The sequence below is a fragment of the Panulirus ornatus genome, chromosome 56 (genome assembly GCF_036320965.1).
Source record: "Panulirus ornatus isolate Po-2019 chromosome 56, ASM3632096v1, whole genome shotgun sequence".
Lineage (NCBI taxonomy): Eukaryota > Metazoa > Arthropoda > Malacostraca > Decapoda > Palinuridae > Panulirus > Panulirus ornatus.
The window spans coordinates 34226320-34298408 of NC_092279.1; the positions used below are offsets into that span (position 1 = coordinate 34226320).

At 40.2% G+C, this 72089-nt stretch overlaps 1 protein-coding gene across 1 annotated transcript; it reads left to right on the top strand.

The window, feature by feature from the left end:
• Window positions 1-27061: 27061 nt before the first annotated feature.
• LOC139766063 (glutamate receptor-like) lies at window positions 27062-56897 on the top strand. Its single transcript, XM_071694217.1, has 8 exons — window positions 27062-27319; window positions 27453-27600; window positions 28222-28439; window positions 28702-28853; window positions 29175-29285; window positions 46261-46421; window positions 56153-56294; window positions 56503-56897. Exons 1-8 carry the CDS (start codon window positions 27122-27124, stop codon window positions 56516-56518), a joined length of 1146 nt encoding a protein of 381 aa, XP_071550318.1. The 5' UTR covers window positions 27062-27121; the 3' UTR covers window positions 56519-56897.
• Window positions 56898-72089: the final 15192 nt, after the last annotated feature.

Here is a 72089-nt window from a genome sequence, read left to right on the forward strand (position 1 = left end):
TTTTGCGTGGACCGACGGACCCCTTGATTAAAGGCTGGCCTCAGCTACAGATAAAATAACTGTTGTAACACATAAGGTAGACTTCCTTCGGGCCATCGTCGACTCCAGCCTACTGAGAGAATCGGGGAGTGAGCCATCACCATCGAGGAGCAGCGTTGTGAGTGTTGAGACACTCCAAAGTAATGCTTCTATCATCCAGGAAAGACGACCATACATGTAGTGCGACGAAACCCGGTAAACATTAACCAGTGATGACAGTTATTACAACAAATTGGTTTCCGGCCTTAGATAATGTCGAGGACAACGAACACGAAGTAGGGCTCGTCAGGGACTTTATGATCCGAGGACAGCTGGAGAAATTCTGCGCCAGAAATCCTTCACGCCTCAAACTATTTTGTTTCCCAGGTACATGGATAAATGATGTTGGCGACGCTGCAGACGAGGCCTCTAGTGGCACCAGCGATATTATACTTTTTATCTGTCACGTTAGCACCAGCGATCTTCTGAAGAAGAGATCGGAGGAGCTGCTGAAGAAATATCGGTGGCTTATACGACGTTTTCGAAATGAATCCAATAATGTTATGATTTCAGGAGTTTTCCCAGGATCGGCAACGGGAACGCATTCTTTAGAAAGGCGTTCAGTCTGAAGAAGTTTAGCGAACCTCCGCTCTTAGGATGATTTCATGAACTTTTGACAGCATTTCTAAATGTGGTCAGATAAAGTGGGAGTTGGTTGTTCTGGTAGGCGCCTCCGTGAGCCCAAACGTACGTTTTAGTTTAGAAAAAAAAAAAAACGCAGCCCGTGTGGAGCTGAACCATCCCCTTCCGTAAGTATTCTCTGAAATAGGTCTTCGTCTCATCTAAAGATATGTTAACACTCGGAGCATATGCAATGAAATTTCAGAGTTGGAGAAAACAGCATTAGAAGGGATTTATGATAAGATTGGCATGCCAGGGTACATCATATGTAAGAGGAAAACAGGAAATAAAGGATGCAGTAGTATCCAACTATCTGTTAAAGTTCACCGAAGTCCCGCAGTAAAAATTTACTGTTGTAGCCGTTGAAAATATCCATTTCGTTTTTGTGTAAATGATAAATAAACTTCGTAAGAAAATAACGGTAGGACTAGTTCATAGGCGCCTCCTGCACACACACCAGAGGTAGACCAAAGGTTTTATGATCATTTAGCAGAAATTTGTAATGAACAAGACTGGTATGTGAATGGGGGGAGTCCCTTTCCAGTGATTCCGGGCGTGGACTCCATCTAAATTTCCTTGATAATGTCCTAATCTAATTAATCGAAAAATTACTTGTAACAAAAAAGTATTAGGTTTAGATCTAACTATAGATGAGGATCTCTTTGATAATGTTGAAGTTGGAGAAAGGTCTTAGTACAGGTGGTCACCGACAGATTACTTTTGAGGTCGCTTTCACAATGCATGTATTGTTGGTTAATGTGATAGCCGCGAAAAGTACCCGATTCTAAACTTGCAAAGTTTAATGATCTTCGCAATGTTTTTGACAGGTAAATCTTAGATGATATGGTCAGTGAAAGTGACATGAACCTATCTCGGAAAAACTTCATTCAAACCTTCAAAGCAGTGGAGGAAACATACGTGACAATACGTAGTAGACGTTCTAATTCTAAAACGAAACCAAAGTGGTGGAACAGTGAAATTAGCTCGAAAGAAACTTAAAGAAACAGACAACCAACATGATACAGTAGAGAAATAAGCGAGTTATACGACAAAATAACGTCTTCATGAAGCTTTACACTGAAAATATCAAAAGAATCCGAAGAAGAATTATGGATATGTTAGAAGCAAGAGAGTCTTTATCCAGTCAATTAGGCCATAAATGACAGAAAATGATGACGATTCAAGACAACAAAGCCATGGAAAAAATTTGAAATATCTATTTGCATCTATACCTATGATCGACGACACAAAACGTCCCGAATCTAGTTTTACTGATAAGAGAGGAAAACGTTCTGTAACAAACTGGCATAAAAGCTGGAGATATAGTATCAGCAATACACGGAATGGAAATAAATGAAACAGCAGACCCAGATAACTTTCATCCAAGGACAGTGAAAGAGGCAGAAAAGGAAACAGTTAAGCCCCTGACTGCCCTCTTCAATAAGCTGTGAGAAACGATTCCTATTAATGATAATTTACCAATGTAACACCGATGTTCAGGATATTATCGTCCAATTTGAATTGTAGACCAATCAATCAGCGATTTTCAGCATGGTCTTCGACGTAATCACATCTGCTTGATTTCTTCAATAATATAATCAACACGTATGACAAAAGTGAAGTAGATAATATCATATATTTAGATTCTAATAAACCATTCAATAAGGTTCCGCATTAAATGTTACCAGTAAAAAGAAAATCACATGAGGATGTATTTTGTTGAGTAGAAAACTAGTTAACTAGCCCTGAACAACAGTTGTGATTACTGGTCAAGCCTACAATGGTTAAACATGACAAATGGAGTGCCACAAGGACCACTTGAGACCATTTCGCTTTCTCATGTATGTTAATAGTACTGATAATGAGCCACATTGCAAGATACCGAATTTGATGAAGATACAATGCTGGGAATAAATCTACAAATGAACTTGAACGTTTACAGCTTCAAACTGGCATAAATAAACAGATGGACTCGGCTCAAAGGTGATAAAAAGGACTGATTTCGATAAGTGACAAATATTTCATATATGTAGTAAAAACGAAAAAGCAACCTACAGTATCAATTCTGTTGGAATAGCAGTGTCACCTCACGAAAAAGACTTGGGCATAATAGTTTCTGATGACTTAAAACCAAGTAAGCAGTGCACTCCCTTTTTTTTTTTTTTAATTCTCCAAAAGAAGGAACAGAGAAGGGGTCCAGGTGAGGATATTCCCTCAAGGGCCCAGTCCTCAGTGCTTAACGCTACCTCGCGAATGCGGGAAATGGCGAATAATATGAAAGAAAAATGAATATATATATATATATATATATATATATATATATATATATATATATATATATATATATATATATATATATATATATATATATATATATATATATATATATATATATATATTTTATATATATATATATATATATATATATATATATATATATATATATATATATATATATATATATATATATATACATATATATATATATATATATATATATATATATATATATATATATATATATATATATACATATATATATATATATATATATATATATATATATATATATATATATATATATATATATATATATATATATATATATATATATATATATACAGCTGAATGAGTGTGTTAGTGGTTTTGATGCACGAGACCGGGTTATAGTGATGGGTGATTTCAATGCAAAGGTGAGTAATGTGGCAGTTGAGGGAATAATTGGTATACATGGGGTGTTCAGTGTTGTAAATGGAAATGGTGAAGAGCTTGTAGATTTATGTGTTGAAAAAGGACGATGATTGGGAATACCTGGTTTAAAAAGCGAGATATACATAAGTATACTTATGTAAGTAGGAGAGATGGCCAGAGAGCGTTATTGGATTACGTGTTAATTGACAGGCGTGCGAAAGAGAGACTTTTGGATGTTAATGTGCTGAGAGGTGCAACTGGAGGGATGTCTGATCATTATCTTGTGGAGGCTAAGGTGAAGATTTGTATGGGTTTTCAGAAAAGAAGAGTGAATGTTGGGGTGAAGAGGGTGGTGAGAGTAAGTGAGCTTGAGAAGGAGACCTGTGTGAGGAAGTACCAGGAGAGACTGAGTACAGAATGGAAAAAGGTAAGAACAATGGAAGTAAGGGGAGTGGGGGAGTAATGGGATGTATTTAGGGAATCAGTGATGGATTGCGCAAAAGATGCTTGTGGCATGAGAAGAGTGGGAGGTGGGTTGATTAGAAAGGGTAGTGAGTGGTGGGATGAAGAAGTAAGAGTATTAGTGAAAGAGAAGAGAGAGGCATTTGGACGATTTTTGCAGGGAAAAAATGCAATTGAGTGGGAGATGTATAAAAGAAAGAGACAGGAGGTCAAGAGAAAGGTGCAAGAGGTGAAAAAAAGGGCAAATGAGAGTTGGGGTGAGAGAGTATCATTAAATTTTAGGGAGAATAAAAAGATGTTCTGGAAGGATGTAAATAAAGTGCGTAAGACAAGGGAGCAAATGGGAACTTCAGTGAAGGGCGCAAAATGGGGAGGTGATAACAAGTAGTGGTGATGTGAGAAGGAGATGGAGCGAGTATTTTGAAGGTTTGTTGAATGTGTTTGATGATAGAGTGGCAGATATAGGGTGTTTTGGTCGAGGTGGTGTGCAAAGTGAGAGGGTTAGGGAAAATGATTTGGTAAACAGAGAAGAGGTAGTGAAAGCTTTGCGGAAGATGAAAGCCGGCAAGGCAGCAGGTTTGGATGGTATTGCAGTGGAATTTATTAAAAAAGGGGGTGACTGTATTGTTGAGTGGTTGGTAAGGTTATTTAATGTATGTATGACTCATGGTGAGGTGCCTGAGGATTGGCGGAATGCGTGCATAGTGCCATCGTACAAAGGCAAAGGGGATAAGAGTGAGTGCTCAAATTACAGAGGTATAAGTTTGTTGAGTATTCCTGGTAAATTATATGGGAGGGTGTTGATTGAGAGGGTGACGGCATGTACAGAGCATCAGATTGGGGAAGAGCAGTGTGGTTTCAGAAGTGGTAGAGCATGTGTGGATCAGGTGTTTGCTTTGAAGAATTTATGTGAGAAATACTTAGAAAAGCAAATGGATTTGTATGTAGCATTTATGGATCTGGAGAAGGCATATGATAGAGTTGATAGAGATGCTCTGTGGAAGGTATTGAGAATATATGGTGTGGGAGGAAAGTTGTTAGAAGCAGTGAAAAGTTTTTATCGAGGATGTAAGGCATGTGTACGTGTAGGAAGAGAGGAAAGTGATTGGTTCTCAGTGAATGTAGGTTTGCGGCAGGGGTGTGTGATGTCTCCATGGTTGTTTAATTTGTTTATGGATGGGTTTGTAGGGAGGTAAATGCAAGAGTTTTGGAAAGAGGGGCAAGTATGAAGTCTGTTGGGGATGAGAGAGCTTGGGAAGTGTGTCAGTTGTTGTTCGCTGATGATACAGCGCTGGTGGCTGATTCATGTGAGAAACTGCAGAAGCTGGTGACTGAGTTTGGTAAAGTGTGTGAAAAAAGAAAGTTAAGAGTAAATGTGAATAAGAGCAAGGTTATTAGGTACAGTAGGGTTGAGGGTCAAGTCAATTGGGAGGTGAGTTTGAATGGAGAAAAACTGGAGGAAGTGAAGTGTTTTAGATATCTGGGAGTGGATCTGTCGGCGGATGGAACCATGGAAGCGGAAGTGGATCATAGGGTGGGGGAGGGGGCGAAAATTCTGGGGGCCTTGAAGAATGTGTGGAAGTCGAGAACATTATCTCGGAAAGCAAAAATGGGTATGTTTGAAGGAATAGTGGTTCCAACAATGTTGTATGGTTGCGAGGCGTGGGCTATGGATAGAGTTGTGCGCAGGAGGATGGATGTGCTGGAAATGAGATGTTTGAGGACAATGTGTGGTGTGAGGTGGTTTGATCGAGTGAGTAACGTAAGGGTAAGAGAGATGTGTGGAAATAAAAAGAGCGTGGTTGAGAGAGCAGAAGAGGGTGTTTTGAAGTGGTTTGGGCACATGGAGAGAATGAGTGAGGAAAGATTGACCAAGAGGATATATGTGTCGGAGGTGGAGGGAACGAGGAGAAGAGGGAGACCAAATTGGAGGTGGAAAGATGGAGTGAAAAAGATTTTGTGTGATCGGGGCCTGAATATGCAGGAGGGTGAAAGGAGGGCAAGGAATAGAGTGAATTGGAGCGATGTGGTATACCGGGTGTTGACGTGCTGTCAGTGGATTGAATCAAGGCATGTGAAGCGTCTGGGGTAAACCATGGAAAGCTGTGTAGGTATGTATATTTGCGTTTGTGGATGTATGTATATACATGTGTATGGGGGGGGGTTGGGCCATTTCTTTCGTCTGTTTCCTTGCGCTACCTCGCAAACGCGGGAGACAGCGACAAAGTATAATAAAAATTTTATAATAATATATATATATATATATATATATATATATATATATATATATATATATATATATATATATATATATATATATATATATATATATATACATATATATATACTTATATAATAATATATTTATATTTACTCTATTTATTTTCCTCTGTCGCTGTCTCCCGCGTTAGCGAGGTAGAGCAAGGAAACAGACGAAAGAATGGCCCCACCTGCCCACATACACATGTATATACATACACGTCCACACACGCAAATATACATACCTGTACATCTCAATGTACACATATATATACACACAGAGACATATACATATATACACATGTACATAATTCATACTGACTGCCTTTATTTGTTCCTATCGCCACCTCGCCACACATGGAATAACAACCCCTTTCCCCCCTCATGTGTGCGAGGTAGCGCTAGGAAATACATCAAAGGCTCCATTCGTTCACACTCAGTCTCTAGCTGTTATATAATAATGCACCGAAAACACAGCTCCCTTTCCACATCCAGGCCCCACACACTTTTCATGGTTTACCCCAGACCCTTCACATGCCCTGTTTCAATCCATTGACAGCACGTCGACCCCGGTATACCACATCGTTCTAATTCACTCTATTCCTTGCACGCCTTTCACCCTCCTGCATGTTCAGGTCCCGATCACTCAAAATCTTTTTCACTCTATCTTTCCACCTTCAATTTGGTCTCCCACTTCTCCTCGTTCCCTCCACCTCTGACACATATATCCTCTTGGTCAATCTTTCCCAACTCATTCTATCCATGTGTCCAAATCATTTCAAAACACCCTTTTCTGCTCTCTCAACCACACTCTTTTTATTTCCAAACATCTCTTTCACCCTTACATTACTTACTCGATCAAACCACCTCACACCACATATTGTCCTCAAACATCTCATTTCCAGCACATCCACCCTCCTGCGCACAACTCTATCCATAGCCCACGCCTCGCAACCATACAACATTGTTGGAACCACTATTCCTTCAAACATACCCATTTTTGCTTTCCGAGATAATGTTCTCGACTTCCAAACATTCTTCAAGGCCCCCAGAATTTTCGACCCCTCCCCCATCCTATGATTCACTTCCGCTTCCATGGTTCCATTCGCTGCCAGATCCACTCCCAAGTATCTAAAACACTTTACTTCCTCCAGTTTTTCTCCATTCAAACTTTCCTCCCAATTGACTTGACCCTCTACCCTACTGTACCTTATAACCTTACTCTCATTCACATTCACTCTTAACTTTCTTCTTTCACACACTTTACCAGACTCAGTCACCAGCTTCTGCAGTTTCTTACATGAATCAGCCACCAGCGCTGTATCCTCAGCGAACAACAACTGACTTACTTCCCAAGCTCTCTCATCCACAACAGACTGCATACTTGCCCCTCTTTCCAAAACTCTTGCATTTACCTCCCTAACAACCCCATCCATAAACACATTAAACAATCATGGAGACATCACACACCGCTGCCGCAAACCTACATTCACTGAGAACCAATCACTTTCCTCTCTTCCTAATCGTACACATGCCTTACATCCTCGATTAAAACTTTTCACTGCTTCTAACAACTTGCCTCCCACATCATATATTCTTAAAACCTTCCACAGAGCATCTCTATCAACTCTATCATATGCCTTCTCCAGATCCATAAATGCTACATACAAATCCATTTGTTTTTCTAAGTATTTCTCACATACATTCTTCAAAGCAAACACCTGATCCACACATCCTCTACCACTTCTGAAACCAAACTGCTCTTCTCCAATCTGATGCTATGTACACGCCTTCACCCTCTCAATCATTACCCTCTCATATAATTTACCAGGAATACTCAACAAACTTATACCTCTGTAATTTGAGCACTCACTCTTACCCCCTTTGCCTTTGTACAATGGCACTATGCAAGCATTCCGCCAATCCTCAGGCACCTCACTATGAATCATACATACATTAAATAACCTTACCAACCAGTCAATAATACAGTCACCCACTTTTTTGATAAATTCCACTGCAATACCATCCAAACCTGCTGCTTTACCGGCTTTCATCTTCCGTAAAGCTTTTACTACCTCTTCTCTATTTACCAAATCCTTCTCCCAAACCCTCTCACTTTGCACACCACCTCGACCAAAACACCCTATATCTGCCACTCTATCATCAAACACATTCAACAAGCCTTCAAAATACTCACTCAATCTTCTTCTCACATCACCACTACTTGTTATCACCTCCCTATTAGCCCCCTTCACTGAAGTTCCCATTTGCTCCCTTGTCTTACGCACTTTATTTACCTCCTTCCAAAACATATTTTTATTCTCCCTGAAATTTAATGATACTCTCTCATCCCAACTCTCATTTGCCCTCTTTTTCACCTCTTACACCTTTTTCTTGACCTCCTGCCTCTTTCTTTTATACCTCTCCCACTCATTTGCATGGAATGGAAAAAGGTGAGAACAAAGGAGGTAAGGGGAGTGAGGGAGGAATGGGATGTATTTTGGGAAGCAGTGATGGCTTGCGCAAAAGATACTTGTGGCATGAGAAGCGTGGGAGGTGGGTTGATTAGAAAAGGTAGTGAGTGGTGGAATGAAGAAGTAAGATTATTAGTGAAAGAGAAGAGAGAGGCATTTGAACAATTTTTGCAGGGAATATATATATATATATATATATATATATATATATATATATATATATATATATTATATATATATATATATATATATATATATATATATATATATATATATATATATATATATATTATTATTATTATTATTATACTTTGTCGCTGTCTCCCGCGTTTGCGAGGTAGCGCAAGGAAACAGACGAAAGAAATGGCCCAACCCACCCCATACACATGTATATACATACGTCCACACACGCAAATATACATACCTACACAGCTTTCCATGGTTTACCCCAGACGCTTCACATGCCTTGATTCAATCCACTGACAGCACGTCAACCCCGGTATACCACATCGCTCCAATTCACTCTATTCCTTGCCCTCCTTTCACCCTCCTGCATGTTCAGGCCCCGATCACACAAAATCTTTTTCACTCCATCTTTCCACCTCCAATTTGGTCTCCCTCTTCTCCTCGTTCCCTCCACCTCCGACACATATATCCTCTTGGTCAATCTTTCCTCACTCATTCTCTCCATGTGCCCAAACCACTTCAAAACACCCTCCTCTGCTCTCTCAACCACGCTCTTTTTATTTCCACACATCTCTCTTATCCTTACGTTACTCACTCGATCAAACCACCTCACACCACACATTGTCCTCAAACATCTCATTTCCAGCACATCCATCCTCCTGCGCACAACTCTATCCTTAGCCCACGCCTCGCAACCATACAACATTGTTGGAACCACTATTCCTTCAAACATACCCATTTTTGCTTTCCGAGATAATGTTCTCGACTTCCACACATTCTTCAAGGCCCCCAGAATTTTCGCCCCCTCCCCCACCCTATGATCCACTTCCGCTTCCATGGTTCCATCCGCTGCCAGATCCACTCCCAGATATCTAAAACACTTCACTTCCTCCAGTTTTTCTCCATTCAAACTCACCTCCCAATTGACTTGACCCTCAACCCTACTGTACCTAATAACCTTGCTCTTATTCACATTTACTCTTAACTTTCTTTTTCCACACACTTTACCAAACTCAGTCACCAGCTTCTGCAGTTTCTCACATGAATCAGCCACCAGCGCTGTATCATCAGCGAACAACAACTGACTCACTTCCCAAGCTCTCTCATCTCCAACAGACTTCATACTTGCCCCTCTTTCCAAAACTCTTGCATTTACCTCCCTAACAACCCCATCCATAAACAAATTAAACAACCATGGAGACATCACACACTCCTGCCGCAAACCTACATTCACTGAGAACCAATCACTTTCCTCTCTTCCTACACGTACACATGCCTTACATCCTCGATAAAAACTTTTCACTGCTTCTAACAACTTTCCTCCCACACCATATATTCTTAATACCTTCCACAGAGCATCTCTATCAACTCTATCATATGCCTTCTCCAGATCCATAAATGCTACATACAAATCCATTTGCTTTTCTAAGTATTTCTCACATACATTCTTCAAAGCAAACACCTGATCCACACATCCTCTACCACTTCTGAAACCACACTGCTCTTCCCCAATCTGATGCTCTGTACATGCCTTCACCCTCTCAATCAATACCCTCCCATATAATTTACCAGGAATACTCAACAAACTTATACCTCTGTAATTTGAGCACTCACTCTTATCCCCTTTGCCTTTGTACAATGGCACTATGCACGCATTCCGCCAATCCTCAGGCACCTCACCATGAGTCATACATACATTAAATATATATATATATATATATATATATATATATATATATATATATATATATATATATATATATATATATATATATATATATATATATATATATATATATATATATATATATATATATATATATTACTTTCCTTTGTCGCTGTCTCCCGAGTTAGCGAGGTAGCGCAAGGAAACAGACGAAAGAATGGCCCAACCCACCCTCATACACATGATTTTATACATACACGTCCACACACGCAATATACGTACCTAAACATCTCAACGTATACATATATATACACACACACAGACATATACATATATACAGATGTACAGAATTCATACTGTCTGCCTTTATTCATTCCCAACGCCACCCCACCACACATGAAATAAAAAAACCCTCCCCCCTCATGTGTGTGAGGTAGCGCTAGGTAAAGACAACAAAAGCCATATTCGTTCACATTCAGTCTATAGCTATCATGTAATAATGCACAAAAACCACAGCTCCCTTTCCACATCCAGGCCACACAGAACTTTCCATGGTTTACCCCAGACGCTTCAAATGCCCTAGTTCAATCCATTAACAGCACATCGACCCCGGTATACAACATCGTTCCAATTGACTCTATTCCTTGCACGCCTTTCACCCTTCTCCATGTTCAGGCCTCGATCACTCAAAATCTTTTTCACTCCATCTATCTACCTCCAATTTGGTCTCCCACTTCTCCTAGTTCCCTCCACCTCTGACACATATATCCTCATGGTCAATCTTTCCTCACTCATTCTCTTAATGTGACCAAACCATTTCAAAACACCCTCTTCTGCTCTCTCAACTACATTCTTTTCATTACCACACATCTCTCTTACCCTATTATTACTTACACGATCAAACCACCTCGCACCACATATTGTCCTCAAACATCTCATTTCCAGCACATCCACCCTCCTCCGCACAACTCTATCTATGGCCCAAGCCACGCAGCCATATAACATTGTTGGAGCCACTATTCCTTCAAACATACCCATTTTCGCTTTCCGAGATAATGTTCTTGACTTCCACATATTTTTCAACGCTCCCAGAACTTTCGCACCGTCCTCCACCCTATGATTCACTTCCGCTTCTATGGTTCCATCCGCTGCCAAATCCGCTCCCAGATATCTAAAACACTTCACTTCCTCCAGTTTTTCTCCATTCAAACTTACCTCCCAATTGACTTGTCCCTCAACCCTACTATGCCTAATAACCTTGCTCTTATTCACATTTACTCTCAACTTTCTTCTTTCGAACACTTCACCAAATTCAGTCACCAGCTTCTGCAGTTTTTCACACGAATCAGCCACCAGTGCTGTATCATCAGCGAACAACAACTTACTCACTTCCCAAGCTCTCTCATACACAACAGACTGCATACTTGCCCCTCTTTCCAAAACTCTTGCATTCACCTCCTTAACAATCCCATCCATAAACAAATTAAACAACCATGGAGACATCACACACCCCTGACGCAAACCTATATTCACTGAGAACCAATCACTTTCCTCTCTTCCTAATCGTACACATGCCTTACATCCTCGATAAAAACTTTCCACAGCTTCTAAAAATATACCTCCCACACCATATATTCTTAATACCTTCCACAGAGCATCTCTATCAACTCTATCATATGCCTTCTCCAGATCCATAAATGCTACATACAAATCCATTTTTTTTCTAAGTATTTCTCACATACATTCTTCAAAGCAAACACCTGATCCACACATCCTCTACCACTTCTAATACCACACTGCTCTTCCTCAATCTGATGCGCTGTACATGCCTTCACCCTCTCAATCAATACCCTCCCATATAATTTACCAGGAATGCTCAACAAACTTATACCTCTCAAATTTGAGCACTCACTTTTATCCCTTTGCCTTTGTACAATGGCACTATGCAAGCATTCTGCTAATCCTCAGGCACCTCACCATGAGACATACACACATTAAATAACCTTACCAACCAGTCAACAATACAGTCACCCCCTTTTTTAATAGATTCCTCTGCAATACCATCCAAACCCGTTGCCTTGCCAGCTTTCATCTTCCGCAAAGCTTTTACTACCTTTTCTCTGTTTACCAAATCATTTTCCCTAACCCTCTCACTTTGCGCACCACCTCGACCAAAACACCCTATATCTGCTACTCTATCATCAAACACATTCAACAAACCTTCAAAATGCTCACTCCATCTCCTTCTCACATCACCACTACTTGTTATCACCTCCCCATTATCCCCCTTCACTGAAGTTCCCATTTGCTCCCTTGTCTTATGCACTTTATTTACCTCCTTCCAGAACATCTTTTTATTCTCCCTAAAATTTAATGATACTCTCTCACCCCAACTCTCATTTGCCCTCCGATAGCAAGGTTTTGAACCTGAACCTTTTGCCTGGTAGCTGGGAACACTAATCGCTCGATTATGATCGCCCCTAATATCCTTCTCAGCTTCCATGCAAAAGGTGGGAGTTCGAATCCTTTCTGATGAAGGGCATTGTGCGTTCCATGAAAATTGCGCGTTCATAAGCACAATATTCGTGTTCATATATCTCCACGTTTGATAGTAAATCTTGTAAGATTGCTGACTATTGGTAATGTGAGCCGGATAGGATTTGACTGATGAAGACTCCGTTGTTCATGGATATGAGAAGAAGGGTATTCAATTACTAATCATCGAATAGTCATTTCCCTATTAGAGGCGATCACAACCGAGTGGTTAGCGTTCCCAGCTGCCACAGAAAAGGTTTGGGTTCGAATCCTTGCTGTTGGAGGGCATTAATCGAATCTCTACTATATGTGTCGGGTCTGAGTATGGTAATGGCTAAGCTAAGGAGCTTATGATAGAGAAATGACTATCGGATTACTAGTAATAGAATACCCTTCGTCTCTCGTCGTAAGCAATGGGGCTCGATCGTCAGAACTCGTTAGACTCACATAATCCAGTCGCCAGCAATTTTTTCGAACTTATTGTTACACTGTGGAGGTATGTGTACACTAGTGAAGTAGAATAAGCTGGCTCTTCATAGAAAACGTAATGGCCTTCAGGAATAACGATTAAAACGGTTACAATGTTTTTCTTTTTAATATGTGTGTGTGTGTGTGTGTGTGTGTGTGTGTGTGTGTGTGTGTTGGAGCTAGGTACGCTAACGACTGAACTATGGAAACAATACTGAAAAACGCGTATTTGATTACTAGTAATCGAACACCTATCGGCTCACGTCCTTGTGACAGTTCATTTACCATTTCTCTTCAGGGTAATGTGATTCCGACGGGAAATGTCTGAACGAGACTCCGTTGTCAAGATTCCTGACCGTGATTCATGGTAATAATGATTCGTTATGTTTCTTTAAAACATGATTTTCTTAAGTACTAACTTTGAACTTTATGTCCACCATGCTAGTGGGTACCTTGGACCAAGCTGACCCTTAAAGAAAACGGGAGCATTTTCTTCAGTGGACCCACGAGAAATATTCTGGACATCTTGGCAGAAAGGATCGGCTTTGAGTAAGTAGTCGAATGATTTCTTAAGTCTTTCTACAGAGGTAACCAAAATGCATTTTCATATAATGGGTAGAGTTTAGTTCTTCCAATGATTCATTGTACTTAAAAACATAACTGATCGTGACACGAGTGAAGACATGTGTATACTGTGAATACAATTCCCATTCTCTGCGAACTCTGAAATACTGTGCTGATGTTTGAGAGATATGGACTAACAAGCTTGTGGAACACCACTTCCTTTTAAGATTTTTCTTCTATATAAAGATATGAATTGGTGCGACCACATGATGGATTGTGGGGAGCTGAACAGGCCGATGGATCTTGGTCTGGCATGATGGGCATGGTGCACAGGGAGGTAAGTGCCAAGTGAAGTGACCACTGGATGGTAAAGTGACAGTACAGAGAGGTAGATGCTTTGTGAAGTGACCACTGGATGGTGAGGTGACTGAACAGATCTAGGGTACTTTAACTTAGATCCAATAAAGTACCCTAGATCTTTCATTGATAAATCCCTTAAGTTAGCAACGAAATCATTTTATAGAGTTAAGTTCAAACCTCCCATTGACATCAACAATCTTTCAGTTCTTCCTTTTAATAATAATTTTACTTTACTTCCTATGTTGCTTAAATCCTTTAATGTAAATGTTGCCTACATCAACAATAATACTATAAACAATATCTTAATCAGAAATTCACCAGAAAATTCTCCTCGATGCATCTATAAAGTGCCATGTAGATATTGTGATAAGTTTTATGTTGGTCAGACTAGTAAGGATCGTTCTGTTAGACTTAAGCAACATAAATATAGTATAAGAACGGGACAAGAATCAAATGCCTTGTTTAATCACGTTAAAAACTATGATCATTGTATTGACTGGAGTAATGCCATCTCCGTTCTTAACTCTAACTCTATTACCACGAGAAATATCATTGAATATTCAATTATTGAATACACAAAGAACTATAATCTTAATGTTAGTGATGGTCTATACGAATCAGAAACTTTATTGTTGATAAAATTTGCAAAATGATAAGTTTATGAACGCTCGTTGTCTGTCTTACACAATCGCATGTTTACCAAATGGCGTCCTAGCTTCGTCTCTTCGATGTATATCAACTGATTGTTATATTTCTCTCGTGTCTCTCCTGATGATGTGATTATTACACGAAAGTGCACTTTGGAACTTATCATGTTTCATTTTCCCCGTGGACTCATAGGAGAATCTTGATCACGCCCCGATCACACAAAATCTTTTTCACTCCATCTTTCCACCTCCAATTTGGTCTCCCTCCTCTCCTCGTTCCCTCCACCTCTGACACGTATATCCTCTTGGTCAATCTTTCCTCACTCATTCTCTCCATGTGAACCAAACCATTTCAAAACACCCTCTTCTGCTCTCTCAACCACGCTCTTTTTATTTCCACAGATCTCTCTTACCCTTACGTTACTTACTCGATCAAACCACCTCACACCACACATTGTCCTCAAACATCTCATTTCCAGCACCTCCATCCTCCTGCGCACAACTCTATCCATAGCCCACGCCTCGCAACCATACAACATTGTTGGAACCACTATTCCTTCGAACATACCCATTTTTGCTTTCCGAGATAATGTTCTCGACTTCCACACATTCTTCAAGGCTCCCAGAATTTTCGCCCCCTCCCCCACCCTATGATCCACTTCCGCTTCCATGGTTCCATCCGCTGCCAGATCCACTCCCAGATATCTAAAACACTTCACTTCCTCCAGTTTTTCTCCATTCAAACTCACCTCCCAATTGACTTGACCCTCAACCCTACTGTACCTAATAACCTTGCTCTTATTCACATTTACTCTTAACTTTCTTCTTTCACACACTTTACCAAACTCAGTCACCAGCTTCTGCAGTTTCTCACATGAATCAGCCACTAGCGCTGTATCATCAGCGAACAACAACTGACTCGCTTCCCAAGCTCTCTCATCCCCAACAGACTTCATCCTTGCCCCTCTTTCCAAAACTCTTGCATTCACCTCCCTAACAACCCCATCCATAAACAAATTAAACAACCATGGAGACATCACACACCCCTGCCGCAAACCTACATTCACTGAGAACCAATCACTTTCCTCTCTTCCTACACGTACACATGCCTTACATCCTCGATAAAAACTTTTCACTGCTTCTAACAACTTGCCTCCTACACCATATATTCTTAATACCTTCCACAGAGGTATATATATATATATATATATATATATATATATATATATATATATATATATATATATATATATATATATATATATATATATATATCTTTCTTTCTTTCAAACTATTCGCCATTTCCCGCATTAGCGAGGTAGCGTTAAGAACAGAGGACTGGGCCTTGAGGGAATACCTTCACCTGGCCCAATTCTCCGTTCCTTCTTTTGGAAAAAAAAAAAAAAAAAAAAACGAGAGGGGAGGATTTCCAGCCCCCCGCTCCCTCCCCTTTTAGTCGCCTTCTACGACACGCAGGGAATACGTGGGAAGTATTCTTTCTCCCCTATCCCCAGGGATAATATATATATATATATATATATATATATATATATATATATATATATATATATATATATATATATATATATATATATATACATATATATATCACTTGACTAATACTAAATATAAATTCTTTTATATATATATATATATATATATATATATATATATTATCCCTGGGGATAGGGGAGAAAGAATACTTCCCACGTATTCCCTGCGTGTCGTAGAAGGCGACTAAAAGGGAAGGGAGCGGGGGGCTGGAAATCCTCCCCTCTCATTTTTTTATTTCAATTTTCCAAAAGAAGGAACAGAGAAGGGGGCCAGGTGAGGGTATTCCCTCAAAGGCCTAGTCCTCTGTTCTTAACGCTACCTCGCTATCGCGGGAAATGGCGAATAGTATGAAAAAAAAAAAAAAAAATATATATATATATATATATATATATATATATATATATATATATATATATATTTTTTTTTTTTTTTATACTTTGTCGCTGTCTCCCGCGTTTGTGAGGTAGCGCAAGGAAACAGACGAAAGAAATGGCCCAACCCCCCCCCATACACATGTACATACACACGTCCACACACAGAAATATACATACCTACACAGCTTTCCATGGTTTATCCCGGACGCTTCACATGCCTTGATTCAATCCACTGACAGCACGTCAACCCCGGTATACCACATCGCTCCAATTCACTCTATTCCTTGCCCTCCTTTCACCCTCCTGCATGTTCAGGCCCCGATCACACAAAATCCTTTTCACTCCATCTTTCCACCTCCAATTTGGTCTCCCTCTTCTCTTCGTTCCCTCCACCTCCGACACATATATCCTCTTGGTCAATCTTTCCTCACTCATTCTCTCCATGTGCCCAAACCATTTCAAAACACCCTCTTCTGCTCTCTCAACCACGCTCTTTTTATTTCCACACATCTCTCTTACCCTTACGTTACTTACTCGATCAAACCACCTCACACCACACATTGTCCTCAAACATCTCATTTCCAGCACATCCATCCTCCTGCGCACAACTCTATCCATAGCCCACGCCTCGCAACCATACAACATTGTTGGAACTACTATTCCTTCAAACATACCCATTTTTGCTTTCCGGGATAATGTTCTCGACTTCCACACATTTTTCAAGGCTCCCAAAATTTTCGCCCCCTCCCCCACCCTATGATCCACTTCCGCTTCCATGGTTCCATCCGCTGACAGATCCACTCCCAGATATCTAAAACACTTCACTTCCTCCAGTTTTTCACCATTCAAACTCACCTCCCAATTGACTTGACCCTCAACCCTACTGTACCTAATAACCTTGCTCTTATTTACATTTACTCTTAACTTTCTTCTTCCACACACTTTACCAAACTCCGTCACCAGCTTCTGCAGTTTCTCACATGAATCCGCCACCAGCGCTGTATCATCAGCGAACAACAACTGACTCACTTCCCAAGCTCTCTCATCCCCAACAGACTTTATACTTGCCCCTCTTTCCAAGACTCTTGCATTTACCTCCCTAACAACCCCATCCATAAACAAATTAAACAACCATGGAGACATCACACACTCCTGCCGCAAACCTACATTCACTGAGAACCAATCACTTTCCTCTCTTCCTACACGTACACATGCCTTACATCCTCGATAAAAACTTTTCACTGCTTCTAACAACTTGCCTCCCACACCATATATTCTTAATACCTTCCACAGAGCATCTCTATCAACTCTATCATATGCCTTCTCCAGATCCATAAATGCCACATACAAATCCATTTGCTTTTCTAAGTATTTCTCACATACATTCTTCAAAGCAAACACCTGATCCACACATGCTCTACCACTTCTGAAACCACACTGCTCTTCCCCAATCTGATGCTCTGTACATGCCTTCACCCTCTCAATCAATACCCTCCCATATAATTTACCAGGAATACTCAACAAACTTATACCTCTGTAATTTGAGCACTCACTCTTATCCCCTTTGCCTTTGTACAATGGCACTATGCACGCATTCCGCCAATCCTCAGGCACCTCACCATGAGTCATACATACATTAAATAACCTTACCAACCAGTCAACAATACAGTCACCCCCTTTTTTAATAAATTCCACTGCAATACCATCCAAACCTGCTGCCTTGCCGGCTTTCAAATATATATATATATATTTGAAAGGCTCAGAATTTTTTGCGTCATCAAGATACTCCAGTTTTAATCTTTCCAAATGAATGAAAAGAGAGGGGGAGAAAAGTGAAGATATTCTCTCTAAGGCTCTGTCCTCTGCTCTTAACGCTATCTCGCTAACGCGGGAAATGATGAATATGTATGAAAAAATATATATATACATATTCGGCTGAGAAACTGCAGAAGTTGGCGGCTGAGTCTGGTAAAGTGTGTGAAAGAAGAAAGTGAGAGTAAATGTGAATAAGAACAAGGTTATTCGGGTCAGTAGGGGTAAGGGACAAGTCAATTGGGAGGTAAGTTTGAATGGAGAAAAACTGGCAGAATTGAAGTGTTTTAGATATCTGGGAGTGGATTTGGCAGCGGATGGAACCATGGAAACGGAAGTGAATCACAGGGTGGGGGAAAGGGTGAAGGTTCTGGGAGCGTTGAAAAATGAGTGGAAGGCGAGAGCGTTATCTCGGAAAACAAAATGGGTATGTTTGAAGGAATAATGGTTCGAATAATGTTATATGGTTGCGAGGCATGGGCTATAGATAAGGTTGTGCGGAGGAGGGTGGATGTGTTGGAAATGAGATGTTTGAGGACGATAATTGGTGTGAGGTGGTTTGATCAAGTAAGTGATGAAAGGGTAAGAGAGATGTGTGGTAATAAAAAGTGTGTGGTTGAGAGACCAGAAGATGGTGTATTGAAATGGTTTGGTCATATTGAGAGAATGAGCTAGGAAAGACTGACAAATAGGATATAAGAGTCAGGGGTGGAGGGAACGAGGAGAAGTGGGAGACCAAATTGGAGGTGGAAGGATGGAGTGAAAAAGATTTTGAGCTATATGGGCCTTAAAATACAGGAGGGTGAAAGGCGTGCAAGGAATAGAGTGAATTGGAACAAAGTGGTATACCGGTGTCGACGTGCTGTCAATGGATCGAACCGCAGTATGAGAAGCGTCTGAGGTAAACCATGGAAAGTTTTGTGGGGCCTGGATGTGGAAAGGGAGCTTTGGTCTCGGTGTATTACACATGGACAGCTAGAGACTGAGTGTGAACGAATGTGGCATTTGTTGTCTTTTCCTAGCGCTACCTCGTACGCACGCGTGGGGAGTGGGGTGCCATTTCATATGTGGCGGGTTGGCGGCGGGATGGATGAAGGCAGGATGTATGAATGTACATGTGTATATATGTATATGTCTGTGTATGTATATGTACGTATACGTTGAAATGTATAGGTATGTATATGTGCGTGTGTGGGCGCTATGTATATACATGTGTATGTAGGTTTGTTGGGCCATTCTTTCGTATGTTTCCTTGCGCTACCTCTCTAACGCGGTAGACAGCGACATAGTATAATGAATAGATAAATACATGATTATAATTATTTTGCTATAATATTTAATCGCCGTTTCCTGTGTCAACGAGGTAGCGCCAGGAAACAGAAGAACGGCCTCTTCAATCATATACGCATATGTATACATAAAAGCCCATATACGCACTTGGATATACATATACATATCCAAATCAAGATGTACACATACACATGCATATACATACACATGCACCGACATATATTTATACACATGAATATACTCATACTTGCATCCCTTCATTCATTTCTGGCACTACCAACCCCGCGGAAAACAGCAACGCTACAGTAAAATACAAAAAAGTCTACATTCTTTCACACCCAGACTCTAGCTATCATGTGTAATGGACCGAAACCACAGCTCCCTATCAACATCCAGGCCCCATAGACCTTTCCATGGTCTACCCCAGTCTTTTCACGTGCCCTGGATCAGTCCATTAACTGCACGTCGACACCGATATACCACACCGTTACAATTCACTCCACTCCATCCAGCCTCCTGTATGTTCAGGCCCCGATCACTTAAAATCTTTCCACGCAATACTTCCACCTCCAATTAGGTCTCCCGCTTCCTGTTCCCTCCGACTCTGACACATATATCCTCTTTGTCATCCTTTCCTCACTCATTCTGTCCATATGTCCAAACCATTTCAACACACCTTCTCTCTCAACCAGACTCTTTTTATTACCAAACATAGACACAGACATAACTAAAGACATTTTCACAGAAGAATCATATAGGAAAAATAATGACTATATCTCTCAGCATTGGTAGGCTTCCTGTAGATCTTGAAGGATAAGTGGTCAGGTTCCCTAGTTATCACCAGATGAAGAAACAGCAATATGCCTTCTTTTTCATTCATTCTTGAATTTGATGATTGGGGGGGGTATTCAATTTATCAAAGATTACATCAGAATAATGGAAAATGTCTATAATGACCACACATGACCAACATTTCTTAAACAGATTATGGATGGTTACTGATTGAAGTTGGAATCTTATTTTCTAAGTATTCTGTAAACTGTGATTGGGACTATGGTGATTTCCCATGGCAAGACCAAATTTCTGTATATAGGAATTACCTTCATTATCTTGGAAAACGTTATTGGAAACACTAATCTCTGTTAAGTCACCGACAGTTATTGTGGACATGGGTAGGGCAAGACTGAGATCAGGCAATTTCCTTAGGTATGTGATGGCTTCTTAGGTGGGACTTCAGTGAATAGGTAACTCACATCAAAACTAATGAGTTTATGTCCTTCTATACATTAACTCTAACTCCCATTCACTTCATCACTACTTGTTACCATGTTCCCATTTGCCCCATTTACTAATGTTCTCATTTGTTTCTTGCACACTATTAACCTCTTCCAAAAAATCTTTCTAATCTTCCTTAAGTTTACTGATACTCTTTCACCCCAACTCCCAGTTGCCCTCTTTTTTCATCTGATGCATCTCCTTCTTGACCTCTCATCGCTTTCTCCTATACATCTCCCAGTAATCTGCACTCCTTCCCTATAAGTGCCGTCCCTATACATATCTATTACGGTCATTAGCAAGTTTACTAATTCATCCCACCACTCACTACCCTGATTAACTCATCCAGTTCTTGTCTCATGCATGCCACACACATCTTTTGCATATGCCAATAATGCTTTCCTAAATAACTACCATTTCTCATCCACTCCCTTTCTTTCGTTTACTCTCAACCTTTTCTTGGCATTTCTCCATGCTTGTCTCTTACTTTCACCACTCTCTTTTCACTCAAACGTTTCCTCTTTTCGGAAAGCCTGTACAAATCTTCACCCTCGCCTCCACAAGGTAATGATCAGGCATCCCTCTAGGTACCCTCCTCAGCATATCTACATCCAAAAATCTTTCTTTTGCACTCCTTTTAATCAGTAAGTAATCCAGCTATGTCCGCTGATCACCTTTTCTAAGCTAGGTATTTCAGTAGCCAGTCCAATTTCAGCACACAACTCCATAAGCTGTTCACCATTACCATTCACATTAATGAATACCCCACGCCCCCTAGTTATACCTTCAACTGTCACATTACGTACCTTGGCATTCAAATCACTGATTACTAAAGTCCGGTTTCTTGTATCAAAACTGCTGATACGCTCACTCAGTTTCTTCTAAAACAAATGGTTGAAAGCAGTACCATAGGTTCTTGTCGTGCTTCAAGTCCACAACAAGTCTTCCTCTTTGAAAAAGCTGTCTTTCTACTTCTAACTCATTAAGCCACTTTATCTGTTCTCTTCCACTATCACTAACAGCCTTGTTAAGACCCAGTGGTCTGTTGATGGTTCAGTTCAGTTGTGTTGTAATTATACACTGGCACTCTGCATGCGCTCCGCCAGGCATTATGCATGATCCGTACATACATGGTCCATACACACACTGAAAGGCCCAGCTGACCCTTTGACAACACAGTTATCCTTTCATTTGTATCACCTTCAAATTCAGGCTTTTACCACCCCTTATCTCTTCACAAAATCACTTTTCATGACACTTCGCATACCCCCTTTGCCAGCCTGTCATCAAATATATTCAACAGTCCTTCAAAATGCTCACGCAGTTCCCATTTTTCCTCTTGTTTTTCTCATACAGTTAACGTCCTTCCAAACATCTTATTCACCCTCAGGTTTAATGATACTTGCTTACCCCAAATCTCATTTGTTTTCTTTTTCATCTCCTGAACCTTCCTATTGATCACCTGCCGCTATCTCTTGTACATCTCCAAATTACTCGCACTCCTTACCTGTAAATACAACTTTACTTCACTGTCCCACCACTCACGCCATTCCCCATCTGTCAACTTTCAGACTTCCGCAAACCAGACACTGCTCTCTCATTGCTACCTTAATATCTCTTTATGCTTCTCTTACTCTCATTTCTACATTTCTACACCCAATCTCTCATGTTCATTTACTTTCAACATCTTCTCACTCTTATCATTTCCCCTTTTCTGAACACTCTACAGATCCGAACCATTGCCTCCACTAGGTAATGATCAGACATTCCACTTACAGCTCCTCTCAACATAATTAAATCCAAGAGCCTCTTTTCCACGCTAATCAATTAATACGCAATCAAATAATGTCCTCTTACCATCTTTCATATTCATCTACGTGTACTTAAGTCTGTTCCCTTCTTAAAAAAGCTTTCCCAATCACCAGTTCTTTTTCAGCATACACCCCACAAGCTATTAACTATTCTTATTCATCTCACTGAATACCCTTCGTTCCTCACTTAAACCCTAAACTGACACATTATTCACTCTCTTTTAAATTCTCCATTTTATACCCAACGCAGGCTGTAGGGGTGAAGATCCCCGAAGATCACCAGGTATCACCCTCACCAGGTATACCCAATCTAGTGAACCAAAACTGCTGACCCACTAACTCAGCTGCTCCCACAACACTTGCCTCTCACCATCTTCTATTCAAGTGCATAGGCTATGACAATCTCCCACCTCCTCCAGTCCGTATTCATTTTCACCCTCATCATTCTGGAACTCAGTTCCTTACACTATTTCATACATTTCACAATTGCTTCATTAGTAGAGTTACCCCTTCCTTAACTTTACCTCTGAGGCATTCTCAGGTAATTCTTCTCCTTTTACCTTTGAGCTTTTACCCAGAGCCAGAACATCCTGGTTCCTTTCCTCAGACATACTACCTATCTCTCCTTTCTTCTCCTGCTCACATCCACTTACCTCTGCTTCCATAGTTTCATTTCCTGTCATGTGTACTCCCAGGTATCTAAAGCACTTCGCTTCCTCCAAGTTTTCTCAGGTCAAATTTACGCCCCAACTTACCTCTCTCTTGTTATGTATTTCCTTTTGTATATCTCTGAAAAAAAGTTTTTTGTTTTGTTTTGTACAGTATCCCTTAATAGTATGGCATGCATTTTCTATTATAGATTTAGGGAATGGTGTAAATCTGGAGTGTATTGTATTCTTTTATTATATCATTGACTTTATAATATAAACTACTTTTACAATAATGCAAAAATCATAATTATTGTTTTTTGCATAAGAAAGTGCTTATGCTAGTGCCATAATTTTGGGAGCTAGATTTAAAGTGCTGGAACGTGCATTCGCTCTCCCTCCCTTACAAGATAGAGGGGCTACACGTAAGCACCGATGTCTGTAAGTCAGGCTGTATTTGACTTTGTTATTTGTCATCAGTTCTTGATTAATAGTCTTTGTAGAAAGAAAGAAAGCAGTATCTAAATTCAGGTCAGATTAGAATAAATGCTTTGGTGGCGAGTACAACATACCGTCAGTCTTGCATTTGGATTATAATTTGTATTTTTCTCATGATTTTCAATATATTGTCTGTTGATTGTTCAAAGTACATTTACAGTGGTCCTGACCTAGCTTTTCTTAATGAGATGTGATAAGTCTAAATCTGAGTTTGTCGTTTTTACCCCTAGGTAGCAGCGTCTACATGGCTTAGTGTATTAACCAAAAGGATTCATCCAGGATATGAGCCTGGGCTAATGTGTTGAGGAGTCGAGACTCACTTTAGTTGAAAGCGATTGGGATCGTAACACACCTTCACTGCTAAACAGAATAAACTTGGTTGTAGTCACACCTACTCTCAAATCAGTCCTTTCACAGTCTCCTCCTAACTCAGTCACTAACTTCAGTAGTTTCTCACTCGTATCATGCAACCAGAACCGCGTCATCAGCGTACAACAATTTACTTCCGAAGCTTCCTCACCCCGCCCAACTGCATACCTACTCCTCTTTCCGAGACCCTTGTAAAATCCTCCTTCTTCCCTGCATTCATAAGTAAATTGAACATCCCTGTAACATCCCTGGAGCCACTCATCTTTCTTTCCTACTCGCACACACAACTTGCATCATGATGAAAACTATTCACCGCATCTAATAGCTTTTCTCCCACGCCATATATTCGAGAGACCTTGAACAATCATCGCTAACAACCCTACCACACGCTACCTCCAGATCCATGAATACCATATACAAATCCTTCTGTTTCTCTAAGTAATTCTGATCAAACACATTTTCCAAAGTAAACACTTGATCCATACATCCTCTACGATTCCTGAAGTTACACTGTTCTTCCTTATTATGCTGCTTTCTGCATGCCACCACCCTTATAATCAAAACTTTCCTATACAACTTACCAGGTACCCTTCGCAAACTTCCGTAGTATGAACACACTTTTATCCCCTTTGCCTTAATTCAATGGCACTATATATGCATTCAACCAATCATCAGGTACCTCACCAAAATACATGAATAAAGTGATAATCCTTACTATCCAATCAACTGCAGTCATCCCCTTTCTTATGTGTACAGTCAACTCTAGTCGCCTTGCTAAATTTCATCTAAAACTAGGCTTTCACCACCACTTCCCTCTTCACCAAACTGCTTGCCATGACTCCCTCACTTCGCATACCACACTAACCCAGACAACAAGCATCTTCCACTCTCTCATCAAAGAAAATGAACAGTTCTTCAAAATACTCACTCCATATGGATACTACCTGTTAATACCTCCCTAGATTTACCTCCCTCACTGATGTTCCCATTCGTTCCCTTGTTTTTTCATACTATAAACCTCCCTCCAAAACATCTTATTCTCCCTGAAGTCTGCAGATTGTTGCCCATACCATCTCTCATTTGTCCTCTTTTTTAGCATTTGCAACTTCCTCTTGACCAATTGCCGCTCTCCTTTGTGCATCTCTCAATCACTTGCTCTTCTTTCTTGTAAGTATTATCCATACACCTCTTTCTTTTTACGAGCAAAATTTACTTCGTGATCCCACTACTTACTACCCTTTCCCACCTGCCCACCGACCACATTTCGCATTCTATAAACTTCTCTCACACATACTAGCAGTGTTTCCTTGATACCTTCCATTCTACACCCACTCCCATAGCTTCATTTACTTTTACCTTCTGCAATTCTGCACTCAATCCCTAATGACGTTTCTTCACATGAGACTCTTTTCCAATGTCACTTACATTCACCAAACTTTTCTCAGTCGTTTAATATCACTCTTTCCGAAAATCTATATAACTTTCCAACCTTGCTTCCTCAAGGTAATGATCTGACATTCTTCTAGCTCCCCGTCTCAGCAAATTCACATTCAAGAGGCTCTCTTTTGCTCGCCTATCATTTCGTATATAATCTAAGAATACCTGCCAACCGTCTTTTCTATTTACCCACGTAAACATTTGTAACCATATATTCTCATCATTACCCCTTCCCTCCCCTTCATTTCCTTTCTGTTCCTCCCGTCACACTCTTCACTTCATACCTAAACGTTCTTTTTATGGACACTTGCCTAGTCTCTCGTTTGCCCTCTCGTTCAACTCCTGTACATTTTTCATGACCTCCAGCTGTTTTCTCTTGGTAAGTACTCCAAATTGCTATCACTCCCTCCGTGCACTTGCCCTTCCTACACCTTTTCCTCCAATGAAAGCGATTTAACCTCCTCATTCACCATTGACGATCGTTCTCGTACGTCTAAATCCCACTATTTGCATCCCACCCACTTGACTGGCACATTTAAGCACCGCTTACGTAAATCTCTGGCACTCCTCTTTTGCTTGATTAATTTCATTTACTTTCATACCTTCGCAGTTTTACTCTCCCTGCATCTCTGCACACAGGCCAGCTTATCAATGTTACTCACTTTTACCACTTCTCTCAAACAAATGTCATTCTCTCATCACACAAACTAACAACCTTCAACCTCTTCTGTATCATGGGCAGTATGATAAAGACACATTTTATAATCAAATACCTTTTCTTGAAAAAAGAAAATGGTTCTTCCCGATGTTAGCAAAATTTGTATTTCCCTTGACGAAGTCGCCTTTAATGGAAAGATACTCCTTTAATGACACTCCTCACATAGGAACCTATGTGATTCTCCCAGTGTTTTACCTGTGTGATGATACTGCTTCCCTCAGTTACCTGTGTGACGCTGCTCCACACAGGAACCCATGTGATTCTCCCAGATTGTATTTTAATTACTTGTGTGAGAAAGAAGTTGACTGACAAAATTTAGTAAATTATGTCACTGTTCTCATATAGAACGTGTGTTATCATACAGGAGGTGGAGTTTGCTTTAGGTCCCTTCACAGTAACTCCTCAGAGGGAGACGATCAGCGACTTCTCAGAGCCTTTACACAATGACAACCAGGCGTTGGTCATGGCTAGACCTGGTCTGGAAAGTGATGTCGCTGGCTTTCTCAAACCTTTCACAACACAGGTAAATCTCTGTAGATGTAAGGGAGTCATTCATGCTGTCTTATCAAATAATCGTGCAAGTACAAAATGCTTTGATTTTTCCTAAGTCTCTGACTACTGGTGGCTTATGATTACATCCCAACCATCCTCACCAGGTGTGGCTGCTGGTGCTCCTGAGTTTGCTTAGCATCAGCATTGCCATGGTGTGCATAGTGTTGGCTGAAGGGAAGGTGTTCCACACACCCACCAAGAACATCGCCTCCAAGGTCTTCACCTGGGTACTTCAGACTGTCACACTGGAGAGTAAGTTGAGATATTGAATGAGAATTCCGTCGGAGAAAATCTTCGTTTGTATAACACGTTTTCAGCTTCTCTGTAATGTTTACGATCAGCTGCATTAGGTTTAAGAATGATTTTGTCGACAAATGATTAATTTGTTTTCAAATTTGATTTTATTCAATCCAACGTACAGACACGAAACCTCTTTTCGTGACACAAGATTTTCCGATTTTCTTATTGCACTTTCTGAATCATTCAACTGATTCTTTCTCAGATTCGTTTCACATCTATAAACCAAAGTCATTTTGATCTTATTCTGTCCCCCTTTTTATATCAATATCCAGGATAACTTATATCATTTGTTTTTGTTTGCTGATATTAGTCTGCATTTAGCAGATAGCATTCAGGATTCTAATTTGGATGGTCATAAACACTCATCCAGTTGGTCAAGTGCTGCTTGGTTTTTGATTTTGAGACTTTTAAGTGAATCAGGTTAATATACTGATACCAAATATTTTTCTTTTTCTATCTCACCTCAATCCCTCAGAAGTTTCCATTCTCACTTTTCCTGCCTGACTGTGCTCATCTTCCCTTGGCACACTTTTCCTTCCTTGCTTGTTCATCCTTCCTCCATCCCTGCCACAGGCAGTGAGTGGCTGCCCCAGAGGGACGGGGGTCGCCTCATAGTGACTACGTGGCTGCTGGCGTCCCTAGTGTTCATGACCTCCTACAGCGGCATCCTGACGGCCATGTTGACCCTTCCTCGGGTCACCATCCCCATCGACTCCCTGGCTGACCTGGTTGCACAGTCCGATCTTCCATGGCGCCTTGAGGCTGGTGCGATGACGCCAAAATATCTCATGGTAATGTTGTACAAACCCTATAGATAACAGACGTACTCGTTGTGGTTCCTACGGATATCTAATGTGACGAGCACATAATTCCAGTTCTTTTGCTAAGGATAATCCATCATGCCGGTTATTATTGTCTTGATATAGATGGTGAATGAAGAGATTTCATTTGTGACATAAAACGTCAAGTGAGCTTTATTTTATAAGCAATCACAAACTTCAGTCAATGATTATCATTAATACAGTCAAGTACAATAATGGTTTTCACTTGCAGGAGTCTGGGGAGCCGGTGAGGCAAAAGGTGGTAACAGAAATGTCTGGCACTTTCCCTGACTGCTGGGCGGCGCGAGAGGCCATCGCTAGCGGGGAGTACGCCGCCGTCTGTGACGAGACCACCATAAAGATGGCTATGTCCTGGGATTTCAGGTGATCCACATGACGTGTTGTAGGTAGTGGGTCTGAAAGAGGCATGTTTCTACTATGTTGATGTAAAAACACACAAAGAAAATTCTCTTAAAATCCTAACAACAGTTATTCTTGCTTGGTCGTCAGCTTACACATTGTGAAAGATGATTCTCTGTTTTTGAGATTCTTTATCTACAACTGTTGTTGCCACACCGATAATTTCCATCTTACATGATAAGAAAACTGCTTTACCTCAGTCATGTTTTAGTCCTTTTGCGTTGATGACAATGTTAGCGCTTTGATCAGGAACTGGTTTCCTGTATCATATTTGTTCCTTTCCAGCACACATGGGAAGTGTCACCTGTACATCGCCAAGCAGAGGGTCTACACTAACGCGATCATGGCAATGGCTTTCAAGAGAAACTCGTCCTATCTCCCAAGTGTCAATAAAATGTAAGTTTTGTCGATCTAGGACGACAGCCGAGCGTGGTGAAGCTCTTCATGTGATCACTACGGTGTAGGTAACTAAAGTTTTAGATTAAATGAAATCTATCGTTTTGTGTAGATTATAGATTTGACGCTATTTTTTCTTTATACATTGAAGCTATAATGGTACAGTTGGACGCATATAGAATGTTCCTGACCTCAAAGGTCACTCAGTCTCGGGGCAACGCCGCTGCGGTAGTCAAGGTACCGGAAATAGAGGAAGGTTAGGGGAGTAGCACAAGTGTCTAACATTTGACACAGACATATTTCACAGGGAACAAAACATTGACGTTGTTCTTAAACGACGATTAATATGATCACGAAAAGCGTTGTATAACCTTGTGTAGTTAATAGAGCTGTCCTTGTGATTACTTCAAGTTTATATAATCACTTACCTGAACACAAGATTGTACAAGAGAACACAAAGATATTCGAATAGCAACAGACGACTGGGCACACTTTGAGGGTGAATATGATTACTTGTTATACAAGCAACCTCCAAACTACTGTTAAAGCCGTTTGTCGAGTTCGTGTACCAATGTGAATTTTCAGTAGCCTAATATTCAACTCGATTCTATATATATTTTGAGATTGAGGGATGATAACGATTAATATAAAAGTGAGAGAGTGTTAGGGAGGATGAGAGAGCGACTGGGGGAATAAGGAGAGACAGAAAAGAAGGGAGAGTGCGCATATGTGAGAGAGAGAGAGAGAGAGAGAGAGAGAGAGAGAGAGAGAGAGAGAGAGAGCCTTGAAGAATGTTTGCAACTCGAGAACATTATCTCGGAAAGCAAAAATGGCTATGTTTGAAGGAATAGTGGTTCCAACAATGTTGTATGGTTGCGAGGAGTGGGCTATGGATAGAGTAGTGCGCAGGAGGATGGATGTGCTGGAAATGAGATGTTTGAGGACAATATGTGGTGTGAGGTGGTTTGATCGAGTAAGTAATGTAAGGGGAAGAGAGATGTGTGGAAATAAAAAGAGCATAGTTGAGAGAGCAGAAGAGGGTGTTTTGAAATGGTTTGGGCACATGGAGAGAATGAGTGGGGAAAGATTGTCCAAGTGGATATATGTGTCGGAGGTGGAGGGAACGAGGAGAAGTGAGAGACCAAATTGGAGGTGGAAAGATGGAGTGAAAAATATTTTGAGTGATCGGGGCCTGAACATGCAGGAGGGTGAAAGGCGTGCAAGAAATAGAGTGAATTGGATCGATGTGGTATACCGGGGTCGACGTGCTGTCAATGGATTGAATCAGGGCATGTGAAGCGTGTGGAGTAAACCATGGAAAGTTCTGTGGGGCCTGGATGTGAAAAAGGAGCTGTGGTCTCGGGCATTATTACATGGCAGCTAGAGACTGAGTGTGAACGAATGGGGCCTTTGTTGTCTTCCTAGCGCTACCTCGCACACATGAGGGGGGGAGGGGGATGTTATTCCATGTGTGGCGAGGTTGGCGATGGGAATAAATAAAGGCAGACAGTATGAATTATGTACATGTGTATATATGTATATGTCTGTGTGTGTATATGTATGTGTACATTGAGATGTATAGGTATGTATATTTGCGTGTGTGGACGCATACATGTGTATGGGGCTGGGTTGGGCCCTTTCTTTCGTCTGTTCCCTTGCGCTACCTCGCAAACGCGGGAGACAGCGACAAAGCAAAATAAAAAATATGAATAAAAAAAATATATATATATATATATATATATATATATATATATATATATATATATATATATATATATATATATTGGAAAAAATCACAATTTTGCGCGTGATCAAGATATTCCTATGAGTCCACGGGGGAAATGAAACACGAAAAGTTCCCAAGTGCACTTTCGTGTAATAATCACATCATCAGGGGATACACAAGAGAGAAGTATAACAGTCAGTTCATATACATCGAGGAGACGAAGCTAGGACGCCATTTGGTAAACATGTGGTTGTCCAAAACATACAACGAGCGTTCATAAACTTATCATTTTACAAATCTTATCAACAATAAAGTTATCTAATTTGTACAGACCATCTCTAATATTAAGATTATAATTCTTTTGTTTATTTGATAATAGAAGATTCAATGATATTTCTCTTGGTAATAGAGTTAGAGTTAACAACTGAGATGGCGTTACTCCAGTCAATACAATGATCATAGTTCTTAACATGATTAAACAAGGCATTTGATTCTTGTCCCGTTCTTATACTATATCTATGTTGCTTAAGTCTAACAGAAAGATCCTTCCCAGCCTGACCAACATAAAAGTTACCACAGTTTCCACAAGGAACTTTATAGATGCAACCAAGAGAATTTTCTGGTGAATTCCTTATTAAGATATACTTTATACTATTATTGTTGCTAAAGGCAACATTTTTACATTAAAGAATTTAAGCAACATGGGAAGCAAAGTCAAATTATTATTAAAAGGGAGAACTAAAAGATTCTTGGTGTCAATGGGAGGTTTGGGCTCAACTCTATAAAATGATTTCTTTGCTAACTTAAGGGATTCTTGTCCCGTGGACTCATAGGAATATTTTATATTTATTTATTTTGCTTTGTCGCTGTCTCCCGCGTTAGCGAGGTAGCACAAGGAAACAGACGAAAGAATGGCCCAACCCGCACACATACACATGTATAGACATACACGTCCACACACGCAAATATACATACCTATACATTTCAATGTACACATATATATACACACACAGACATATATATATATATATACACATGTACATAATTCATACTGTCTGCTTTTATTTGTTTCCCATCGCCACCTCGCCACACATGGAATAACAACCCCCTTCCCCCTCATGTGTGCGAGGTAGCGCTAGGAAAAGACACCAAAGGCCCCATTCGTTCACACTCAGTCTCTAGCTGTCATGTGATAATGCACTGAAACCACAGCTCCCTTTCCACATCCAAGCCCCACACAACTTTCCAATGTTTATCCCAGATGCTTCACATGCCCTGGTTCAATCCATTGACAGCACGTCGACCCCGGTATACCACATCGTTCCAATTCACTCTATTCCTTGCACGCCTTTCACCCTCCTGCACGTTCAGGCCCCGATCACTCAAAATCTTTTTCACTCCATCTTTCCAACTCCAATTTGGTCTCCCACTTCTCCTCGTTCCCTCCACCTCTGACACATATATCCTCTTGGTCAATCTTTCCTCACTCATTCTCTCCATGTGACCAAACCATTTCAAAACACCCTCTTCTGCTCTCTCAACCACACTCTTTTTATTTGCACACATCTCTCTTACCCTTACATTACTTACTCGATCAAACCACCTCACACCACATATTGTCCTCAAACATCTCATTTCCAGCACATCCACCCTCCTGCGCACAACTCTGTCCATGGCCCACGCCTCGCAACCATACAACATTGTTGGAACCACTATTCCTTCAAACATATCCATTTTTGCTTTCCGAGATAATGTTCTCGACTTCCAAACATTCTTCAAGGCTCCCAGAATTTTCGCCCCCTCCCCCATCCTATGATTTACTTCCACTTCCATGGTTCCATCCGCTGCCAGATCAACTCCCAGATATCTAAAACACTTTACTTCCTCCAGTTTTTCTCCATTCAAACTTACCTCCCAATTGACTTGACCCCCAACCCTACTGTACCTAATAACCTTGCTCTTATTCACATTTACTCTTAACTTTCTTCTTTCACACACTTTACCAAACTCAGTCACCAGCTTCTGCAGTTTCTTACATGAATCAGCCACCAGCACTGTATCATCAGCGAACAACAACTGACTCACTTCCCAAGCTCTCTCATCCACAACAGACTGCATACTTGCCCCTCTTTCCAAAACTCTTGCATTCACCTCCCTAACAACCCCATCTATAAACAAATTAAACAGCCATGGAGACATCACACCCCTGCCGCAAACCTACATTCACTGAGAACCAATCACTTTCCTCTCTTCCTACACGTACACATGCCTTACATATGTTATATGTATATATATATATATATATATATATATATATATATATATATATATATATATATATATATATATATATATATATATATATATATATATATATATTTATATTTATATATATATATATATATATATATATATATATATATATATATATATATATATATATACTCAATCTTATCCCCTTTGCCTTTGTACAATGGCACTATGCACGCATTTCGCCAATCCTCAGGCACCTCACCATGAGTCATACATACATTAAATAACCTTACCAACCAGTCAACAATACAGTCACCCCCTTTTTTAATAAATTACACTGCAATACCATCCAAACCTGCTGCCTTGCCTGCTTTCATCTTCCGCAAAGCTTTCACTACCTCTTCTCTGTTTACCAAATCATTTTCCCTAACCCTCTCACTTTGCACACCACCTCGACCAAAACACCCTATATCTGCCACTCTATCATCAAACACATTCAGCAAACCTTCAAAATACTCACTCCATCTCCTTCTCACATCACCACTACTTGTTATCACCTCCCCATTTGCGCCCTTCACTGAAGTTCCCATTTGCTCCCTTGTCTTACGCACTTTATTTACCTCCTTCCAGAACATCTTTTTATTCTCCCTAAAATTTAATGATACTCTCTCACCCCAACTCTCATTTGCCCTTTTTTTCACCTCTTGCACCTTTCTCTTGACCTCCTGTCTCTTTCTTTTATACATCTCCCACTCAATTGCATTTTTTCCCTGCAAAAATCGTCCAAATGCCTCTCTCTTCTCTTTCACTAATACTCTTACTTCTTCATCCCACCACTCACTACCCTTTTTAATCAACCCACCTCCCACTCTTCTCATGCCACAAGCATCTTTTGCGCAATCCATCACTGATTCCCTAAATGCTCAAATTACAGAGGTATAAGTTTGTTGAGTATTCCTGGTAAATTATATGGTAGGGTATTGATTGAGAGGGTGAAGGCATGTACAGAGCATCAGATTGGGGAAGAGCAGTGTGGTTTCAGAAGTGGTAGAGGATGTGTGGATCAGGTGTTTGCTTTGAAGAATGTATGTGAGAAATACTTAGAAAAGCAAATGGATTTGTATGTAGCATTTATGGATCTGGAGAAGGCATATGATAGAGTTGATAGAGATGCTCTTTGGAAGGTATTAAGAATATATGGTGTGGGAGGAAAGTTGTCAGAAGCAGTGAAAAGTTTTTATCGAGGATGTAAGGCATGTGTACGTGTAGGAAGAGAGGAAAGTGATTGGTTCTCAGTGAATGTAGGTTTGCGGCAGGGGTGTGTGATGTCTCCATGGTTGTTTAATTTGTTTATGGATGGGGTTGTTAGGGAGGTAAATGCAAGAGTTTTGGAAAGAGGGGCAAGTATGAAGTCTGTTGGGGATGAGAGAGCTTGGGAAGTGAGTCAGTTGTTGTTCGCTGATGATACAGCGCTGGTGGCTGATTCATGTGAGAAACTGCAGAAGCTGGTGACTGAGTTTGGTAAAGTGTGTGGAAGAAGAAAGTTAAGAGTAAATGTGAATAAGAGCAAGGTTATTAGGTACAGTAGGGTTGAGGGTCAAGTCAATTGGGAGGTGAGTTTGAATGGAGAAAAACTGGAGGAAGTGAAGTGTTTTAGATATCTGGGAGTGGATCTGGCTGCGGATGGAACCATGGAAGCGGAAGTGGATCATAGGGTGGGGGAGGGGGCAAAAATTCTGGGGGCCTTGAAGAATGTGTGGAAGTCGAGAACATTATCTTGGAAAGCAAAAATGGGTATGTTTGAAGGAATAGTGGTTCCAACAATGTTGTATGGTTGCGAGGCGTGGGCTATGGATAGAGTTGTGCGCAGGAGGATGGATGTGCTGGAAATGAGATGTTTGAGGACAATGTGTGGTGTGAGGTGGTTTGATCGAGTGAGTAACGTAAGGGTAAGAGAGATGTGTGGAAATAAAAAGAGCGTGGTTGAGAGAGCAGAAGAGGGTGTTTTGAAGTGGTTTGGGCACATGGAGAGGATGATTGAGGAAAGATTGACCAAGAGGATATATGTGTCCGAGGTGGAGGGAGCAAGGAGAAGAGGGAGACCAAATTGGAGATGGAAAGATGGAGTGAAAAAGATTTTGTGTGATCGGGGCCTGAACATGCAGGAGGGTGAAAGGAGGGCAAGGAATAGAGTGAATTGGAGCGATGTGGTATACCGGGGTTGACGTGCTGTCAGTGGATTGAATCAAGGCATGTGAAGCGTCTGGGGTAAACCATGGAAAGCTGTGTAGGTATGTATACTTGCGTGTGTGGACGTATGTATATACATGTGTATGGGGGGGTTGGGCCATTTCTTTCGTCTGTTTTCTTGCGCTACCTCGCAAACGCGGGATACAGCGACAAAGTATAAAAAAAAAAGAAAAAAAAAAAAAAAATATATATATATATATATATATATATATATATATATATATATATATATATATATATATATATATATATATATATATATATATATATATATTGGAGAGGATCGCAATTTTGCGCGTGATCAAGATATTCCTATGAGTCCACGGGGAAAATGAAACACGATAAGTTGCCAAGTGCACCTCTCTTGTAATAATCACATCATCAGGTGAGACTCGAGAGAGAATTATGACTGTCAGTTGATATACATCGAAGAGACGAAGCTAGGGCGCCATTTGGTAAACAAGTGATTGTCCAAAACATACAACGAGTGCACCTTTCATGTAATAATCACATCATCAGGGGAGACACAAGAGAGAAATATAACAGTCAGTTGATATACATCGAAGAGACGAAGCTAGGGCACCATTTGGTAAACAAGTGATTGTCCAAAACATACAACCAGCGTTCATAAAGTTATCATTTTACAATTTTTTCAACAATAAAGTTATCTAATTTGTATAGACCATCACTAATATTAAGATTATAATTCTTTGTGTATTTGATAATAAAAGATTCAATGACACTTCTCTTGGTAATGGAGTTAGAGTTAATAACTGAGATGGCGTTACTCCAGTGAATACAATGATCATAGTTTTTAACATGATTAAACAAGGCATTTGATTCTTGTCCCGTTCTTATACTATATTTATGTTGATTAAGTCTATCAGAAAGATCTTTACCAGTCTGACCAACATTAAATTTATCACAGTTTCCGCGAGGCACTTTATAGATGCATCCAAGAGAATTTCCTGGTGAATTCCTGGTTATCATATTCTTTATAGTATTATTGTTGCTATAAGCAACATTTACATTAAAGGATTTAAGCAACATGGGAAGCAAAGTGAAATTATTATTAAAAGGGAGAACTAAAAGATTCTTGGTGTCAATGGGAGGTTTGGTATCAACGCTATAAAGTGATTTCTTTGCCAAGTTAAGGGATTTATCAATGAAAGATCTAGGGTACTTTAACTTAGATCCAAGAGAATATATCTTCTCAAACTCATCATCAATAGATTCTGGACTGCAAATTTGCAATGCCCTATGGACTTATCAAAACATATATACACAATTTTCCAGCAAGACCTATGGTGAGTTCAGTAGGCTCCATCACATATAAATTGTCAAAATGGTTAGTTTCTTTATTAAGCCCTTTAGTGGGTAAGGTATCAAATTCTAATATCATGAACAATATAAATTTAGTCAACAAGCTAAACAATATCAATGTTAATTTTGATTTCAAACTAGTTAGCTTTGATGTTTCCTCACTTTTCACTAAAGTTCCAGTTGATGACCTTTAGAATATTTATTTGATGTTTGGATGATATTCATTTACCTGTTTCAAAGTCTAATTTCAATGAACTGATAAAATTGTGTATAAAAGACTGTGTATTTCAATTTAATAGAAATTATTATGCTCAAAAATTTGGTATGGCAATGGGTAACCCTCTTCACCTGTACTAAGTAATCTTTATATGGAATTTTTTGAGACAAAATTACTAAAGTATATCTTACCTTCTAATGTAATTTGGTTTAGGTATGTAGATGATGTTCTTCGTGTTTGGCCAACAAATGAAAATTTACAAAAATTTCTCCCCTTACTTAACAATATAGTACCTTCCATCAATTTTACTGTAGAAAATGAAAATAATGGTATGTTACCCTTATTAGATTGCATGATCCATAGATAAGGAAACAAGTTTAAGTTTAGCATATACAGAAAACCCACTAATGTATGCTCATATATTCATTATTACTCATCTCAACATGACAAAGTTAAATTATCATCATTTAAATCTATGTTCCTTAGGGTATTACGTATTTCCAGTCCAGAGTTTATTGATGATGAGTTTGAGAAGATATATTCTATTGGATCTAAGTCAAAGTACCCTAGATCTTTCATTGATAAATCCTTTAAGTTAGCAACGAAATCATTTTATAGAGTTGAGCCCAAACCTCCCATTGACACCAAGAATCTTTGTTCTCCCTTTTGATAATGATTTCACCTTGCTCCACATGTTGCGTAAATCCTTTAATGTAAATGTTGCCTTTCGCAACAATAATACTATAAAGAATATCTTAATCAGGAATTCACCAGAAAGCTCTCTTGGATGCATCTATAAAGTGCCTTGTGGAAATTATGATAAATTCTATGTTTGTCAGACTGGTAAGGATCTCTCTGTTAGACTTAAGCAACATGAATATAGTATAAGAACGGGACAAAAATCAAATGTCTTGTTTAATCACGTTAAAAACAATGATCATTGTATTGACTGGAGTAACGACATCTCAGTTATTAACTCTAACTTTACTACCAAGAGAAATATCTTTGAATATTCTATTATTAAATACACAAAGAATTATAATATTAATATTAGTGATGGTCTATACAAATTAGATAACTTTATTATTGATAAAAGTTGTAAAATGATAAGTTTATGAACGCTCTTTGTACGTTTTGGACAATCACATGTTTACCAAATGGCGTCCTAGCTTCGTCTCTTCGATGTATATCAACTGACTGTTATATTTCTCTCTTGTGTCTCCTCTGATGATGTGATTATTACACGAAAATGCACTTGGGAACTTTTCGTGTTTTATTTTCCCCGTGGACTCATACGAATATATATATATATATATATATATATATATATATATATATATATATATATATATATATATATATATATATATATATATATATATATATATATATAAATAACCTATTCTTTTACTCCCTTTACCAAACTCAATCACCAACTCACCAACTTTTTCTGATTCTCACCTGAATCATCCACAAGCGCTGCATCATCAGACAACAACAACTGACTCACTTCCCAAGCCCTCTCATCTCAGCACAGATTGCATACTCTCCTCTCTCGTGAACGCTCTATAGACAAATCAAACACCCCCACCGCAAACCGACATTCACAGGGAATCAATTACTTTCCTCTCTTCCTACTCGTACACATGCCTTACATCCTTGGTAAAAACTTTTCACTGCGTCTAGCAACTTACTTCCCACATCATATAGTCTTTAAACCTTCCACAAAACTTCTCTATCTAACCTATCATATGCTTTCTCCAGATCCATAAATGCTACATGAAATCCATTTGATTTTTAAGTATTTCTCGCATACATTTTCAAAGGAAACACTTGATCCACACACAATCTATCACCTCTGAAACACCACTGCTCTTACCCCAATCTGATGCTCTGTACATGGCTTTACCCTCTCAGCCATTACCCTCCTGTATAATTTCCCACGAATACCCAAGAGATATATACCTCTGTAATTTGAAAACTAACCTTTATCCCCTTTGCCTTAGTACAGTGGCACTATGCATGCATTTCGCCAATCTACAGGCACTTCTGAATGAACCATACATGCACTGAGTATCGTCACCAGCCAGTTAACAACACAGTCATCACTTTTTTTTTTTTTCTAATTCCACTGCAATACCATCCAAACCCACTTTATTGCCGGCTTTCATCTTCCGCAGAGATTTCACTACCTCTTATGTGTACACCAAACCACTCTTCCGATCCTCTCATTTCGCACACTACCCCGACCAAAACACCCCAAATCTGCCACTCTATAATCAAACACACTCAACAAACGCTCAAGTTTTTCAATAGGGTTTAGGGACAAGTTAATTTGGAAGTAAGTTTGAGTGGAGAGAAAGTGAAGGAAGTGAAGTGTTTTAGGTATCTTGGAGTGGACTTAGCGGCGGGTGGATCCATGAAAGCGGTGGTGACTAACAGGATGGGGAAGGGAGCAGAGGTTCTGGGAGCAGTGAATAATGTGTGGAACAAGAGAACGTTATGCCGTAGAGTAAAATTGGATATGTTTGAAGGAATAGTGGTTCTAACAATGTTATATGGTTGTAAGGCATGGGTTATAGATAGGAGTGTCCGGAGGAAGGTGGATATGCTGGAGATGAAATGTTTGAGGACAATATGTGGTGTAAGGTGGTTTGATCGAGTAAGTAATGAAAGGTTAAGAGGGATGGGTGGGAACAAAAAGTGTGGTTGAGCGAGCAGAAGAGGGTGTGTTGAAATAGTTTGGACACATGAAGAGAATGAGCAAGGAAAGGTTGACAAAGCGGATATATGTGTCAGAGGTGGAGGGAAGAAGGAGAAGTGGGAGACCAAATTGGAGGTGGAAAGATGAAATGAAAAAGATTTTGTGCGATCGGGGCTTGAACATACATGAGGGTGAAAGGCGTGGAAGAAATGGAGTGGATAGGAACCATATGGTATACAGGGGTCGACGTGCTGTCTATGGATTGAACCAGGGCATGTGAAGCGTCTGGGGTAAACCATGGAATATTTTATGGGGATTTGATGTAGAAATGAAGATATGGTTTCGGTGCATTACACATAACAGCTAGAGAATGAGTTTGAGCGAATGTGGCAGTTTTTGTCTGTCCCTGGCGCTGCCTCGCTGGAGGAAGGGATGGTTGCTGTTTCGTGTGTGGCGGGGTGGCGGCGAGAATGGATGAAAGCAGCAAGTATGGATGTCTATGTATATCTATACACTAATTGAAATGTACGTGTATGTATATGTGCGTGTGTGGGTGGGTTGGGCCATTCCTCGTCTGTTTCCTTGCGCTTCTTCGCTAACGCGGGAGACGGTAGTTAAGCATAATAACGATGATGATGATGATAACAATGATGATAATAATGATAATAATGATAATGATGATGATGATGATAATAGTAATAATTATAGTAATAATAATAATAATAATGATAACAATCATAATAATAATAATAATAATAATAATAATAATAATAATAATAATAATAATAATAATAATAATGATAATAATAATAATAATAATAATAATAATAATAGTAATAATAATAATAATGATAATAATAATAATAATAATAATAATAATAATAATGATAATAATAATAATAATAATAACAATGATAGTAATAATAATAGTAATAATAATAATAATAGTAATAGTAATAATAATAATAATAATAATAATAATAATAATAATAATAATAATGATAATAATGATAATGATAATAATAATAATAATGATAATAATAATGATAATAATAACAATAATATAATAGTGATGATAATAATGATAATAGTAGCAACATTAATAATGACCGGGTTATAGTGATGGGTGATTTGAATGCAAAGGTGAGTAATGTGGCAGTTGAGGGAATAATTGGTATACATGGGGTGTTCAGTGTTGTAAATGGAAATGGTGAAGAGCTTGTAGATTTATGTGCTGAAAAAGGACTGATGATTGAGAATACCTGGTTTAAAAAGCGAGATATACATAAGTATACTTATGTAAGTAGGAGAGATGGCCAGAGAACGTTATTGGATTACGTGTTAATTGACAGGCGCGCGAAAGAGAGACTTTTGGATGTTAATGTGCTGAGAGGTGCAACTGGAGGGATGTCTGATCATTATCTTGTGAAGGCTAAGGTGAAGATTGGTATGGGTTTTCAGAAAAGAAGAGTGAATGTTGGGGTGAAGAGGGTGGTGAGAGTAAGTGAGCTTGGGAAGGAGACTTGTGTGAGGAAGTACCAGGAGAGACTGAGTACAGAATGGAAAAAGGTGAGAACAATGGAAGTAAGGGGAGTGGGGGAGGAATGGGATGTATTTAGGGAATCAGTGATGTCTTGCGCAAAAGATGCTTGTGGCATGAGAAGAGTGGGAGGCGGGTTGATTAGAAAGGGTAGTGAGTGGTGGGATGAAGAAGTGAGAGTATTAGTGAAAGAGAAGAGAGAGGCATTTGGACGATTTTTGCAGGGAAAAAATGCAATTGAGTGGGAGATGTATAAAAGAAAGAGACAGGAGGTCAAGAGAAAGGTGCAAGAGGTGAAAAAAAGGGCAAATGAGAGTTGGGGTGAGAGAGTATCATTTAATTTTAGGGAGAATAAAAAGATGTTCTGGAAGGAGGTAAATAAAGTGCGTAAGACAAGGGAGCAAATGGGAACTTCAGTGAAGGGTGCAAATGGGGAGGTGATAACAAGTAGTGGTGATGTGAGAAGGAGATGGAGCGAGTATTTTGAAGGTTTGTTGAATGTGTTTGATGATAGAGTGGCAGATATAGGGTGTTTTGGTCGAGGTGGTGTGCAAAGTGAGAGGGTTAGGAAAAATGATTTGGTAAACAGAGAAGAGGGAGTAAAAGCTTTGCGGAAGATGAAAGCCGGCAAGGCAACAGGTTTGGATGGTATTGCAGTGGAATTTATTAAAAAAAGGGGGTGACTGTATTGTTGACTGGTTGGTAAGGTTATTTAATGTAGGTATGACTTATGGTGAGGTGCCTGAGGATTGGCGGAATGCGTGCATAGTGCCATTGTACAAAGGCAAAGGGGATAAGAGTGAGTGCTCAAATTACAGAGGTATAAGTTTGTTGAGTATTCCTGGTAAATTATATGGAAGGGTATTGATTGAGAGGGTAAAGGCATGTACAGAGCATCAGATTGGGGAAGAGCAGTGTGGTTTGAGAAGTGGTAGAGGATGTGTGGATCAGGTGTTTGCTTTGAAGAATGTATGTGAGAAATACTTAGAAAAGCAAATGGATTTGTATGTAGCATTTATGGATCTGGAGAAGGCATATGATAGAGTTGATAGAGATGTTCTGTGGAAGGTATTAAGAATATATGGTGTGGGAGGCAAGTTGTTAGAAGCAGTGAAAAGTTTTTATCGAGGATGTAAGGCATGTGTACGTGTAGGAAGAGAGGAAAGTGATTGGTTCTCAGTGAATGTAGGTTTGCGGCAGGGGTGTGTGATGTCTCCATGGTTGTTTAATTTGTTTATGGATGGGGTTGTTAGGGAGGTGAATGCAAGAGTTTTGGAAAGAGGGGCAAGTATGAAGTCTGTTGTGGATGAGAGAGCTTGGGAAGTGAGTCAGTTGTTGTTCGCTGATGATACAGCGCTTGTGGCTGATTCATGTGAGAAACTGCAGAAGCTGGTGACTGAGTTTGGTAAAGTGTGTGAAAGAAGAAAGTTAAGAGTAAATGTGAATAAGAGCAAGGTTATTAGGTACAGTAGGGTTGAGGGTCAAGTCAATTGGGAGGTGAGTTTAAATGGAGAAAAACTGGAGGAAGTGAAGTGTTTTAGATATCTGGGAGTGGATCTGGCAGCGGATGGAACCATGGAAGCGGAAGTGGATCATAGGGTGGGGGAGGGGGCGAAAGTTCTGGGAGCCTTGAACAATGTGTGGAAGTCGAGAACATTATCTCGGAAAGCAAAAATGGGTATGTTTGAAGGAATAGTGGTTCCAACAATGTTGTATGGTTGCGAGGCGTGGGCTATGGATAGAGTTGTGCGCAGGAGGATGGATGTGCTGGAAATGAGATGTTTGAGGACAATGTGTGGTGTGAGGTGGTTTGATCGAGTAAGTAACGTAAGGGTAAGAGAGATGTGTGGAAATAAAAAGAGCGTGGTTGAGAGAGCAGAAGAGGGTGTTTTGAAATGGTTTGGGCATATGGAGAGAATGAGTGAGGAAAGATTGACCAAGAGGATATATGTGTCGGAGGTGGAGGGAACGAGGAGAAGAGGGAGACCAAATTGGAGGTGGAAAGATGGAGTGAAAAAGATTTTGTGTGATCGGGGCCTGAACATGCAGGAGGGTGAAAGGAGGGCAAGGAATAGAGTGAATTGGAGCGATGTGGTATACCGGGGTTGACGTGCTGTCAGTGGATTGAATCAAGGCATGTGAAGCGTCTGGGGTAAACCATGGAAAGCTGTGTAGGTATGTATATTTGCGTGTGTGGACGTATGTATGTGCATGTGTATGGGGGTGGGTTGGGCCATTTCTTTCGTCTGTTTCCTTGCGCTACCTCGCAAACGCGGGAGACAGCGGAAAAAAAAAAAGAAAAAAAAAATTAATAATGATTATCATAATGATAGTAACATTAATTGGTTGCGTATCTAATAAGAAAAGATCCATATATTTCTCTTGGTCAACGAGGTACAGTTGAAATTTGAAGTTGTTTCGCCAATTAGTACAATTGTAATATTTTTTTGCTATGATGAAGCAAAGTATTTGATCCTTGATCTTTTCTCATACTTTATTTGTGTTGCTCAAGTCCACGATAGAGATCCTTACCAGTCTGCCCAATATATAGCATATTACTGCTTTTACATGGCATTCTTTAAACAATGCCCGCAGAAAAAATTGCGAGTTTCTGATGTAGATATTCTTTATATCATTGTTATTGCTGAAGGTTTTATTTACATTAAAGGATTCAAGCATCCCTGGAAGTAATATGAAATTTTCACTAAATGGGAGAACTAAGTAATACTTACATGGAATGCTTTAAAACAAAATTACTAATGGATATCATACCCTCAAAGGCAATTTGGTTTAGGTATGTAGATGATGGTTTTTGTGTTTGGTTAACAAGAAGATATTTATAACATTTCTCCTTTATTTAACAATATACTACCTTCTATGAAATTTCCTGTCGGAGTGGAAATTAGTTGTATGTTATCATTAAATTTGCATGATCCATAGGGATAGAAACATGTTTGTTCATATATTCATTATCATTCAGCTCAACATGACAAAGTTAGATAATCATCATTCCAGTTCATGTTCCTTAGGGCATTACATATACAGAGTCCACAATTTTGTTGATGATAAGTTTTGAGAAGATATATTCTACAAGATCCATGTTAAGATATTCTAGATCTTTCACTGATAAAGCTCTTAAATTAGCAAAAAAATCATTTATAGAGTTAACCACAAAGCTCCTCTTGATACCAGGAATCTTTTAGTTCTCTCATTTAGGGATAACTATATATTATTTACCTGGTTCCTTGGATCATCTAATGTAAATATAACCTTTAGAAATAACAATACTATAAAGAATATCTTCAGCAAAAACTCGCCAGAAAATCCTGCGGGTCGTGTTTACATAATACCTTACAAAAGCTATAATATGTTAAATTGGGAAAATTGGTAAGGATCTTTATATTAGACTTGAAAGACATAAATATAGTATAAGACCAAGACACGTTATAAATCAAGACCATTGCACTGAGTAAATCTAATTTATTCATTATCTGTAACTCCTTGACCAAGAATAGATATCACTGAGTTTTCTCTTATTCTATACAAAAAGGAGGATTTAGTTATTTCGTTCCATTTGATGCTGATAGAATGTGCCAAAATGTATGTCAGTATGTCCCAAACGCTTCCCTTCCCTTTCAGAGTTACGCCTTTATTTCTAAACAGAGATACAAAAGAATGCAGTTGTTTAAAGTCCTTACCATGTCTTTGTTATCTTGAACCAAATCACTATTTTCTGTCATTAATGTACCAAATGATTGGGTATCAAGTCTCTTGCTGGGTGAACAACAATTGAAGCCATATCTGGGTAGCCATCGCTATACGACTAACTTCATACTTCTCTCGTCCTACGTACAGGTGAAATCCTATCATTTTGTTTAAATTTCATTAGATTTCCCATTGACATTATTGTTTGTCCCAGGTGGATAACAAACGTTACATTTTCGGGAACGTTTGAGACAATAACAGAAATTCCCAAAAACACTTTCCAATTTTCGGCCGGGAACGAACAAATTTCTTCTCCAATTCCGTTTATAAAGAAATTTCTTCATCTAGTAAGTTATACTTATTTCTTCTGAACTTCTGCTAGTCGACAAGTCATCCTAGCAGGTTGGAAGGTACATTTATCCTCTGACTTTGCCTATATGACCACCAACCTATTTTCTAATTTCTTTACCTTATTTTTCACAAATGATTCATAGTCCTGTATATCAACTGCTTTTGCAATGACAAAGCCTGCATCATTTTCGCATAGTTTTCTACTACCTTACAATTTTCCCTAACTTCTGATTTCAGTTTTTCGAATAGCTTGCAGAACAAACAAGAAATGAACTTACTCTCTTCCTTAATAAGAAAGTCCCAAATGAATTGGCTAGTTCAGCTAAACCATTGAGTAGGCGCCATTCTTCATAACGCAAAGGCGAACAATGAGCTCAGGAGAAATACGTCTACTTCGTTTCATCATTATTACCTGTATTTCAATAACTTAACCTTTAATTGCCTTTAAGAAGTACATGTTTTTGTTTCATCTTGTTCATCTTTCGTGTCCCCCACACACTTTTATCATTTCCTTCCCATATTTGGAGTACCTTCACTACCAGTGCGGAGTTGCCACAAGTACTGTTGAGGCAAGGAACTTATCACATATACAGGCAACAATAAGTACATAAAGTTAATGGTTTCTTTTCATTACATCATATGTATTACAGTTATCTGTTGAAGAAAAAATATTTTCCACAAAGATGATGTTTTCGTGATCGTGGAAAATGTAATCTGTGCACCACACTGAATTTAGTCGTCCTTTTGAACTTAAGAGTCATATGTATCTTATATTGCTTCCTTAGCTTTATATATGCGTCTTGATAATAACTGGACTCAGGCATAATCTCTCTGCTACATTCTAACACTATTACTATTACTACTACTTCTGCAGTCAAAGATCAGTTTCCACACATCTCGTTTCAGTATCCGCAGTGTAAGGCAAGCGGGTGTTGTAGCCAAGTGGCTGGAGTCTCAGGTCACCAACACCTCGTACTGCCTCCGGCCCCCTGGTGCCAGCCGTCGGGACGGCGTATCTCCTCTTAACCTTCAGTCATTCGTTGGTACACTCCTCGTCCTCCTGGGAGGTATGTCTGGGGATATGTTTAAATCCCCAGAAGTTTGATTGAAGCTTTTAGAAGGTTCACCGAAACCTTTGCATGGTATATGAAAACTCTTTGGGGGATATTTTGAGGCACCTACGATGTACCATTAAGACTTAAATGGTGTACTTAAAGTCTTTGTGGATATGCTGAAGTTCCTGGGAAACGCACTGAAACTCTATAGGGTTATCTGTGAATGATGGATATGATAAAGATAATGTAAGCCATGTTAATTTCATTGAATGTGTACAGATATTAAAGGGATATTTTTTGATATATTAATATCCCTTGCAAGGAAGGTCTTTTCAAAATATGAAAGTCTTCGTGGTATATTCAGTCATTTACAAGGAACGCTGGAACTTCTGTAGATTTTGTGAATTGTTATAAGACATATTAAATGTGATGAAACTTTAAGGGTATGTTTTCTAACTTTTACGTAAAAAATCCTTTGAAAGGATACTTGTAACCTTCAAGAACGAGTTTAATCTCCTTCAGGATGTATAGAAAAACATAAAAATGGGTTGGTGAACTTGAGAGATACTTGCTGACTTTTAAAAAGTGTTATAGAGCTGGTGGTAAAGATGATGGAACCTTATAGAGGTGTGTAAATGCCCTGTGATATAGTGAAATTCTAAATGGGCAACCTTTTTTCGACAATGCAGAAGATATTCTAAATCTTTTTCGTTATGCAGGCTATAAGCCTTTATGTGTGTCTGTAAAATATTATGAAACTTGAAATGATGTTATCATAAACTCTATTAAAATCCTTGAGAGAAACAATACAGTATCACTTGAATGTATCCAATGAAACATTTTATAAGTATATTGTTACTGTATGCTGAATGCTCGAGTGCTTTTATGAATTATGACAAGACTCCTCAGTGAAGCATCTCTTCTGTTTCATTCAAAATTCAAAATTCTCAGAAGTTTTATCAAATTATGAAATAGACGAGTACGTATGAGAGAGAGAGAGAGAGAGAGAGAGAGAGAGAGAGAGAGAGAGAGAGAGAGAGAGAGAGAGAGAGAGAGAGAGAGAGAGAGAGAGAGAGAGAGAGAGAGAGAGAGAGAGAGAGAGAGAGAGAGAGAGAGAGAGAGAGAGAGAGAGAGAGAGAGAGAGAGAGAGAGAGAATGATAAGGCAAAGAAAAATAGTACTATAAAATCTTACTACTCAATACTACTCTCGGCAGTATCACAATACATCCTTGGAAACTGTAACGGAAAAAGGGATTTATCGTGTGTGTGTGTGTGTGTGTGTGTGTGTGTGTGTGTGTGTGTGTGTGTGTGTGTGTGTGTGTGTGTGTGTGTGTGTGTGTGTGTCTGTGTGTGTGTGTGTGTGTGTGTATTTTTGTATTCATTTACTAGTTTATACGGTAACTTATCTCAATGTTCAACGCATCCGTTTGTAAAGAAACATCTTTCCATATCTGTTGCCCAATTCGGGTGGCAATGTCCACTCACACTCTAGTCTCAAAGACGCTGCAGACCGATTCAAGGTCATCTAGATAAAGTCAAAGTATCAGAACATGAAATGTTCACATTCAAATAGAATTTAACAATATCATCATCGCACGCTCGAGACTCGAACCAGACCACCGAGAATGGTAGATAGGTAACTTACCAGTGGACTAGCGATAAGCACCTTGCATTCCTAAGCTGCTACGACAGCTCTAAGTCCCTAATTGCCGTACGGTTCGTGGGCATAAACACAGATATAGTAACAGCTTAGGTAAGAAAGGAAATCCAGGAGTTCGGCTGTCTGCCCACCTATTCAATTATCGGGTGTGCTGTGATCAAACTGCTTCGACGGACTTAGAAGAAAACATTACATGCTTTGATATACAGACATAAGTGACCATGAGAAGATTAACATCGTCCTTGAGATCAGAGTATGAAGAGCCCGTCCTAAGTGATCCAGGGATGTGTGTTGAGGACCTACAGCTGTAGTAGCAACTTAGGAATGTCAAGTTTTTAGCTCAACAGTACTACAGGAGTATGCTGTCAACCTTTCATTCACGGTATATATATATATATATATATATATATATATATATATTTTTTTTTTTTTTTTTAATCCCTGGGGATAGGGGATTAAGAATACTTCCCACGTATTCCCTGCGTGTCGTAGAAGGCGACTAAAAGGGAAGGGAGCGGGGGGCTGGAAATCCTCCCCTCTCGTTTTTTTTTAATTTTCCAAAAGAAGGAACAGAGAAGGGGGCCAGGTGAGGATATTCCCTCAAAGGCCCAGTCCTCTGTTCTTAACGCTACCTCGCTATCGCGGGAAATGGCGAATAGTATGAAAAAAAAAAAAAAAATGTGAGAAGGAGATGGAGTGAGTATTTTGAAGGTTTGTTGGATGTGTTTGATGATAGAGTGGCAGATATAGGGTGTTTTGGTCGAGGTGGTGTGCAAAGTGAGAGCGTTAGGGAAAATGATTTGGTAAACAGAGAAGAGGTAGTAAAAGCTTTGCGGAAGATGAAAGCCGGCAAGGCAGCAGGTTTGGATGGTATTACAGTGGAATATATTAAAAAAGGGGGTGACTGTATTGTTGATTGGTTGGTAAGGTTATTTAATGTATGTATGACTCAGGGTGAGGTGCCTGAGGATTGGCGGAATGCGTGCATAGTGCCATTGTACAAAGGCAAAGGGGATAAGAGTGAGTGCTCAAATTACAGAGGTATAAGTTTGTTGAGTATTCCTGGTAAATTATATGAGAGGGTATTGATTGAGAGGGTGAAGGCATGTACAGAGCATCAGATTGGGGAAGAGCATTGTGGTTTCAGAAGTGGTAGAGGATGTGTGGATCAGGTGTTTGCTTTGAAGAATGTATGTGAGAAATACTTAGAAAAGCAAATGGATTTGTATGCAGCATTTATGGATCTGAAGAGGGCATATGATAGAGTTGATAGAGATGCTCTGTGGAAGGTATTAAGAATATATGGAGTGGGAGGCAAGTTGTTAGAAGCAGTGAAAAGTTTTTATCGAGGATGTAAGGCATGTGTACGTGTAGGAAGAGAGGAAAGTGATTGGTTCTCAGTGAATGTAGGTTTGCGGCAGGGGTGTGTGATGTCTCCATGGTTGTTTAATTTGTTTATGGATGGGGTTGTTAGGGAGGTGAATGCAAGAGTTTTGGAAAGAGGGGCAAGTATGAAGTCTGTTGGGGATGAGAGTGCTTGGGAAGTGAGTCAGTTGTTGTTCGCTGATGATACAGCGCTGGTGGCTGATTCATGTGAGAAACTGCAGAAGCTGGTGACTGAGTTTGGTAAAGAGTTTGAAAGAAGAAAGTTAAGAGTAAATGTGAATAAGAGCAAGGTTATTAGGTACAGTAGGGTTGAGGGTCAAGTCAATTGGGAGGTGAGTTTGAATGGAGAAAAACTGGAGGAAGTGAAGTGTTTTAGATATCTGGGAGTGGATCTGGCAGCGGATGGAACCATAGAAGCGGAAGTGGATCATAGGGTGGGGGAGGGGGCGAAAATTCTGGGAGCCTTGAAGAATGTGTGGAAGTCGAGAACATTATCTCGGAAAGCAAAAATGGGTATGTTTGAAGGAATAGTGGTTCCAACAATGTTGTATGGTTGCGAGGCGTGGGCTATGGATAGAGTTGTGCGCAGGAGGATGGATGTGCTGGAAATGAGATGTTTGAGGACAATGTGTGGTGTGAGGTGGTTTGATCGAGTAAGTAACGTAAGGGTAAGAGAGATGTGTGGAAATAAAAAGAGCGTGGTTGAGAGAGCAGAAGAGGGTGTTTTGAAATGGTTTGGGCACATGGAGAGAATGAGTGAGGAAATATTGACCAAGAGGATATATGTGTCGGAGGTGTAGGGAACGAGGAGAAGAGGGAGACCAAATTGGAGGTGGAAAGATGGAGTGAAAAAAATTTTGTATGATCGGGGCCTGAACATGCAGGAGGGTGAAAGGAGGGCAAGGAATAGAGTGAATTGGAGCGATGTGGTATACCGGGGTTGACGTGCTGTCAGTGGATTGAATCGGGGCATGTGAAGCGTTTGGGTAAACCATGGAAAGCTGTGTAGGTATGTATATTTGCGTGTGCGGACGTATGTATATACATGTGTATGGGGGTGGGTTGGGCCATTTCTTTCGTCTGTTTCCTTGCGCTACCTCGCAAACGCGGGAGACAGCGACAAAGCAAAAAAAAAAAAAAAAAAAAAAATATATATATATATATATATATATATATATATATATATATAATATATATATATATATATATATATATATATATATATATATATATATATATATATATATATTATTTATGTTTTATTTTGCTTTGTCGCTGTCTCCCGCGTTTGCGAGGTAGCGCAAGGAAACAGACGAAAGAAATGGCCCAACCCTACCCCATACACATGTATATACACACACGTATATACACACACACGCAAATATACATACTTATATATCTCAATGTACACACATATATACACACACAGACACATACATATATATCCATGCACACAATTCACATTGTCTGCCTTTATCCATTCTCATCGCCACCTCGCCACACATGGAATACCATCCCCCTCACCCCTCATGTGTGCGAGGTAGCGCTCGGAAAAGACAAGAAAGGCCCCATCCGTCCACACCCAGTCTCCAGGTGTCACGCAATAATGCCCGAAACCACAGCTCCCTTTCCACATCCAGGCCCCAAACAACTTTCCATGGTTTACCCCAGACGCTTCACATGCCCTGATTCAATCCACTGACAGCACGTCAACCCCGGTATATCACATCGATCCAATTCACTCTATTCCTTGCCCGCCTTTCACCCTCCTGCATGTTCAGGCCCCGATCACTCAAAATCTTTTTCACTCCATCTTTCCACCTCCAGTTTGGTCTCCCACTTCTCCTCGTTCCCTCCACCCCTGACACATATATCCTCTTGGTCAATCTTTCCTCACTCATTCTCTCCATGTGCCCAAACCATTTCAAAACACCTTCTTCTGCTCTCTCAACCACGCTCTTTTTATTAACACACATTTCTCTTACCCTATTATTACTTACTCGATCAAACCACCTCACACCACACATTGTCCTCAAACATCTCATTTCCAGCACATCCACCCTCCTGCGCACAACTCTATCCATAGCCCACGCCTCGCAACCATACAACATTGTTGGAACCACTAATTCTTCAAACATACCCATTTTTGCTTTCCGAGATAATGTTCTCGACTTCCACACATTCTTCAAGGCTCCCAAGATTTTCGCCCCCTCCCCCACCCTATGATTCACTTCCGCTTCCATGGTTCCATCCGCCGCCAGATCCACTCCCAGATATCTAAAACACTTTACTTCCTCCAGTTTTTTTCCATTCAAACTTACCTCCCAATTGACTTGACCCTCAACCCTACTGTATCTAATAACCTTGCTCTTATTCACATTTACTCTTAACTTTCTTCTTTCACACACTTTACCAAACTCAGCCACGAGCTTCTGCAGTTTCTCACATGAATCAGACACCAGCGCTGTATCAACAGCGAACAACAACTGACTCACTTCCCAAGCTCTCTCATCCCCAACAGACTTCATACTTGCCCCTCTTTCCAAAACTCTTGCATTCACCTCCCTAACAAACCCATCCATAAACAAATTAAACAACCATGGAGACATCACACACTCCTGCCGCAAACCTACATTCACTGAAAACCAATCACTTTCCTCTCTTCCTACACGTACACGTGCCTTACATCCTAGATAAAAACTTTTCACTGCTTCTAACAACTTGCCTCCCACACCATATATTCTTAATTCCTTCCACAGAGCATCTCTATCAACTCTATCATATATGCCTTCTCCAGATCCATAAATGCTACATACAAATCCATTTGCTTTTCTAAGTATTTCTCACATACATTCTTCAAAGCAAACACCTGATCCACACATCCTCTACTACTTCTGAAACCACACTGCTCTTCCCCAATCTGATGCTCTGTACATGCCTTCACCCTCTCAATCAATACCCTTCCATATAATTTACCAGGAATACTCAACAAACTTATACCTCTGTAATTTGAGCACTCACTCTTGTCCCCTTTGCCTTTGTACAATGGCACCATGCACGCATTCCGCCAATCCTCAGGCACCTCACCATGACTCATACATACATTAGATAACCTTACCAGCCAGTCAACAATACAGTCACCCCCTTTTTAAATAAATTCCACTGCAATACCATTCAAACCTGCTGCCTTGCCGGCTTTCATCTTCCGCAAAGCTTTTACTACCTCTTCTCTGTTTACCAAATCATTTTCCCTAACCCTCTCACTTTGCACACCACCTCAACCAAAACACCCTATATCTGCCACTCTATCATCAAACACATTCAACAAACCTTCAAAATACTCACTCCATCTCCTTCTCACATTACCACTGCTTGTTATCACCTCTCCATTAGCGCCCTTCACTGAAGTTCCCGTTGGTGGTGATCTAGTATAGGCCACTCAACAGATGAGAGTCGGGAGCTGACCGGCTAACTAACTGGCATAGTAGGTCAGCTGTTAAAGTTGCGGCTTGAAAAGGGTTGAACGCAGCGGGAGCCTCCATCGCCTGACCGCAGCCCTCTGCTTCCCGCCGGGGTGGTAGTTCTGAGCGATCTCTTCCAGGATGTCTACTCTTGTCACAGGTTTTCGCTCCGTGTCATACGTCAGGTCAAAAAGAAAAATAAACATGCTCTCTTGAACTGCTGGTATGTCGGGTGCCAGTCCTGGCGAAGTGGGAGCGGCTAATGACCGTTCCTCCGCTTGCCCACATTGTGGGGCAACCTTCGCCAGCTTTCGGGGCCGTGAGGTCCACGGAAGGCAGGCACCTTATCATATGCCTTCTCCAGATCCACAAGTGCAACATACAGATCCATCTGTTTTTCTATGTATTTCTCACGCACATACTTCAAAGCAAACACCTGATCCACGCATCCTCTACAACTTAAAGCACACTGCTTCTCCCAGGCCTGTTCTGTACATGCCTTCACCCTCTCAATTAATGCCCTCCCATACAACGTTCCAGTTATACTCAACAAACTTATACTTCTGTAGTTTATCTCCTCTGCCTTTACATGATGCATGCATTCTTCCAGTCCTTGGGCACCTCACCATGATCCATAAATACATTGAATGTTCTTACCAACTAATGAACAACACAGTCAACCCTTTTCTCCATAAATTCAACTGCAATGCCATCAACTCCCGCCGCCTTGCCGTATTTCACTTCCAAGTCTTTCACTACCTCTCCACTCTTCACCAAGCCATTCTTCATGACTCATTTCATATACCACTCTGACCAAAGCACTCACTCATGAAACATTTTAACAATCTTTCAAAATACTCACTCCACCTCCTCACTTCATTACTACCTGTTATCACTTCCCCTTTTGTTGCCTTCACTGATGTTCCCATTCGTTCTCTTGCCTTTCGCATCTTTTTCACCTCCCTCCAAAACATTTACTTATTCTTCCTTGAGTTTAGTGATACTCTCTCACCCCACCTTTCATTTGCCCTCTTTTTCACCCCCTGCATCTTCCTCTTGACCTCAGGCCGAAATTTCATATACCTCTTTCTATCATTTACAATCCTTCCCTGTAATTTCCGCTCTGAAACCTCTCTTTTCTCTCTCTCTAGCAACTTTACTTACTTCTTCATCCCACCACTCACTACCTTTTGTAATTTGCCCATATCCCACCTCTCGCACGCCACATGCATCTTTTGCATATTCTGTATCTGCTTCCGTAAAAACTTCCCATTCTTTATCCACTTCCCTCTCTTCATCTGCTCTCATCTTTTACTATTCCACACTCAGTCTCTGCTGGTAAATCTTCACACAAGTCTCCTTTCCAAGCTCACTTATTCTCACCACTCTCTTATTCTCGACATTGTCTTCTCTTTTTCAAATACCTCTACAAATCTTCGCACTCATCTTCACAATATAGTAATCAAATATGCCACCAGCTGTCCCTTTCATCCAAAGGTCTCTCTTAACACGCCTTTCAATCAACATGCAATCTAATAATACGCGTTGACCATCTTTCCTACTCAGATACGGAGACTTGTGTATTAATCTTTTAAACCAGGTATTTCCATTCACCAGTCTTTTTTCAGCGCACAACTCCACAATCTCCCCACCATTTCCATTCATAAAACTGAATTACCCATGCGAAGCAGTCATACCTTCACCGCAATATTTTCTATATTTGCATTTAAATCAGCCATCACTAATATCCAGGTCTTGTGCACCAAAACTGGTGGCACATTTATTTAGCGGCTCACAAAACCCTTGTCTCTCTCGATCTTCTGAAGTCCAGGTGCATAAGTACCATTAATCACCCATCCACTTTCAGTTTTATCCACATCAATCTAGAATTCACTATATATTTTATGTCACACTCCCATAGTTCCTGCTTCAGGAGTAGCGTTACCCCTTGCTTTATTCTTAATATATTTCCAAATCACTCTTCCTCTTTAACCTTGGGCTTTGTTTAACTCGGAGCCAATGAATTCAGGTCTCTTTCCTGAAACATTTTACCAGTCTTTCCTCTCTTATCATCTTCTTTACAGCTACACACATTTAGACACCCAAGTCTGGGCCTTCGAGGAGGATGGACATTTCCTGCCCGGCTCCTACTTCTGCTGGCTCCTTCTTCTCCTCCAATTGCTCAGAAAACTATGGTTCAGATATGTCTCCTACACACACTTGGCCAAAGTTTATTCATTTCATATTTTTCGTTAATTATTCATTTTCATATCACTACATATAGAGTGCTTCATTATTTTTGTCACTATTTCGGGGAATGTGTGTGGTGTTTATATAAGCCTTGTATCTTGCACTTTGGGTTTTTAGTCTTGATTACGGCTTTAGTTACCCTTGAGTCTTAACTAGAGAGAGAGAGAGAGAGAGAGAGAGAGAGAGAGAGAGAGAGAGAGAGAGAGAGAGAGAGAGAGAGAGAGAGAGAGAGAGAGAGAGAGAGAGAGAGAGAGAGAGAGAGTAAAATAGATAAACACAGGACTACTTTAGTTTGCTTCTCCAGAATTGTGTAAATAACAATAGAATTCTCTGTCTCTTCCATTGAAATTTAAGTCGAATGATTTCCTTTTCCTTTAGTTAAGATTATCTTTGACAAGGTCTGCAGCATTGATGCTGTCCTGGTTAGCAAGAAAACGATTGCAAATTCATGTTTCGATTTTAATGTCGTCTGAACCGAAATAACTTTGAAAAGAGTTCTGCAACGTTTCCGGGTGTCTGAAGATCTCTGCCTGTAGAGGAATTGACTAAGCTTTGTTACTTTCTGCTCAAAGTTAAGTGCTTGAAGACTTATCGTTTAGAAAGCCAACGAGCTTCTCTTTAGTGGAGAAGAACATATGCTGCTTCCATTTCTCAGTAAAACTTCTTGAAGAGGCGATCATTCAAGTCCTTGGATAGACAAGAATTCTCTTAGAAGTATTGGCAGATATTTTGACGTCATTGCATCCCTATGAAGAAGGCAGTGAGTCACGGTGATGTGTGGAGCTTCTTCCTTAACCAAAATAGCAAATCCAAATTTGTGCATCGTAGGTACTCTGTCTGTGCACAGAATTACAAGATCCTTCTTCCAGTCAAAGTTTTGGCTAGGAAGAATATAATCACCATTTCCAAGACCTCGATGGGCATCAACGTACACATAAGCGGACGAAACCAGTAGCTGGCGTTAAATAGGGTAAAATAATTACAGGTATGGTGATTGGTGTGTTCAGCTTCGGGTGTGAACACATTACCTGGTGTGTACCGGTGGTCGCCGCGAGGTGGACACTGCGGACGGCCCACCGAGACACTGCAACCTCACTAGTGAGGGAACCACTGCCTGTAGTAAGGAAGTAAGTTCTCAAATTTCCATAAAAATGAAGCCTGATTACGGTACTGTTATCATTTATGCTCAGACTTTACACAATTATATATCAATTATATTCGCTGGTAGATATATAGATGTATACGTGCATATAATTGATAGATGCTGTAACCTAAGGGTATTTAAACAGAAATAGATAAAAAGAATAGATCTTGAATGAACATTTTTTTCTACAGGGATGCAGGACCATGAAACATATGCTGGTTGTGTTACAGGCAACCACTTAGCGACCATACAGATACAGTCTCAGCAATGCGTTCTACATCCCTCCAGTGAGACCAGATCAGAAATCTCCCCATGATAGCCAGAACTAGCCAAGCTAAGGGATAGAACATGTCCAGGTAATAACGTGTTCTCTGCAGTTCATCCCTGGCGACGCGTCCGTGAACATGTTCGATCACTCGCACCTCGATGTTATGACTGCAGTGTCCTGCTCACATGAATCGGTCATGCCTGACAGTTGAGTCCCTCTTACACTCAACGTATGTACGTCTATTCATGAACTTCGTATTCCTGTTTATTCCTGCAATATTCTTACCTCTGTATCTCACTATACTGTAAATCTAGAAAAAAGTAGAGTTTGTGCTTTAGAAATTTTTCTTTCCATATCCTTTTAGCCTAAAGAAAACTTGCGCTGGAGTCTCTTCATTTTCTAAAATGCAAAACACTTCATGCATACCATCCTTAACACAACCATATCAAAAATCCATATTCTTCTAAACTGCAACAGTTGTGCTGAGCCTGTAAACAACTTCACCATAACATTCTAATTACTGCAACGATCATTCCCGTAAGTATACCCTGTTCCCCAAACAACTATAACAATTATCAGAAGTCCACCATGTAAGCATTAGCAAGTATAAAAGTCGTCCATTCTCGTGTGACTTACTTTCCTTCAAAACAAAATATTTAGCATCTATATAGTCGTCAAAACTTATTGACCAGTAAAGACTACGTATTGTTTCAACTAACAGTACATCTAAGGTACAAAACATTAGAATTACCTTGGTCTAGATTTACTTTAAAGATTGTTAACATCTGGGTCAGCACCGTAGCTAGTCTACCCTTGGAATGCTTGCTACGGGGAAGCCATCTCTGCCAAATAAAGACCTAAATTAAGGTATATATGGCCTCTTAGTGATGTGTTATATATGCTTGATATCCCTCACATATTGGAATGGAATATGATCAAGGATAACATGATGATAGAAATCAAGTCAAATTAGAGCGCATAGAACTAGAATATACTTTTCAAACTAACTCAAACCCAAGCATTACTTTTTTCTCCTTTGATAACATTACTTGAAGCTCCATAATGCAATATCTTAAAAACCATAAAACAACATTAGCGCTAGGAAAACCTGGGGCCTGAAATCATTATTTTGCCTACATCAAAGACCTCCAGAGAAATGATATACTTTCACACAACTGAACTAGTTTTATGAAAACTTTGTATAATGGAGAGCCATTATTATGATAAATTCATAAAGAATATCAATACTTATGCCACACAAGTACAATAAATGTGTAATAATCATTTATGGCAAAATATTCATGATAATAGTTCAAACCCTTCCCTGGGGACAGGGAGAAGGTTAAGCACTTAGGCCAGAATCCTGGTTGTGACAATTGGTGCACTTTCACCCCAGCCGTTCATCCACACTTAAGGGGTTTATCAATAGAATGGGTACCTAGCCCAGGCTAATATATATGTATATATATTTTTTTTTTTTTCTTTTTGCTTTGTCGCTGTCTCCCGCGTTTGCGAGGTAGCGCAAGGAAACAGACGAAAGAAATGGCCCAACCCACCCCCATACACATGTATATACATACACGTCCACACACGCAAAATATACATACCTATACAGCTTTCCATGGTTTACCCCAGACGCTTCACATGCCTTGATTCAATCCACTGACATCACGTCAACCCCGGTATACCACATCGCTCCAATTCACTCTATTCCTTGCCCTCCTTTCACCCTCCTGCATGTTCAGGCCCCGATCACACAAAATCTTTTTCACTCCATCTTTCCACCTCCAATTTGGTCTCCCTCTTCTCCTCGTTCCCTACACCTCCGACACATATATCCTCTTGGTCAATATTTCCTCACTCATTCTCCCCATGTGCCCAAACCATTTCAAAACACCCTCTTCTGCTCTCTCAACCACGCTCTTTTTATTTCCACACATCTCTCTTACCCCTACGTTACTTACTCGATCAAACCACCTCACACCACACATTGTCCTCAAACATCTCATTTCCAGCACATCCATCCTCCTGCGCACAACTCTATCCATAGCCCACGCCTCGCAACCATACAACATTGCTGGAACCACTATTCCTTCAAACATAGCCATTTTTGCTTTCCGAGATAATGTTCTCGACTTCCACACATTCTTCAAGGCTCCCAGAATTTTCGCCCCCTCCCCCACCCTATGATCCACTTCCGCTTCCATGGTTCCATCCGCTGCCAGATCCACTCCCAGATATCTAAAACACTTCACTTCCTCCAGTTTTTCTCCATTCAAACTCACCTCCCAATTGACTTATATATATATATATATATATATATATATATATATATATATATATATATATATATATATATATATATATATATATATATATATATATATATATATATTCTATTTATTTTGCTTTGTCGCTGTTTCCCGCGTTAGCGAGGTAGCGCAAGGAAACAGACGAAGGAATGGCCCAACCCGCCCACATACACATGTATATACATACATGTCCACACACGCAAATATACATACCTATACATCTCAATGTACACATATATATACACACACAGACATATACATATATACACATGTACATAATTCATACTGTCTGCCTTTATTTGTTCCTATCGCCACCCCGCCACATATGGAATAACAACCCCCTCCCTCCTCATGTGTGCAAGGTAGCGCCAGGAAAGACATCAAAGGCCTCATTCGTTCACACTTAGTCTCTAGCTGTCATGTAATAATGCACCGAAACCACAGCTCCCTTTCCACATCCAGGCCCCACACACTTTCCATGGTTTACCCCAGACGCTTCACATGCCCTGATTCAATCCATTGACAGCACGTCGACCCCGGTATACCATATCGTTCCAATTCACTCTATTCCTTGCACGCCTTTCACACTTCTGCATGTTCAGGCCCCGATCACTCAAAATCTTTTTCTCTCCATCTGTCCACCTCCAATTTGGTCTCCCACTTCTCCTCGTTCCCTCCACCTCTGACACATATATCCTCTTGGTCAATCTTTCCCCACTCATTCTCTCCATGTGACCAAACCACTTCAAAACTCCCTCTTCTGCTCTCTCAACCACACTCTTTTTATGTCCACACATCTCTCTCACCCTTACATTACTTACTCGATCAAACAACCTCACACCACATATTGTCCTCAAACATCTCATTTCCAGCACATCCATCCTCCTGCGCACAACTCTATCCATAGCCCACGCCTCGCAACCATACAACATTGTTGGAACCACTATTCCTACAAACATGCCCATTTTTGCTTTCCGAGATAACGTTCTCGACTTCCAAACGTTCTTCAAGGCTCCCAGAATTTTCGCCCCCTCCCCCACCTTATGATTCACTTCCGCTTCCATGGTTCCATCTGCTGCCAGATCCACTCCCAGATATCTAAAACACTTTACTTCCTCCAGTTTTTCTCCATTCAAACTTACCTCCCAGTTGACTTGACCCTCAACCCTAATGTACCTAATAACCTTGCTCTTATTTACATTTGCTCTTAACTTTCTTCTTTCACATACTTTACCAAACTCAGTCACCAGCTTCTGCAGTTTCTTACATGAATCACCCACCAGCGCTGTATCATCAGCGAACAACAACTGACTCACTTCCCAAGCTCTTTCATCCACAACAGACTGTATACTTGCCCCTCTTTCTATAAGTCTTGCATTCACCTCCCTAACAACCCCATCCATAAACAAATTAAACAACCATGGAGACATCACACACCTCTGCCGTAAACCTACATTCACTGAGAACCAATCACTTTCCTCTCTTCCTACACGTACACATGCCTTACATCCTCGATAAAAACTTTTCACTGCTTCTAACAACTTCCCTCCTACACCACATATTCTTAAAACCTTCCACAGAGCATCTCTATCAACTCTATAATATGCCTTCTCCAGATCCATGAATGCTACTTACAAATCCATTTGCTTTTCTAAGCATTTCTCACATACATTCTTCAAAGCAAACACCTGATCCACACATCCTCTACCACTTCTGAAACCACACTGCGCTTCCCCAATCTGATGCTCTGTACACGCCTTTACCCTCTCAATCAATACCCTCCCGTATAATTTCCCAGGAATACTCAACAGACTTATACCTCTGTAATTTGAGCACTCACTCTTATCCCCTTTGCCTTTGTACAATGGCATTATGCAAGCATTCCGCCAATCCTCAGGCACTTCACCATTAATCATACATACATTAAATAACCTTACCAACCAGTCAACAATACAGTCACCCCCTTTTTTTAATAAATTCCACTGCAATACCATCCAAACCTGCTGCCTTGCCGGCTTTCATCTTCCGTAAAGCTTTTACTACATCTTCTTTATTTACCAAATCATTTTCCCTAACCCTCTCGCTTTGCACACCACCTCGAACAAAACACCCTATATCTGCCACTCAATCATCAAACACATTAAAGAAACCTTTAAAATACTCACTCCATCTCCTTCTCACATCACCACTACTTGTTATCACCTCCGCATTAGCCCCCTTCACCGAAGTTCCCATTTGCTCCCTCGTCTTACGCACTTTATTTACCTACTTCCAAAACATCTTTTTATTCTCCCTGAAATTTAATGATACTCTCTCACCCCAACTCTCATTTGCCCTCTTTTTCACCTCTTGCACCTTTTTCTTGACCTCCTGCCTCTTTCTTTTATACCTCTCCCACTCATTTGCACTTTTTCCCTGCAAAAATCGTTCAAATGCCTCTCTCTTCTCTTTCACTAATAATCTTACCTCTTCATCCCACCACTCACTACCCTTTCTAATCAACCCACCTCCCACTCTTCTCATGCCACAAGCATCTTTTGCGCAGGCCATCATTGCTTCCCTAAATACATCCCATTCCTCCCCCACTCCCCTTACCTCCTTTGTTCTCACCTTTTTCCATCCTGTACTCAGTCTCTCCTGGTACTTCCTCACACAAGTCTCCTTCCCAAGCTCACTTACTCTCACCACTCTCTTCACCCCAACATTCTCTCTTCTTTTCTGAAAATCCCCACAAATCTTCACCTTCGCGTCCACACGATAATGATCAGACATCCCTCCAGTTGCACCTCTCAGCACATTAACATCCAAAAGTCTCTCTTTAATGCGTCTATCAATTAACACGTAATCCAATAACGCTATCTGGTCATCTCTCCTACTTACATACGTATACTTATGTATATCTCGCTTTTTAGACCAGGTATTCCCAATCACCAGTCCTTTTTCAGCACATAAATCTACAAGCTCTTCACCATTTCCATTTACAACACTGAACACTCCATGTATACCAATTATTCCCTCAACTGCCACATTACTCACCTTTGCATTCAAATCACCCATCAGTATAACCCGGTCTCGTGCATCAAAACCACTAACACACTCATTCAACTGCTCCCAGAACGCTTGCCTCTCATGATCTTTCTTCTCATGCCCAGGTGCATATGCACCAATCTCTCTCCATCAACTTTCAGTTTTACCCATATCAATCTAGAATTTACTTTCTTACACTCTATCACATACTCCCACAACTCCTGATTCAGGAGTAGTGCTACTCCTTCCCTTGCTCTTGTCCTCTCACTAACCCCTGACTTTACTCCCAAGACATTTCCAAACCACTCTTCCCCTTTACCCTTTAGCTTCGTTTCACTCACAGCCAAAACATCCAGGTTCCTTTCCTCAAACATACTACCTATCTCTCCTTTTTTCACATCTTGGTTACATCCACACACATCTAGACACCCCAACCTGAGCCTTCGAGGAGGATGAGCACTCCTCGCGTGACTCCTTCTTCTGTTTCCCCTTTTAGAAAGTTAACATACAAGGAGGGGAGGGATTCTGGCCCCGTCCCCTTTAGTCGCCTTCTACGACACGTGAGGAATGCGTGGGAAGTATTCTTTCTCCCCTATCCCCAGGGCTAAGTATTTTATCCCTGGGGATAGGGGAGAAAGAATATATATATATATATATATATATATATATATATATATATATATATATATATATATATATATATATATATATATATATTTTTTTTTTTTTTTTTTTTTTTTTTTTTTTTTTACTTTGTCGCCGTCTCCCGCGTTTGCGAGGTAGCGCAAGGAAACAGAAGAAAGAAATGGCCCCACCCCCCCCCCCCCCCATACACATGTACATACACACGTCCACACACGCAAATATACATACCTACACAGCTTTCCATGGTTTACCCCAGACGCTTCACATGCCTTGCTTCAATCCACTGACAGCACGTCAACCCCTGTATACCACATGACTCCAATTCACTCTATTTCTTGCCCTCCTTTCACCCTCCTGCATGTTCAGGCCCCGATCACACAAAATCTTTTTCACTCCATCTTTCCACCTCCAATTTGGTCTCCCTCTTCTCCTTGTTCCCTCCACCTCCGACACATATATCCTCTTGGTCAATCTCTCCTCACTCATTCTCTCCATGTGCCCAAACCATTTCAAAACACCCTCTTCTGCTCTCTCAACCACGCTCTTTTTATTTCCACACATCTCTCTTACCCTTACGTTACTTACTCGATCAAACCACCTCACACCACACATTGTCCTCAAACATCTCATTTCCAGCACATCCATCCTCCTGCGCACATCTCTATCCATAGCCCACGCCTCGCAACCATACAACATTGTTGGAACCACTATTCCCTCAAACATACCCATTTTTGCTTTCCGAGATAGTGTTCTCGACTTCCACACATTTTTCAAGGCTCCCAAAATTTTCGCCCCCTCCCCCACCCTATGATCCACTTCCGCTTCCATGGTTCCATCCGCTGACAGATCCACTCCCAGATATCTAAAACACTTCACTTCCTCCAGTTTTTCTCCATTCAAACTCACCTCCCAATTGACTTGACCCTCACCCCTACTGTACCTATATATATATATATATATATATATATATATATATATATATATATATATATATATTATCCCTGGGGATAGAGGAAAAACAATACTTCCCATGTATTCCCTGCGTGTCGTAGAAGGCGACTAAAAGGGAAGGGAGCGGGGGGCTGGAAATCCTCCCCTCTTGTTTTTTTTTTTTTTCCCAAAGAAGGAACAGAGAAGGGGCCAGATGAGGATATTCCCTCAAAGGCCCAGTCCTCTGTTCTTAACGGTACCTCGCTAACGTGGGAAATGGCGAATAGTATAAACGAAAAGAAAAGATATGTATATATATATATATACATATGTATATATATACCTATGTATATATATATATATATATATATATATATATATATATATATATATATATATATATATATACATATATATATTTAGGTGCCCATTTTATTGATAGACCCCTTAGGGGTGTATATATACTTTTTTTTCATTGATATCATTAGTATCATACCTTAGCGCTGTTTCCCGCATCAACAAGGTAGTGCCAGTAAACAGGCAAAGAGGTGGCCCATTCACTAATATACACATGTATATACACAAACGCCCACGCACGCACATATACATACATATATATATCAACACACATATACAAATACATACACATACACAGACATATATTCCTGTACACATGTACATATTCATCCTTGTTTGCCTTCATCCACTCTTCTCGCCACCTCGCCACACAGGATATAGCGTCGCTACCCACCGCTTCAGCAAGGTAGCGCCAGGAAAACAGACAAAAAGGCCACATTCGCTCACATTCCGTTTCTAGGTGTCATCTGTAATGCACCTTTTTTTGTTCCATTTACATATATTCTCTTTGTCAATCTTTCCACCCTAATTCTCTCCCTATGTCCAAACCATTTCAACACACTCTCTTCTGCTCTCTCAACAACACTCTCTTTATTTCCACACATTTCTCTTACCCTTTCATTACTTACTCGATCAAACCACCTCACACATATTGTACTGAAAAAATTCATTTCCAACACTTCCACCCTCCTCCGCACAACCCTATCTATAGCCCATGTTTCTCAACCGTAAAACATTGTTGGAACCACTATTCCTTCAAACATACCCATTTTTGCTCTCTGAGATAACGCTCTCTCCTTCCACACATTCTTCAACGCTCCCAGAACTCTCGCTCCCTCCCCCACCCTGTGACTCGCTTTCGCTTCCATGGTTCCATTTGTTGCTAAGTCCACTTCCAAATACCTAAAACACTTTCGGTTCCTCCAATTTTTTTTCCATCCATTTACACCCTAATTGACTTGTCCCTCTATCCTGCTAAACCTAACAACCTTGCTCACATTCTTATTTACTCTCAGCTTTCTCTTTTCATAAAAAGGAGCTGGAGTGAGTTTTGAGGGCCTGTTGAATGTGTTTGACGAGTGGCAGATGTAGTGTGTTTTGGTCGGGGTGGGGCTGGAAGTGAGAGGGTCAGGAAAAATGGTTTGGTTAAGAGAAGAGGCTGTGAAAGCTGGGCGGAAAACGAGATCTTGCAAGGCGGAGGGTTTTGATGGTATTGCAGTGGAATTTATCATGAAAGGGGTGATTGTGCTGTTGATTGTTTAGTAAGAATATTCAGTATATATATGGATCATAGTGAGGTCAGTGTATATATGGATCATAGTGAAATCAGTGTATATATGGATCATAGTGAAGTCAGTGCATATATGGATCATGGTGAAGTGCCTGAGGATTGGCAGAAAGCATGCATGATTCAAATGTACAAAGTCAAAGGGCATAAAGGTTGGCAGAAACTACAAAGCTCAAACTACAGAGGCAGAATATTGTTGAGTATTCGTGGGAAAGTGTATGGATGGGTATTAATTGAGAGGGTGAAGGCAATGTGCAGAGCATCAGACTGGGAAGAGCATTGTGGTTTCAGAAGTGGTAGAGGATGTGTGGATCAGGTGTGTGCATTGAAGAATGTGCGTGAGTAACACTTAGATAGGCAGATGGATTTATATGTAGCATTTATGGATCTGGAGAAGGCATATGATAGGGTTGATAAAGATGATTTGTGGAAGGTCATAAGAGTATATGGTGTGGGAGATAAGCTGCTAGAGGAGAGTGATTGGTTCCTAGTAAAGGTCGGTCTGCCGAAGGGGTGTGTGATGTCCCCATGTTTGTGTAATTTTGTTCATTGATGTGGTGATTAGGGAGGTGAACGCATGAGCTCTGGAGACAGGGGCGCGAATGCAGTCTGTTTAGAAGGAGAGGGCCTGGGATGTGAGTCATTTGCTGTCACCCGATGATAAAGCTGTGTTGGCTGATTCGATTGAGAAACTGCAGAATTTGGCTACTGAGTTTGGAAAGTGTGTGAAGGGAGAAAGCTGAGAGTAAGTATGCATAAGAGCAAGGTTATCAGGTTCAGTAGGGGTGAGGGACAAATTAATTGATATGTAAGTTTGAATGCAGAAAAATTGGTGGAATTAAAGTGTTTTAGACCCCTTACAATGGACTTGGCAGCGAGTGGAAGCATGGAAGCGGATGTGAGTCACAGGGTGGGCAAGAGGGGCGAAGGTTCTTGTAGCGTTGAAGAATGTGTGTAAGGAGAGACCGTTATCTCAGAGAACAAAATTGGCTATGTTTGAGGGAATAGTGTTTCCAAGAAAATCATATGGATCAGAGGCATTGGCTATAAATAGGGTTGTACGGAGGAGGATGGATGTTTTGGAAATTAAATGTTTAAGGACAATATGTGGTGCGAGGTGATCGATTTATTAATGAAAAGGTAAAAGAGATGTGTGGAAATAAAAAGAGTGTGGTTGATGGAGCAGAGGAGGGTTTATTAAAATGGTTTGGACATATGAAGAGAATGCGAAAGGAAAGGTTGACAAAGAGGATATATGTGTAGAGGTGGAGGGAACAAGGAAAAGCAGGACAACAAACTGAACGTGGAAGGATGGAGCGAAAAAGATTTGAGCAATCGAAGAATGACCATTCAGATGGGTGACATGCGTGGAAGGAATAGAGTGAATTAGAACGATGTGGTATACCTGGGTCGACGTGGAGTCAGTGAACTAAACCAAGGCATGTGAAATGTTTAGGGTGAACCATGGAAAGGTCTGTGGGACTCGATATGAATGGGGAGCTATGGTTTCAATGCATTACACATGACAGCAAGAGATGGAAGGTGAGCGAATCGCGTGGACGATCGCATGTTTACCAAATGGCGTCCTAGCTTCGTCTCTTCGATGTATATCAAATGACGGTTATATTTCTCTCTTGTGTCTCCCCAGGTGATGTGATTACTACACGAAAGTGCATTTGGAAACTTAAACTTATCGTGTTTCATTTTCCCCGTGAACTCATAAGAATATCTTGATAATGCGCATAATCATGACCATTTCCACCATATATATATATATATATATATATATATATATATATATATATATATATATATATATATATATATATATATATATATATATATATATATATATATATATATATATATATATATTTTTTTTTTTTTTTTCTTTTTTGCTTTGTCGCTGTCTCCTGCGTTTGCGAGGTAGCGCAAGGAAACAGACGAAAGAAATGGCCCAACCCACCCCCATACACATGTATATACATACGTCCACACACGCAAATATACATACCTAAACAGCTTTCCATGGTTTACCCCAGACGCTTCACACGCCCTGATTCAATCCACTGACAGCACGTAAACCCCGGTATACCACATCGATCCAATTCACTCTATTCCTTGCCCTCCTTTCACCCTCCTGCATGTTCAGGCCCCGATCACACAAAATCTTTTTAACTCCATCTTTCCTCCTCCAATTTGGTCTCCTACTTCTCCTCGTTCCCTCCACCTCCGACACATATATCCTCTCGGTCAATCTTTCCCCACTCATTCTCTCCATGTGCCCAAACCATTTCAAAACACCCTCGTCTGCTCTCTCAACCACGCTCTTTTTATTTCCACACATCTCTCTTACCCTTACGTTACTTACTCGATCAAACCAACTCACACCACACATTGTCCTCAAACATCTCATTTCCAGCAAATCCACCCTCCTGCGCACAACTCTATCCATAACCCACGCCTCGCAACCATACAACATTGTTGGAACCACTATTCCTTCTAACAAACCCATTTTTGCTTTCCGAGATAATGTTCTCGACTTCCACGCATTCTTCAAGGCTCCCAGAATTTTCGCCCCCTCCCCCACTCTATGATCCACTTCCGCTTTCATGGTTCCATCTGCTGCCAGATCCACTCCCAGATATCTAAAACACTTTACTTCCTCCAGTTTTTCTCCATTCAAACTTACCTCCCAATTGACTTGACCCTCAACCCTACTGTACCTAATAACCTTGCTCTTATTCACATTTACTCTTAACTTTCTTCTTTCACACACTTTACCAAACTCAGTCACCAGCTTCTGCAGTTTCTCACATGAATCAGCCACCAGCGCTGTATAATCAGCGAACAACAACTGACTCACTTCCCAAGCTCTCTCATCCACAACAGACTTCATACTTGCCCCTCTTTCCAAAACTCTTGCATTCACCTCCCTAACAACCCCATCCATAAACAAATTAAACAACCATGGAGACATCAACCACCCCTGCCGCAAACCTACATTCACTGAGAACCAATCACTTTTCTCTTCCTACACGTACACATGCCTTACATCCTCGATAAAAACTTTTCACTGCTTCTAACAACTTGCCTCCCACACCATATATTCTTAATACCTTCCACAGAGCATCTCTATCAACTCTATCATATGCCTTCTCCAGATCCATAAATTCTACATACAAATCCATTTGCTTTTCTAAGCATTTCTCACATACATTCTTCAAAGCAGACACCTGATCCACACATCCTCTACCACTTCTGAAACCACACTGCTCTTCCCCAATCTGATGCTCTGTACATGCCTTCACCCTCTCAATCAATACCCTCCCATACAATTTACCAGGAATGCTTAACAAACTTATACCTCTGTAATTTGAGCACTCACTCTTATCCCCTTTGCCTTTGTACAATGGCATTATGCACGCATTCCGCCAATCCTCAGGCACCTCACCATGAGTCATACATACATTAAATAACCTTACCAACCAGTCAACAATACAGTCACCCCCTTTTTTAATAAATTCCACTGCAATACCATCCAAAGCTGCTGCCTTGCCGGCTTTCATCTTCCGCAAAGCTTTTACTACCTCTTCTCTGTTTACCAAATCATTTTCCCTAACCCTCGCACTTTGCACACCACCTCGACCAAAACACCCTATATCTGCCACTATATCATCAAACACATTCAACAAACCTTCAAAATACTCACTCCATCTCCTTCTCACATCACCACTACTTGTTATCACCTCCCCATTTGCGCCCTTCACTGAAGTTCCCATTTGCTCCCTTGTCTTACGCACTTTATTTACCTCCTTCCAGAACATCTTTTTATTCTACCTAAAATTTAATGATACTCTCTCACCCCAACTCTCATTTGCCCTTTTTTTCACCTCTTGCACCTTTCTCTTGACCTCCTGTCTCTTTCTTTTATACGTCTCCCACTCAATTGCATTTTTTCCCTACAAAAATCGTCCAAATGCCTCTCTCTTCTCTTTCGCTAATACTCTTACTTCTTCATCCCACCACTCACTACCCTTTCTAATCAACCCACCTCCCACTCTTCTCATGCCACAAGCATCTTTTGCGCAATCCATCACTGATTCCCTAAATACATCCCATTCCTCCCCCACTCCCCTTACTTCCATTGTTCTCACCTTTTTCCATTCTGTACTCAGTCTCTCCTGGTACTTCCTCACACAAGTCTCCTTCCCAAGCTCACTTACTCTCACCACCCTCTTCACCCCAACATTCACTCTTCTTTTCTGAAAACCCATACAAATCTTCACCTTAGCCTCCACAAGATAATGATCAGACATCCCTCCAGTTGCACCTCTCAGCACATTAACAACCAAAAGTCTCTCTTTCGCGCGCCTGTCAATATATATATATATATATATATATATATATATATATATATATATATATATATATATACAGAGCATCAGATTGGGGAAGAGCAGTGTGGTTTCAGATGTGGTAGAGGATGTGTGGATCAGGTGTTTGCTTTGAAGAATGTATGTGAGAAATACTTAGAAAAGCAAATGGATTTGTATGTAGCATTTATGGATCTGGAGAAGGCATATGATAGAGTTGATAGAGATGCTCTGTGGAAGGTATTAAGAATATATGGTGTGGGAGGCAAGTTGTTAGAAGCAGTGAAAAGTTTTTATCGAGGATGTAAGGCATGTGTACGTGTAGGAAGAGAGGAAAGTGATTGGTTCTCAGTGAATGTAGGTTTGCGGCAGGGGTGTGTGATGTGTCCATGGTTGTTTAATTTGTTTATGGATTGGGTTGTTAGGGAGGTGAATGCAAGAGTTTTGGAAAAAGGGGCAAGTATGAAGTCTGTTGGGGATGAGAGAGCTTGGGAAGTGAGTCAGTTGTTGTTCGCTGATGATACAGCGCTGGTGGCTGATTCATGTGAGAAACTGCAGAAGTTGGTGACTGAGTTTGGTAAAGTGTGTGAAAGAAGAAAGTTGAGAGTAAATGTGAATAAGAGCAAGGTTATTAGGTACAGTAGGGTTGAGGGTCAAGTCAATTGGGAGGTGAGTTTGAATGGAGAAAAACTGGAGGAAGTGAAGTGTTTTAGATATCTGGGAGTGGATCTGGCAGCGGATGGAACCATGGAAGTGGGAGCCTTGAAGAATGTTTGGAAGTCGAGAACATTATCTCGGAAAGCAAAAATGGGTATGTTTGAAGGAATAGTGGTTCCAACAATGTTGTATGGTTGCGAGGCGTGGGCTATGGATAGAGTTGTGCGCAGGAGGATGGATGTGCTGGAAATGAGATGTTTGAGGACAATATGTGGTGTGAGGTGGTTTGATAGAGTAAGTAACGTAATGGTAAGAGAGATGTGTGGAAATAAAAAGAGCGTGGTTGAGAGAGCAGAGGAGGGTGTTTTGAAATGATTCGGGCACATGGAGAGAATGAGTGAGGAAAGATTGACCAAGAGAATATATGTGTCGGAGGTTTAGGGAACGAGGAGAAGAGGGAGACCAAATTGGAGGTGGAAAGATGGAGTGAAAAAGATTTTGTGTGATCGGGGCCTGAACATGCAGGAGGGTGAAAGGAGGGCAAGGAATAGAGTGATTTGGAGCGATGTGGTATACCGGGGTTGACGTGCTGGCAGTGGATTGAATAAAGGCATGTGAAGCGTTTGGGTAAACCATGGAAAGCTGTGTAGGTATGTATATTTGCGTGTGTGGACGTATGTATATACATGTGTATGGGGGTGGGTTGGGCCATTTCTTTCGTCTTTTTCCTTGCGCTACCTCGCAAACGCGGGAGACAGCGACAAAGTAAAAAAAAAAAAAAAAAAAAAAAATATATATATATATATATATATATATATATATATATATTCCCTCTCTCCTTGTTTCTCTGACATTCGAAGTGACATTAAAGAGAAATCGTATGAAATATTCAGGTTTCATCTCTACAGTGCTGTAAATATTTAATAATTACATGATTAAGACGACGAAATCTTATATATTGTATCATAATTTTATCAAATCTACTTATCAGCTAAAAATGAAAATATAGAATCATTACCATTTCTTGGATTAGAGGACGTGCTGGTTGTATGTTTGACCCAATGAAAGTTTTCGTGTCTATAATGCTGAGACGCTAATTTCCTCTTAGGACTCGCCATGTCCTAAGGGAAATTTCATTTTTGTTCTTCAGATTCATATTTTTTTTTTTTATCTAACTTTTGGTCTTTATGGAATCTTTTGTTCTAAATTGTAACTCAGAGAAATTTTCCCATTTTTTCTTAAACAGTTTACATGATTTTTTTTTGTGTGATAAGATATTCATTCTCAGGAAATATTATGTGGCAGCCGGCAGTAATTTCCAGACAGCTATTCTACTACCAGCGATGGATTTGCCGCTGAACTGGCTTGAACAGACGAACTCATTCTTAAAAGAATATATACCTTTGGAAATGTCTAAATGAAATCGTTGTAGGTATCAGGCGCGGTGACTTATGGAACCACTTTCTTACAGTGAGACAACGTTCTTCATCACACACTTACAGTATGTTCTGCAAACTGCTAAATACTGGTAATGTGAGCCCGATGGGATTTGACCGTTCTAGACCCCGTTGCTCATCATAGCCGAGCGATTAGTGTTCCTAATTACCACGCAAATGTTCCCTGGCTCAAACCCTTGCTGTTGGTGGGCATTATGTGTTCTATGAAAGTATGAGTTCATATGCACCATACTCTTGTTTATATCTGTGTTTGGCAATAAATTCTGTAATACATTAACTTCTGATAATATGAGCCTGATAGGATTTGACCAGTCTAGACACCTTTGTTCATGAATGTGAGAAGTTTATTCGATTGCAGTAATCGAATGGTCATTTCCCTTTTAGGGGTGATCATAGCCGAGCGGTATGCGTTCCCAACTACGTCGCAAAAGGTCCCGGGTTTGAACCCTTCCTGTTGGAGG

Excerpts from the sequence above, each read along its gene's own strand:
- LOC139766063 (XM_071694217.1), top strand. The coding sequence starts at position 27,122 with ATGTCACTGTTCTCATATAGAACGTGTGTTATCATACAGGAGGTGGAG. Across the intron at positions 27,601-28,221 it reads TCAGACTGTCACACTGGAGA|GCAGTGAGTGGCTGCCCCAG; the intron begins GTAAGTTGAGAT and ends TCCCTGCCACAG. Across the intron at positions 46,422-56,152 it reads ACTCCTCGTCCTCCTGGGAG|GTATGGTGATTGGTGTGTTC; the intron begins GTATGTCTGGGG and ends AAATAATTACAG.